Genomic DNA, 72,089 nt, shown 5'->3' with positions numbered 1-72,089 from the left:
ATCCAGAAGGAGTGTTAACTTTTTTCCCACACTTTTTTCTTGATTTGCAACACTTTCTGGCGAATCTAGCAGTTCAATCTAGCTCATAGGGGTTAGCCTTATACGACTTAAACAAACTGATCTTCTTATCTAGTAGTGGTAAATTGCACGATTGCTAGAGGTCGGGCATCAGTTACTGTGGTTGATATAGAGATCTGGTGGCCATCTTTAACAATCGTGATTGTGTTGTTTTATGGGGATTGATATTAGCCCTTGAAGAACTGGTACCCATTTTTAACAATCGTGGTAAATTAAAGCAATTAAGTGCAATGTAGTTAATATCGGATTTCAGTGAATATCGAGAGAGACCAATACACTATATTTCGGTGAATATCGGTAAAATATAGGTTGTCGGTAAAGTATAGGTGAATATAGTGATATCGACATCTCAAATAAACATCGAAATCGATATCTCGGCCATTTTGGCCGTGGACGGTGGTGATGACGATAAAAGTCAATGTAAAATTTTAAACGAGTTGGATTTGCTTTTATGCTTTTTTTTTTGTTTAGGTTTTAGGTTTTAGTATCCCAGAAAAGATCACCAGTAATAATTGTCTTGGAGACTTTTATCAAGAATACAAATAGAAAAACAAAAAGGTCACCTAACCAGTGCCTTGACGTGCAGATAGATACATGAGACCATTTTGTGCATTCTCTAAGAGCAATTGCAGTGGTGCGATTAAGACTAAAGACCAAAAAAAAAGATCAAATTTGAGTTTAGTCCGTGGTGTTACACTAGGATGAAAGAGTAAATTTGATCAGGATCACATATAATGTTCGTCCCCTCACAAGGATCACATATTAATGTCCGTCCCATCACAAGGATCACTTTATACGTTCGCCCCATCACATGATCACTTTTATACGTTCGCCCCATCACAAGATCACTTTATACGTTCGCTCGACTATATTTGATTTTGATCCAGCTTTTACTCGATAGTCTGTCCCGCTGTGTCTCGTGGATGCTCTCAAAGACTAAAACTCTAACCTAGTACCCCATAGACAAATTAAGGATTATAAGAAAGTCTTTTACTGCAATGAAAACTCGTTTTCCTTGTACTGAGATTTCATTTCATACACCAAAACAATTGCTAACGCAACCAATCAATTTGTTTATTAAATCTTAATTGTGTATAATAAGCTAACAAGAGCCTATTATATTGTTAAATTATTACTCACGAGCACCAACCAAGTGAATAAACCAAAAGCTGAGGAGCTGCACAAATCTAAACCAGCAGTTCATTTAATAAGTAAACAGAAAATAGTGAAAATTAGCCCTTAAATTATGATAAGAATTTCATCCCATTGTTGCCTTAAAGGGAGTGGGAATAAAGGTCTTTCACGTGTGACTTGTTTTCTCCATTTATTTTGTGTTGACTAACTGAATCCACTGGACGCGACTCATATGCATGCATGTACATATGGTTTCTAATGGTGATAAAATCAAATTCAGGTAATTCCCCTAATTCTTTGAACGAATCAGACCCTTTCTCTCCTCCAACATACTCTTAAATGCATGGAGTTGTTGTACATTGTTCTAGTAGAACTAAGATTACTAAATGTGGTGTGTTTCACTATCTCGTTACTTCAAATGATATTTCGTTTCTGTATGTGCTAAATCAACACATTGATGAACCTTATTTGCTAACCTATAGTAGCAGTGGATCATGAACATCACGTAACATTTGATACAAGACAAAAGAAAAACATGCCGTACATTAGGCATGTCAGTACGATCATAGGAGACACTGAGTCGTACCTTCTAGTATTAATTAGAAAAACATGCAAGGGAATTTATGTGAGTTTTGACTTCTTAAACATTTGAGTGGAAGATTTGATGTCATTTCAAGTCTTATGGTGTGTTAATTTAGCGGCTAGATTAGCAGTCCACGTCAACGTCAGCTAGGACTATCTTCTAAGTTTTATAGGAGTGCTAATCTAGCAGCTAGATTAGCAGTCCACGTCAGCCCAACGATGAATGGTTCAGCGTTTTAAATCTCAACCGTTAGATTAAAAACTATATCGTCCAACGCTAAACCATTCAGCGAAAAGGTGTTTTTTTTGCACTGAATCATTCAGCGAAACTATCTAGCTGCTAGTTCACATGCTAGCAATTGGTAGGAGAGAGAACTAGTGTTAACTTTTAGGCCACACTTTTTTTTGAGTTGCAACACTTAACTGCTAATCTAGCACCTTCAATCATAAGACTTAGCCTTAATGCATTTCTCATTGGATCGTTTCTGAAAAGTGTGTTTCTTTCTTCTTTTTTTGATTCTCTGTGTGTGTGGGGTGGGGGGGTGGGTGGGGGGGGGGGGATTGGCAGATGAGGTGTGTCCCTATGACACAACCCCCCCCCCCCCCCCCCACCCACCACCACACATACACAAAAAAAAAAAAGGAGTAGAATTCCGTGATAAGGCATATTCCTAAGCACAAGATTAAAAAATCATGTGTGACATACCAGGTGGCATGGCAGATGAGTTGTGATACTATGGGAAAACCACGGAGCGACAGACTTTTTATCGATCGTTATTATGCAGAGCACTGACGATGTTCAGAATATCGCTGGCGTCATAAAATCCATCGCCCGATATAAATAGTATCGCTGACGATATTATGATTATCGATCGGTAGTTATTTTGCAACAACTATTTACCCCTACTGGTTCTTATATGTACGCCCTGTACTTCTTCAAGTTACTCACACCTACTTCTACATATATATTCTTTTACCAATTTCTCTATTTTTATTTTCAATTTTAAATTTCATAATCATCAATGGCGAGATCCGATGAAAAGAGGAATGTTATTATGAATCGGTTTAGATTACAACAAGAAATGCATCAAAGGAGGTTGCAAGAACTTGACTATGAGGAAGCTGAAGATAATAAACTAATTGACACTCTGATGCTCGTACATACGGGCCAAATACCTAGAGTTCCAGAGACACAAGAAGTATTCTCAAGAAGATATACGTATCGAGGGATGGAATTTTACCACCAGAAGCTGATGCACGATTATTTTCTTCTCAATTGTGTGTACTCTGATCAATATTTTCAACGTCTGATTCTGCATGCCTCCCCATCAGGTGAAAAAGATTATTGAAGAGTTTTGTCGGGTAGAACCTCAATTTAATTATCAATTTGATGCACTGAATATTATAGGTCATAGTCCTGAACAAAAAGTTACTTCGGCTTTAAGAATTCTAGGTTATGGCGGACTAGCGGATGCGAACAATGATTACCTTCGTATGGGTAAGACAACTTCATTCACTTACCTTTCATTGTTTTGTGAAGTAATAATTAATCATTTTGGTCCAACATATTTACGAAAAACCAACCAAGGAAGATGTTAGACAAATATTGAGGTAGAATGGGGAAAGGGGATTCTCAAGAATGCTAGGTAGTCTTGATTGTATGCATTGGATATGGCAAGGATGCCCTGTTTATTGGGCCGGTCAATATAATGGTCATTATCCAAAACCAATTGTTATCCTTGAAGATGATTCTTATGATTGTTGGATATGGCACGCTTTTTTTGGTATTCCGGGTTCACAAAATGATATTAATGTTTTGCACAAGTCACCTTTGTTTGAAGATCTGAAGTATGGAATTTGGCCCCAAGTCCATTTCATGATCAACAGCCATCGGTACACTCATGGGTATTATCTTACGGATGGTATCTACCCAAAATGGTCCACCTTGGTTCAATGTTACCGTCATCCCCCTGCAGGTGCATTAGGCCATTCATACCGCATTTTAACGACCGCCAAATGGAAATGAGGAAGGATGTGGAACGCGCTTTTAGAATTTTGAAGAGGAAGTTCGCTATTATTCTTGGGTCATATCATGGGTTTAGTGCTCGTGAAATGCACAAGACTATGCTCTCTTGCATAATTTTGTATAACATGGTAATTCAGGAAACCCGTCGCGATAAGGAGTGGACTAACTATGAAGATGAAGATGTGAGGCCTGAGATTCAACCACAAAGAGGCGTGCCTGCAAGAAATTATGCTCAAATGACTAAGAACCATAATTTGCATGACAGTTTAAGAGAAGATCTGAGAGCGAAACTTTGGGCAGGGTATGGAAGAGCAGGTAGGCGTATGTATTAAGTTATGTATTTTAGTTATGTATTTTGGTTTAATTATTAAGTTATTATGTATTTTAGTTTAATTATTAAGTTGATTAGTTTAAGATAATGAGCGAAACTTGTTTAAGTAGACTTTAACATTTCAAATTAATCTACTTTTCATTTCAAACTAATACTCCCTCCGTCCCACTATTAGATGACCTAGTTCAAGTTTGCACAATTCTTAAGACAATGAATGGAAAGGAGTATTTTTAAGTATTTTTATAATTATACCCTTATGGATAATAAAATGTAAAATTTAGAAATGATTTATCTCTCAAACTATACCATGGATTTTCGTAAACTTTGTATCATTGAAAAGCATTTTAAAACACCTACGTAACGAATATAAACATGGATACCAAATTATACATATTTCTTATACTAACGATAATCACTCTAAATGATAATTTTAGAAAGATCCCCTTGTTTAATGAGATAGGTCAACTAATAGTGGGACAAAATTTTAAACTAAATAGGTCATCTAATAGTGGGACGGAGGGAGTATTAAGTAGAATGCAATAACAACAGATCAAATTAAAATGCAATACTTCAAATTAAAACTTAAATTAATACATCAATTATCTAGAAGTTCTACTACATCGAACTCATCTCATCATCACCAGCAGGTTGGTTGTTATTAAATCTAGCATGTTGTTCAATCTTCGCTTGAATCCTGTCAAATTCGCTTTGTCACGGATGTTTTTGCTGGGGGTTCATAATTGAAGTGTCAGATTGAAGAATGTTATGCTTGTCATAGTCATTCATAAATTTTTCTTGAGAAAAGCGACTTTTCTTACTCTCCTTGTTTCGAATTTTCCTATCAACCGCTCTTTGCTTCTCAACGGTCTTATGATGTACCATAAACTCCGCCATGTGAAATCCATCAGAGCTTCCACCTTCTTGAGATGATTTTCTAGAAAGTCTTGCTCTGTTTCTTCCTAGAAGTTTTTTATTAGCATCATCATTATTGAGAACTAAGTTGACATTTGAGTTTCTTGGGGTATCTGGTGAAGAATTTGATGGACGGGTTAAAAATGGTGAAGAATTTGGTGTTGAGGGATAAGAATTGTATGGTGACCTTTCAAGTACTTGTTGATTACCTGCTAACAATTCTGGATTATGTTTTTTCAACACCTTCAAAATATGATAACAACTTTTGAAAGCGAACTGTTTGCCATGTTTTCGCTGACAATCTGTACGAACCTGTCTTTCAACATCACCATCCGCAAGACCACTCTCCCTACCTCTCTTGGCTTGCATTATCAATCCAACATAATCCAACATGTTACCATGTTGTTGTGCACCACTGATACAATCTTGGGTTAAAAAAAATAATGACGACAAATGAATTCATCTTCCGTGAGGTTGTATTTTGCACCATAGACTTTGGTTTTTTTACCTTTGCCTTGACTTTGAGATTGTGAATCCATATTACAAGAAATTAAGAATTGTAGAGAAGGCGTGATTGTTTTAGATTTGAAGAAAATTGAGAGATTGAGAAATTCTAGAGATATTTAGAAATTCTGGTTTGAAATGAGTTTGAAATTGGGTATTTATAGATGGGTAAATTCGGTCACAAAGAGGGAAGAGGGTTGATCTATAGGAGGGAAGCTGAGAAGTGTGTGAGATCAATTATGATCAAGGATTGTGAATGTGTTGTGGGTTTATGCAAATGATGAATAAGTTCGCTCAATTGAGAGAGTGTTTCTCATACGATGATTCTTGGTTAGATGATGGAATGTTGTCTGTTCAACCACTAGTGGAAAATAGCCGTTTTAAGATAGTTGAATAGTGTCGTTTCAGAGAGTTAAAAGACACTTTCAGAGTGCCGCTGAAAGTGCCATAGATTCAATGTCTTTTTCTGAAATGGCACTTTCAAGGTGCCCCTAAATAACTATGCTTTCAAGATGACGCTAAGCACGACATCTGTATGCCGTCGTAGATTTGATTTGTTTTAATATTAAAAATATATGTCAGATCCGGTTGGCTGAATGCACTCATTCTGACTGGGCTGAGACAATTATGATTCAGATTCAAATTGCAGTAACTGAAACTCAAATTACATTCAAATGAAAATTAATACTAAAATTCAAATGACAATTCAAATTCAAATTCCATATAAAACCAGATTCATCTAATACAAAATGACAACTCTATTACATTGAATTGTACTCATAAATTTAGTCCAAACTCATAAAAAGAAAAAAGGATTCAGCTGCTAATTAACCAGTTCAAGGTTTCTAAAAAACAAGTGATACAAGTCCTAAAAATTTCAACAATTTCAGTCATTATGATCTTGGTACCAGCTTGCTTGAGAACAGAACTGCAGAAGCACAACCCTTTCCAACATTTCCTTATCTAGCAGCAACATCGATCTTACCATCAACCATGACATCAGTGACCCTCATGAGACCATCTGGAAGACAGTGACAACATCCATAAAGGTATCGAACTACATTCAGAATACGAGTAAAATGTTAGACCTTATATGCTAGGTTACATGACTAGTTGAACATAATACATAGAGGTGGTCTAATAGATCTATCATCAAGACAACAACAACAATAACATATCCATAGTGATTTCATTGCTTACATCAACATGGAGACGGACAAATAAACCCTAGGCAGTGAAAAACCATAAGCATGGTGAATATGCAAAGACACATACCCTGAACCCTTACCAGATGTTTTTCAAAGCTTGGATTCACCTGAGAGAACTGTCACATCTATGACAATATCTAAACATTCTCTTAATGTGAAAACTGTTGATAACTGGGAAACACTCCTAGAAGAACAGTTGGATGAACTTTCTGAAGAAGGTGATTCAGATATTGATAAAAAGGTTGATGAGGAAGTCTTAGAGTATGTTAAGGTTTTGAATTCGTTGGAAAAGAAAAATATTACAATTTCTCATGTCACACCTCTTCTGACTCCTCTCTGTCGAAAAACAAGCAGTTGAGAAGATGTTACGCAGGTGTTTATATTTCGAATCGTTCTAACGAATCGATCCTCAAAGATTCTGAGGAAAACCTACGTATGAAGTCACTTGAATGTGATAATCTTTATCAAAAGTACTTTTCGTTGGAAGAGAAACTTGCAGAATATGAAGCAAGGGTTAACTCTCAACAAGTTCGTTTTGATGACAGAGAAAGCGCTTTTCTCGCTCGAGAAAAACGTCTTGAGGCTGATTTAGATGCTGCTCTTGATAAAATCAAAATGTTGGAAGGTGACTTGAAAAAGTTCAATACTAGTTCAAGCAAGTTAACCACTATGCTAGGAGCAAGTAAAAATCATTGTGATGCACTAGGATTGGGCTATAAGGGAATATATGCTCCAAGTATTAGCAAAGAGGTAAAATTTGTCAAGGCTAGTGATTATTCTCAACAAAAGGTTTTCAATGATGGTAAAAGTGAAATACCTTCACCGACAGTTAAGGTTCAAAAGAGAAAAGTATATCAACCTCCAAAGTCATCACATACTGATCGAGGTAAGCACATTCCTTATGTTTGCCACTATTGAGGAAATAAAGGTCACCTGGAAAGGAGATATCGTTTCGGTATAAGGAATGAGAAACTTCATGATGTTCTAGTTTGGGCATCACAAGAAGTTGTGAAACCAAGATCATATGTTAAGACTAATCCCCTTAACGTTACAGGTTGTAACTGTCCAACCTTTAGGCAAAGGAATCAGCGCTATGATAAACCTAGATTTTCCTATAAATGTCATACAAATCCTTTTCACAGTCGTAATGGTTATCAAAAGGATAACTTCGTAAAAACAAAGACAAGATCCGATACTCCCAATTGGAGAAAGACTAACTTGCAAAAGAATAGTCAATCCAATTCTCTTTCGAGAATTCTAGAAGAGAGTAATGAGAAGAAGGTTCCAGTTATTCCTAAACACACTCAGAAGTGGATACCAAAGAAAGTCAATGATGTTTTGAGTGTGAAAAGGAATTATCTCCCTGAAAATTCCATGACTATGGAGAAAGCAATATCCATGATGTTGGAACTTAATAAGTTCTTTGGAAAGATGGATTTGGATATGAAAGGTTCTAAAAGCGATCTCTTTCATGATAATCCAAAAGTTACTTGTGCTGAGCAAGACATTTTTCACCTCAACACAACTTGAGTGCGTTGTAAGTGCATCCTCACCAAGGAATTCCCTGCTATGTATACGGTGAGGGAAGCACGAGAATTGGGCACACAGATTATGATCGGTAAGGCTGTAGAATTCGATTGGATTCTTCTAAAAAGGTATGTATATAAACTTGAGCAGTATTTGTGTTTTTATTTGCTTAGAGTACTTATAATGATTCGTGTACCTTTCTTATAGTTCATTTCTACCTAACTTGATATGTGTTTAAGGTTATTGTATGTTTAGGTTTGAAAATAGTAGTTCGGGATGTTTGGACTTCATGGTACACATGCCATGTATGCATACAATCATTCAAAATCAAAATCCAGGCATTTTAGTACGCATACCCGTTTGCATACTACTCCAGGTCATGAAAATTCGTTTGCAAACCCATATGCATACTTGCCTGTAGACGTCGATATTCGGTAAACTTGTTTTCGCCGTAATTTCTTTGTCCGAACTCGGAATGACCTCATTCCTTTTTAATTTTCTTCCTATTTGAATTCTCTTCAAATTGGAGATGAGAATTATCGAATTTGGATGAGTTCATATTGGTCTTTTCCCCGTCTCTTGGTTTTGAGTGTTTTGCTCCATTTCGTCGCACTTGTTCCACTTCTCTTGGACTTGGGCACTTGGATTATTGGAGTACTACTCTTATAAGATCTTTTGTAGATTTTACAAGAATGTTGTCGGTAAATCACAAAGAAGGAAGTTCAAGAATGGGCATTAGTACGCATTGTTATGGGATTCTTGAATGTTCACAATCATCTTATATAAACTATGATGCATGGTCTTTAATGACTTTGTATGTTCTTTTTTGAAAATATTTTTATACGCGTTTGGTAGCTATTATTGGTGTAAATCCGGACGAAAAAGATTGATTCTACCTTCTAAGGGCAAAGATTATGTTTGCAGTATTAATCTTTATGGTTTCATATATTGCAATTTGTTATGGAATAAGTGTGTTTGCGTCCGTGAACTATGATTGTCCCATACGTGGTCAAAAGTTAAGTCTTTCGTATGTCGGTATGAAAGTATTGATAGAAGATAGAATGAACTTTTGACATTACAAAAGTTAAAGCATTTTATGTCATTATTTTGATGGAAGAAAGGATAAAGCTTTTGTTTACAAGGATTACGTCTATTGCATGTCATTGTGCAAATAGTGATGAAAAATAGAATGAATCATTGTCTATTCCGCAGTATTGGTCAATCTCCGATCCACATTTTTGTGCATATACTGTGTTGCTCCATAAATTTTCTTATGTTTGAGCATGACCAATTGAATTGATCATTCTCTTGTGGTCAGTTTAGTTGTTGCTCCTTAAGTTCTCTTATGAGAGCATGACCGATTGAATTAATCATGGGTTTTCTTGTGGTTAATTTAGTTGTGCATTTCGATTGGATTATTCATGGATTCTCTTGTGGTTAATTCAATTGAATACTTTGGATTCAAATTCATGTTTTCATGTGATTTGGTTATATCCAAAGAAATCCTTCTTTTCTTGTGAAAGTAAGGTCGCCTTTGTTTTTCTTTCGGGAATGACATTTTATGGGGGAGAGTTCTTTTTGAACTTATAATTAATTTCCAAATCTTTGTGGGGAGTGCGATTGTGGAATATTATAGGGGTTATCTTGTATATTTATAAACTCCTTGATGAATGCATTGAGCTTCGGCTTTATGATGACATCTAAATAAGTTGATATGGTATTCTCTTTTGGTCATGAAGTATCTCTATGAAAATTTCATGAGGATCCCACTAGTTTTCATACCTTTGCCTATTTATATTGACAAAAAGGGGGAGAATTAATGTGTAGTGTGATACTACAAATACATATGGTTTACGGATCATTATGTAAGGAGGAGCGGTTTTCATGTTGAGATGAAGTATTGACTAAGGGGGAGTGATACATATCACCATAGTGTTATTTTCAAAGTTGTGATACAATTGAACTTTGATGCTGTGTAATAATACTATGACACCATATAACAATGAGCGAGAGCATTTGTTTTATCATTGTTATCGCTACGGATCTTCAACTAACGATGGTGCTAAACTTACAACCTTTGGAATCATTGGAGTACTTGGAAGTGACGAAGATTTCGAGCCATGTTGAAGATGCCAAGGAGATCAAGCATTTGTATGAGAAGCTATAATTTTTATTTATTTTGTAATCCATATGTATTGATAGTTTTGTCACTAAAATTGACAAAAGGGGAGACTGTTAGAGCACTGCTCGGTCGAACTCGCATGCGTTGCTATCTCAAGCATGTTTGTCAATGTTAGTGATCAAAACTATAAGTCTTGATTTCTAGTCTATTTATAGATGTCTCGGACTAGGACATAGTTTGTGTAGTTGAGCTTAGACTTCACAGTGTTTATCACTTGAAGACGAGAACTACTAAGGAGAGCTTGTGGAACTTCATCGACAAAAGGTATGCGGAGACTTAAACTCATCTATCACTTGAAAAGTATATTTCTACTCTATCTCCTATATTGAGACATAAGTCGTATTACGATATAGTTTTTTAAATACACATTTGAGATTTCGAGCTGAGTATATCTCGCTTACATATTTCTCGAAATATGTGTTGGTAAGTTTTCGCTTGACCAAGTTCATCTTATTTCATAAGAAAATTGCTGAGTAACATCTTACATGGTTTTTGTGATACAATCATTTGGTGTAAGAGACTTGGAATGTTTCGATAATGATTATTTCAATATCTTGAAAATTGCTTTGATGCTAATAGTGTGTGAAAACGGCTATTGTCATTATAGAAGAATGTTTCAAAGATTGAAATAAAGAGCTTAGAATCGTGTAACCTTCTTTGTATATAAGCATAATGTGTGTTCTCACATTTGTGTATAAGTCCAAAACCGGGAACCTAGAGTATGCATACTTGTGTGTATACAAAATGGTTGAAGGAGACTGGATAAGTATGCATACTCGTACACATACTGGCGGAAGTTCACGTCCGTGAATTTATGCTGATGTTTGAATTTCAAAACCAACTCATTCAGTTACCTAAGTACGAGTACCCGTACGCGTACTGGCGGAAAGTTCACGTCTGTGAATTTCCGCTGAGTTTGAAAAACCAAACTCAAAAAACCGGGTACTTAAGTACGCGTACTTAAGTGGTTACTTTATAAAATCGGTAGTGTACATGAACTTAAACATTTATTAATAAGGAATGAAATCTTTGCAAACAGTGGCTATAATGTCCATGTATTGATTTGAGTGAATCAAACCGATTTTGCTTCAATTGTGTTCTTGTATAAATCCATGACAATATAGCAATTGAACAACTCTTTAACTAGTTTCATTTGAGTCATTTGAACTAGTTATGGTTAAGATGAATAAGCTTGATATGAGAGTAATCATATGGCTAACCTCGGTTAACTATTTATGAACCAACATGGTGTACACGTTTGGGTACGGTTACATAAACCTAAATGAGGGTACATTTCATTTGTGTGTAACAAGCTAAGTTCGATCTAACGGTTAAAAGATATTAGCTTGGTTGAATCAGGTTTTTCATCTAACGGTGAATATTGAATGCTTTGTTACCAAGGTAACTTGGATTGCAAACCCTGATTTGAAAACTATATAAAGGAGAACTCTAGCAACTGGGAAACCTAATCCCCACACCTCCTGTGTGTTAATAGTTTCATAACTAGAGTCGATTATCCTTTAACCTTAGGTTTCTTCTCGTGACCCTGTAGGTTAACGACTTGAAGACTTCATTGGGATTGTGAAGCCAGACCCAACTATTCTCTTTATAGTTGCGTGATCTGATCTTGATGCTTCTATCGTGATTGAGTGCAATTGTAAAATTGGCTTGAGACTTATATCTCCGATAGACAAGATAGAAAAGTAGTCACAAACACCTTCGTCTCATCGTTTGTGATTCCACAATAACTTGTTTCGCTAGTCGATTAAGTTTATTGTGAGGTGATTGATAATACTAGGCTGTTCTTCGGGAATATAAGTCTGGTTTATCAATTAGTTCCTGTTCACCTTGATTTATCAAAAGACGGAACAAAAACTCTTTGGTATTTCTGTGGGAGACAGATTTATTCAATCCCGTATACTTTTCTATATGATACAGATTTGTTTATCAAGTCTTCGACTTTGGGTCGTAACAACTCTTAGTTATGGGTGAGATCAGCTATGGGAATCAAGTGTGTAGTATTCTGCTGGGATCAGAGATGTAAGGAGCGCAACTGTACCTTGAATCAGTGTGAGGTTGATTAGGATTCAACTATAGTCCAGTCCGGAGTTAATTGGTAGTAGGCTAGTGTCTGTAGCGGCTTAATACAGTGTGGTGTTCAAAGTGGACTAGGTCCCGGGGTTTTTCTGCATTTGCGGCTTCCTCGTTAACAAAATTCTTGTGTCTGTGTTATTTCTTTTGAACATTATATTTTGTTATATAATTGAAATATCACAGGTTGTGCGTTAAGATCAATCAATTAGAATATCCAACCTTTGGTTGTTGATTTACATTGATTGACACTTGAACATTGGTCTTTGGTACCGTTCAAGTAATTCCTCTTATATTCAATCGGGCTCGCAGATTTCTATTTGCTGATTGCGGATTGAATTAAGAGTTAAAGATATTAAAATCTTTGATATACTTTGTTCTAGATTGAGTCTGACTGTCTAGTTGATTCTCTAGAAAGTGTATTGGAGTAAGTCCTTTCAGATTACCAAACGAATTGTTGGGTGTGGTTGTTAGACCCCCGCATTTTCAAAATCATACCTCACAACAGTATGTCTGACAGTAGATCATCTCCTCGAAGTGAAGCGCCCAACTTGGTATGAAGTATTATTCTTCTCTTTTTCTTTTGTGTACTCAATGGGTGATTGAAAAGAAAATATTTGTTGCAGACAAATCAGGGTGACCGACTTTCCTCTTCTTCTCTGTATAACTTGAAACCCAAGCAGACTGTTAAGGTCCCCGATCATTTCAAAACTGCTCATGCGGATGTTGGGACATCTGTAAGTTTTGGTAGAGATCTTCCTTGAATGAACGTTTATCCAAATCTCTATTGATCTTGAGTGTTTGTTATTGCAGGTTGATATTCACGTTGTTGAAACGGAGAAGAAAATAAATGGAAAGTCTGTAGCTGTAGCTGATGATGACGATCGTGTTGGCGACGATTCAATCAACTATGTAAACACTGATCTTGGAGTTTCAGTTTGTGAGTATTCCACGACCAGCCTCCCATTTGAAATTCCAATGGAAAATTCTTTCCCAAATAATCAGCTTATCAGCGGCTTCATCGTTCCCAAGTGTTATGCATCACTGTACACCAAAATCTGGAGGAAGTATGGGAATATCGCTATCATGGAAGTATGGAGAGGTTTTCTGCCGACTCTCTTGATCGAATTTTAATAGTGGTAAGAAAGGTTGTCGTTCACTCGGATTTTGTTGGAATTGATTCTAGGCTTAAATATAAAAAATACTAAAAATAATAAAATATAGAAAAATATGTCACAGGATGAAGAATTTACTGGGACTCGGGATGTCATTGTTTTTCATGCGGTTCAACTATTAACTCCAGGACAATTAAAGTTCAAAACAAAAGAAATATCAACTCTATTCTTTGCCAAAATAGATTTCGTAAAACATCAATTGTAAATTACAAGCATAGTGTATCTAAAGCACCTAAGACTAAGCATACACTATCTAACAAGATAACAACTGATTAATAGAAATCATAAATCATTTAAAATCAGTGCAAAAAGTAAATAAGGAATTAATTAAATTACCCCAAGGATGAAATACAGCTTCCTCCGTCGTCCCAGTGTTGGGGTCTAGCTCCACATGGTGAAAACACACTCAAAGTTCATTTTTATTGCTCAAATGGTGTTTACAAAGAAGAGAAAAAGAGAAAAACAAATTAAACCGGGAATTTGCAACGCTTATAATCGTTGCAAACTCACTGTTACAAAGAACAACTATAACTGTCGCAGTGTGACAGTCTTATCTCTGAAGCATAAACGACAGTATTTTACGACTGTCTGTGTGAGTCTGTTCTTCGTGTTCTTCACTATATTTCTGCTGTTGTTGCAGATTTCTCTGCAACAATTTTCTCCACTTTGTAGCCTCCCCAATCCCTTGACCTCCTCTCTATGAATACCCAACACCCTATATATACCCAACAGGTGAAGAAAATCCTCCGTAATAACTCACAGTGATCTCCAAATATTCGGAAGTGAAAATAATATTTTCTGGAATATTTTCTTCCCTGAATTAACTCTTCACGCAGCTGAATTGTGTGTACACACTCCAAACACGTTATTACACGCCTCAGATGAAGTAAAATACTCTCAAGCCACACTCTAACCTTCCAAAGATAGTGAAATCTCGAGAATATCTCTCGGAATATATACACGTCCCTATTTGACTTCGAATTCATGTTGCGGCTCAGTTCACTCGATTCTGACGGACTTACCCTTCCTGTTTAGCTGCAACAGGCCCAATCCAACAGACAATAGCTCTTGAATCTTCGTACAAATCCTCCAAATCCAAAACAGGGATAATCGGGTTTTCAAAAGAAAAACACGCCCTGACTTCTTCAATTTAAATCTCCAGCCAATTGTGACCCAAAGCAGCGATCATACCATGCATGTTAAGCTTAAACAGGCCTTCCCATGTAATTTCAGCGATTGAGTCTCCTTGAATCTTCGCCAAAACCGAACCCTAATTTCTGTTGAAGAAGAACTAGATTTCCCGCCAAAACTGGAATTTGAAATGTTGGAGATGACCTCCCCCTAACCAAACCGCGGGTGCGAATAGCAGGTGACCAACTGAGGTGCCCCTTATCCAAAGTGAGGGTGCCTTTAGTAATTTTTCTCCGGTTGTCCGAAAAGCACTTTTCGAGCAACTTTTTCCACATAAGTGTACTTCTCCAAAACACCTAAACAAACATAAAAACACCATTATAAGTACGAAATCGAGTACTACCAATACGGAACATTGAGGACAAATTAGACACATAAATGCGTCTATCAAATACCCCCAAACTTATTATTTGTTTGTCCTTGAGCAAAACTAATAATAAAAAAAATAAAACCAAGTTAATCTCGGGAGGGCTTACCAGAGGTATACCCACAAAACCATGACTTCTAATTGGTCAAAAATATCCAAAGAGCTATGAGGACATACAAATTCTCAACATATCTCCAAGTAACTAGAATGCAAGAGAAATTAAAGGTGTCAGCTCTAAAGTTGACTGAAGAAAAGGGGAGACACATCCGCAACACTGTTAGATAAAGAGATATCTGCTACACATCTAGATAAACATTGTAAGATGCGTCCACTGCTTTACAGCTGGATAATATTAGGAGAGAGATAAAGATGAGAGGGACATCTGCTACACAACTGGACTAATTATGTGTGATGAGTTAAACCAGTGCTAGAAAGATCTTGTGCCATATTGAAAGCGGACTACCAAAGCAAACAAATGTATATTTCTTCGACTCTCTCATAGTGCTCAGTAGAAACAACGTCTTCTTCGGTCTTCAACTGTTGATGATAAACTATCGAACCTCATAGAACCTTGACAATTAACTCTTCTCTTCGATTTCTTGCTTGACTTAAAAATTTCTACTTCCCTATGGTCTTATTGAAAAAAAACAAAAAACTAATTATATAACAAAAAGAACGTAATTATGATTTTCTTTTTTTTTTTTTTTTCCTTTTTCATTTTTTTTTGGTAACAAAAAAATTACAAGACAAAAATTTACATGGCCATGAGAGAAGGACTTAGAACTTGGATCTACGCAACTTGTGATGTCTTGGTATCATGAATTTCAACAACTTAAATCGTTTGCTCTTATAACTTTTTGTAACTAAGTCTTCAACTTTGATTTTTGAATTATTCTCTTCTATTGTTGCTTCTAAACCTTAAACGTCTTCAACTTTCTTCATAGATTTTGATGTCGCCCCGCTTGTTGATGATGATAAGTTTCTACTGAGAGAGAGTTGTAATCCAGTAACTAAGACTACATTGTGAGGTTTCTTTGTTTTTCTGGCATTTCCTTCTGACCTACTTGCCTTTCTATCATGCATGGTTAGGTCCATCACGGTTACCCTCTAAAAGGAACAAGTTCTCTCATGGATTTCAAAGATCTCAATGTCTTTTTCTCTAATGTCTCAGTAGAATGTTATCCCTAGCAATTCCAATTTCTATCTTTTCGGTGAGAAACAGTATGTAAACTTAGCTAACCGGATACTATGTGAAGCTAGAAGTTTCTCCCTTACTGCCAAACTTAAATCTAACATTGTCCTCAATGTTCTAAAGATAAAATTAAAAACATGAACAAGGAGAAACTATTACCACTTAAGGGAAAAGAAATAAGGAAGAATATTACCGTGTCGCATGAAAATAGGTTACCTCCCAAGAAGTGCTAAGTTTATAGTCTTCAGCCAGACATTGGAAGAATTAGTCACCTCGTAAAATCGTATAGCAGTAGCCGAAATAATTGTGGGTCATCTGGATCAAAAAGTGTTACCCACAAGAAAAGGAAACTGCAACAGACCAAGAAGATACCGAACATACCCTTGCTTAAGACAACTACATCTAGTTGTGGTTCAGGTTCAGGCTCTATAAAAGGGTCTAAATAAAAGATTTTCATCGGTTGGATTTCCTCAAAGCTAAGATCCGGTTCAGGTATTAGAGTCTGTAAAAACTCAACTAAGAACTTAGAATCACATAACAACAACCTGAATAATTGGGGATCCTCTAAGTTAATTAGATTTGACTCACAAAGTTGACCATAATAATGATCATTCTTAAGAAAATGTGTCGACCCTAATATCCTAAAGTAATTAGGTTTAGTCTCAAAACTTAATAACCAACACATCTGAAAATGATATGTTCCCACAATTGGTTGAAAAGTTTTTGGTGGGAAAACAAAGTCAATCTTGGTATCATATCCTGGGTTAACCACATCAACCAGAGGATGGGTTTCTAACAACTGAGCTTCTCTATGGGCATCATTAGGTTCGGTAAAATGTGTATGAAGATAATCTTGTAAGATGGTTGAGGCACAATTGTCAAGTCCTACACGAGGGAACTTTCTAATAGTTAAAGCATACGGAGAATGATAATTACTCCCAAACTTAAAGTTTTCTGTGTCTCTAAAAATCCTAGTCACAACTTCCCTAATTTCTAGGTCATCAGATTCCTGAAAATGGTCAATTGATTCTTCTAAGTCTGGCTCATCCTCACTCATCTCTACGAGTTTATGGTCTTCTAAGATTAGTGTTTCTAAATCGCTAGACTCTAAAACATTATTCTCAGGGTAAACTCTTTCCTCCAAACCATCATCACAATCATATAAAGGATTACCAGCGAAAGTTTCTAGTAAAGGCTCATTAACTAAGGTGTTAATCATAGTTACTTCCTCCGATTCACTGATAGGCACATCAAATAATGGATTATCCAACATACTGCAGGCTAAAGGATCATGAACTACATCGTCTAAAACGGTGGTATCTCTAGTCAAATCCTCATCCTTTTGAATAGGTGAATAATTTTTAAAATTATTTGTATTTGTATTAGAAACAACACTATCATTATAAATCTCAATCGGAGTAACAAATTCCTGATCACTATGCCTACATATTTCATGTTCTTCATCAATATTGTACTCATCATAATCATCTTTATAATAACATGAAAAAGATCGAACCTCATCAAAACAAGTAGTGTTACCAATTCTAACCCCGTCATCTTGATTATGTGAATAAAAACTATCCTTATTTTCAACGGTGGTATTGGGAACACTATACTGGAAATTAAGACTATCCTGAGCAAGTTTTTCCACAATCCTATTTGTACTCTCAATAAATTGCTTGAGGGACTCTTCTAGAGAGATCTTAGTTAACCGCTCTACGAACTCTTCTCGGAGAAGAATATTATAAGTCTCTTTCATAAATAACTTCCGTGTTGACTCATTGAAACTCTTGAGAGACTCTTCTAGAGAAATAGAAGGATTGTTTTGCTCGTATGACCTGTGGGTATGTGCATAGTAATTGGGCTCACAATGGTATGGACCATAACCTTCAAAAGTCTCTCGTTCCCAATCACTATTCACACTATGGTCATAAAAAGGATAATGTCCAAGATGCTCAGTCGGATACTCATTGTATTGGCTATTATAATACCAGTTCAACATCCTAACTGCAAGGGAATCCTAAACAAACACAAAGAAGGCTTACTCAACCACAACAAGCCTATTTTATCTAGCAAACAAAAAGCATGATGGCTCCACTTAGATTTTTTCTATACCAGCTTCTAATCCTTCGAAAGGGAATTCGTTACAATTTAAACAAACCCCTCTGGAATCAATCCGAGTCAAAGTAAGTTGAATAGAGGCGAGGGAAGCTCGGTGGAGCTTTGATACCCAAGGCCTCACCGGTATTACAAGGCGGCGCAGTCACGCATTCAACTCACAGAAACCATCATGAACTTCGAAGTATGCTTAAAAGAGTAACCAGTATTTTTCGAATGATTTTCCTATTAAGCTCGTTACCCTATCGGTTTCGTTCTAGTCAGTATTTTAAGCTTAGGTTCGCGTAGGTTACGTGTTCCTAAGGCGGGCAAGAAGGAAACGGTGATGAAATCCGAGTCCTTATCTTGATTTGTCCAGGCCTTGCCCTTTACTAGAAATCATCCAGTAAACCCGCTGACAAGGGATTCGCGGGTGTTTAGAATTCTTACCTCCCGTTCCAGACGGGGGATGAACCGTTGAAGTCGACTCGGGCCACTACTCCTATGTCATGTACGAACCCGAGGGGCCGAGGCGATATCGTAATCGCCGTCCTTCTCTGCACACAGTTTATATTTAAAACTACTCTTCCATAGGGTTTCAAAAAAAATAAAGTCCCAAAGTTCAATGTCCGAAAGAAAAGAAAAAATAAATGTCCAAAAATAAAATATTACAAAAAAAAAACTTAATTACAGTTTCTAAAAAAATAAAATAAAATAATATACAAAATCTTATTCTTCGCTTCTTTTGGATTCCTCTTTTCTTTCCTTCTTTGGCTCCGCTTTTGTTTTCAGCACTTTCTCCCTTTTTCTTTAGCTCAGCTCCAAATCTGAAAACAAATAAGAAATACCAAAAGGCGTAAAGAAGAACAAAAATAATAAAAATAAAAATAAAACCTAAAAACAAATCCGCGTCGGCGGCGCCAAAAATTGATCGAATTTTAATAGTGGTAAGAAAGGTTGTCGTTCACTCGGATTTTGTTGGAATTGATTCTAGGCTTAAATATAAAAAATACTAAAAATAATAAAATATATACAAAATATGTCACAGGATGAAGAATTTACTGGGAATCGGGATATCACGGTTTTTCATGCGGTTCAACTATTAACTCCGGACAATTAAAGCTCAAAACAAAAGAAATCAACTCTATTCTTTGCCAAAAAAGATTTCGTAAAACATCAATTGTAAATTACAAGCATAGTGTATCTAAAACACCTAAGACTAAGCATACACTATCTAACAAGATAACAACTGATTAATAGAAATCATAAATCATTTAAAATCAGTGCAAAAAGTAAATAAGGAATTAATTAAATTACCCCAAGGATGAAATACAGCTTCCTCCGTCGTCCCAGTGTTGGGGTCTAGCTCCACATGGTGAAAACACACTCAAAGTTCATTTTTATTGCTCAAATGGTGTTTACAAAGAAGAGAAAAAGAGAAAAACAAATTAAACCGGGATAACGCTTATAATCGTTGTAAACTCACTGTTACAAAGAACAACTATAACTGTCGCAGTGTGACAGTCTTATCTCTGAAGCATAAACGACAGTATTTTACGACTGTCTCTGTGAGTCTGTTCTTCGTGTTCTTCACTATATTTCTGCTGCTGTTGCAGATTTCTCTGCAGCAATTTTCTCCACTCTGTAGCCTCCCCAATCCCTCGACCTCCTCTCTATGAATACCCAGCACCCTATATATACCCAACAGGTGAAGAAAATCCTCCGTAATAACTCACAGTGATCTCCAAATATTCGGAAGTGAAAATAATATTTTCTGGAATATTTTCTTCCCTGAATTAACTCTTCACGCAGCTGAATTGTGTGTACACACTCCAAACACGTTATTACACGCCTCAGATGAAGTAAAATACTCTCAAGCCACACTCTAACCTTCCAAAGATAGTGAAATCTCGAGAATATCTCTCGGAATATATACACGTCCCTATTTGACTTCAAATTCATGTTGCGGCTCAGTTCACTCGATTCTGATGGACTTACCTTTCCTGTTTAGCTGCAACAGGCCCAATCCAACAGACAGTAGCTCTTGAATCTTCGTACAAATCCTCCAAATCCAAAACAGGGATAATCGGGTTTTCAAAAGAAAAACACGCCCTGACTTCTTCAATTTAAATCTCCAGCCAATTGTGACTCAAAGCAGCGATCATACCATGCCTGTTAAGCTTAAATAGGCCTTCCCATGTAATTTCAGCGATTGAGTCTCCTTGAATCTTCGCCAAAACCGAACCCTAATTTCTGTTGAAGAAGAACCAGATTTCCCGCCAAAACTGGAATTTGAAATGTTGGAGATGACCCCCCCCCCCCTAACCAAACCGCGGGTGCGAATAGCAGGTGACCAACTGAGGTGCCCCTTATCCAAAGTGAGTGTGCCTTTAGTATTTTTTTCTCCGGTTGTCCGAAAAGCACTTTTCGAGCAACTTTTTCCACATAAGTGTACTTCTCCAAAACACCTAAACAAACATAAAAACACCATAATAAGTACGAAATGGAGTACTAACAATACGAAACATTGAGGACAAATTAGACACATAAATGCGTCTATCAACCACGGTTGATGGATTATTGCCTATCATCGATAAGATGAACAAGAAGAACTTGCGTGATGTTAAGAACAGAGAGCTTCATAGACGGAATGACATGATCTCGAATTGTGAGCTTCTGAAACTCAATGTGAGCTGGCTTTGTCGTCGTCTTGAAATTATCAAGATTGATAGGGTCGCCATTGTCGCCAATATGATCTCTTCTTCAACTGCAATCATGGCTTGAGAGAGAGCATTAGCTCTAGATTCAATAAAGGTCGACAAGGAGATTGAGGATCTGAGGGTGAGAATCGAAAACTTTCAGTCGAAGTTGAAAATGAGAATTAGATGTTATTAGATGGTGTGCTCTAGATGAGCGTTTATGATTGTTGTTTCGAGTGGGCTTAAGATTTTTCTTTAGTAAGGTATAATAATTGATCATGAAGGAATTTTGTTCAATTGATGAAATGTTTAATGAACAAATGAAAATTTTGTACGCTCTTTGGAGGAACATAAATTACATTTTTGAAATATGCTTGGATGATGAAAAAGTAATTGTTTTCTGTTGATCAGGCGTAATATGCTTTGAACCATTTACCGTTAATTATATTTCCTTTCAATCCTCCATTAGCGGCTAAGATCTTGTAATATCCACTGGATACTGCCTTGATGACTACATACGGCGCTTCCCATTTGGGAGAGAACTTGGGAGCATACATGTCTTGTTGAACGTGTTTTGCTGTTTTTAATACCAAATCTCCTACTTGGAATGTTCGAGGTCTTACCATTTTGTTGTAGGCTCTGGAGATCCTCTGTTTGTAAGCTTCCACATATTTTTCTACCTTGTCCCTCCTTGACTCGAGCATATCCAATTCAGCAATTCTTGAATTAGACACTTCAGCTTCATCCCATTGCAATCCACTGGTTGTTGCAATCCTTGCAGAATGAATTTTGATCTCTGCTGGGAGTATAACATTGACTCCATACAGAGGGAGTATGGTGAAGCTCCGATCGAGCTTCTTGGTGCGGTTCGATAGGCCCATAAAGCCATAGGAAATTGTTCATGCCATGTTAGAGGATTATCATGAACTGTTCGATTGAGAATCCATATCAAAGTTTTATTGGTACTCTCCGCTTGTCCGTTTCCTTGGGGATAGTACGGTATCGAGAAAATCTGTTTGATACCATATTCTTCAAGCAACTCTCTCACATGTTTGTTAGCAAAAGGAGTTCCGTTATCTGTGATGAGATGTTTCGGAGCACCAAATCTGCATATGATGTATTCTTGATGAAGGCTGCAATAGTGACTCCAGTAGTGCTTCGAAGGGGAATAACTTCAACCCATTTGGTGAAATACTCAGTCGATGTGATGATATATTCGTGTTGTTTCGAAGATGCTTGATTGATTTTTCCAATGATGTTAAGTCCCCAGCTGTAGAAAGGCCATGTACTGCTCACAGAATGTAATGGGAGACAAGGAGTGTGAATGAGGTTACCATGGACTTGGCATTGATGACATTTCTGAACATAGGCTGCTACATCGTCTTCCATGGTCGGCCAATAATATTTCTCATGGATTTGGAGAAATAATTTCCTTTTTCCCTGGTGTTCTCCTTCGTGCATTTCTCTCAAAATTGTTGGGATTTCATGCTCGGCCAAGCATCTCAGTAGGTTCCCACCAAATCTTTTGCGATACAAAATCCCTACCAGATAGACAAACTGCTTAGTCCTCTGGGTGAGTTTGATTACTTCTTTCTTCTCTGATGGTAAATCATTGTCACGCAGGTACTTGATGTAATGTTATCTCCAGTCCCCAGTATGATGGACCGTTAGAGCTTCCAGATGATGAGGCGGTGTTTGGCAATTGGGACAAGACCCTTGCAACATTATCGACTGAGCTTCCATGGAGGTCTAACAGTACCCGATCCTTTGGAGCCTCTTGTAAAGTCTAATCACCAACGTTTGTCCGTATATTTCCTCGTGTATGCTTTTGATGCTCGCTTGCTTCTTCATCTCCGAGACACCGTGACAAAGATCCATCAGTATTACGATAATATAATGCTCCATGTAGCAGAAAAAAGTTCTTCAATTCCTTGAGGCTAATTTTCCCTTCTGTAAGAGAACTGCTCAATTCATACATGATAGGTTCTCTTCAGTCGCTCGTTTGGCATCTTCAACTTGAGTGAGCCAGGTTGATGGCACAGAACGCCTTTGTACAGTGATGGACTTCTCTGACCCTTCAAATTGCAGTTTGGATGCAAGAGTTGCTAAACAGTCAACATATGGCTGTTGTTGGTACGACCCGTATGGACGATCGTTGCGTCAGAGAAATGAGCTAATAGACGTTGTGCTTCGGCTCTGAATGGAGCAAGTGTTACTTCTTTGAGAGAGTATACACTATTCATCTGATTGACTAACAACTTTGAGTCTCCTCTTATTTCCAGGTGCATCTTTCCTGCTTGCTTGGCCAAGGATAATCTCAGCAAGAAGGCTTCATATTCTGGTGAATTGTTAGTGCAGTGGAAATCTAACTTGAATGAATGAGAAAAGACTTCACCGGAAGGGGATACTAGCACGACGCCCGTTCCACCAGTATCATTGCTAGGAGTGTCTGATCCATCAAATTATAACAACCACGTTTCCTCTTTAATGACTAAGATTTCTGGAAATTTTCCCGGCACATCTTCGTGTAGTAACGTGATATCTTCCCCTGAAACGGCAGCGAGTAAGTCTGCAACTGCTTGTACCTTAATTGCTTTGGGTGAGACGCACACTATATCAAACTCTAACATCTTTAGTAACCATTTTGCAGGTCTTCCTATCAAAGCTGGTTTTGACAGTAAGAATTTCACAGGATCAGCTTTAGCAACAAATACGACTGTGTTTGACAACAAATAATGTATGAATTTTTGAATCACATGAACCAATGCTAAGCATGCTCATTCGACTTTAGGGTACCGGATTTCAGCATCTCTTATTGTACGGCTATAGTAATAGATCAGACGCTCGACACCTTCTTCGTCTTCTTGAGCGAGAAGAGCACCAATAACAACATCACTAGAGTCCGTATAGAGTATCAATGGCCATCCTTGCACCGGGGATTTCATGACAGTGGGTGATAATAATATCTGCTGGATCTTTTGAAATGCATCTTGTTGGATAGTCTTCCATGCAAAATTTGCTCCCTTCTTTAGTAGAGGAGTGAATGAAGCGATAAGTTGTGCTAATAGCTTTGGTCTTGTCTGGGTCGACTTTGATTCCTTCTACTGTGACCTGGAACCCTAGAAACTTCCCATAAGAAACGCCAAATGCACACATTTTATGGGATTCATCTTCAACTTGTATTCTCTGCATCTTTCGAAGACTTGTCTCAAAACATCTAGATGGGATGATCGAGTTTTTGATTTGACTATCACATCATCAACATAGTCTTCTAGTTGTTTATGCATCATATCGTGAAAGATAGAGGTCATTGCTCGTTGATAGGTTGCACCTGCATTCTTCAATCCAAAAGGCATCACAATGTAATGAAAGTTCCCGATGGGAGTTCGGAAAACAGTCTTATTGGCGTCATGCTCATACATCTTGATCTGGTTGTAACCGCTGTAACCATCCATAAATGAGAACATCCATGGATACTGGTTGCATCAACGAGCATGTCGATATTGGGCAAAGGAAAGTCGTCCTTTGGGCAACATTTGTTCAAGTTCCTGAAATCTACACAATATCGTATCTAACCATTTTTCTTCTTGACCGGTACAACGTTTGCTAGCCAGGTCGGATGTTGAATGGGTTTGATGAATCCTGCTGCTAGTAACTTCTGAACTTCAACTTTAATTTGTTCCTCAACTTCATGTCTGAATTGCCTGGGCGGTTGCTTGACAGGCTTGGAGCCATGAGTTATGTGCAATTGATGTGTGACCAACTTGTCGTCAAGACCGAGCATTTCCTCGTACGTCCAAGCAAAAATATCTTGATACTCCTTCAACAGGATTATTAATCTTGTTCGTTCTCCCGGTAACAGTGCATAACTGATCAAGATTGGTCTTGGATTTTCCTCTGTTCCGATGTTGATTGTCTCAAGGTCATTAATAGTGGAATTTGTGTCATCCTGTAACCATCGTGGGGCATCTTGAATTTCTTCATCAGACGATTGCTTGCTCTGACATAATTCTTCAGGGCGGGGAGATTTTTCATCGACCTCCCCTGTTAATTGCTAATATTTGCGTCGGAGATAAGTGACTCTTCCTTCCGCATCATAGCTGGTTATAAAGTTGGATTTCTTACGAGTTTTAGTTTGATCCTGGTGACGCTTGAGTGGTGTGGCAGATAGCTTGATCGGTTTAGCACCCGAAGATGATGGCTGGTCAGCAGCTTTCTCAATAGACTTCAAACCTGGGAGTGGAATACTGTAGATATTGCTTGGAGGTTCGGGGATGCTTTTTGGTGGTTCTAGGAACTCAACATCATAAATCGTAGCATAATGAGAAGCTGAGGCTGCAATGCAGACGATCTTGTTGTTGAGCAAAGCCTTCATACATTGATGGTATGCCGAAGGAACAACCTTGTTATCATGAAGCCACGGTCGCCCGAGTATCATGTGATAATCAGGATCTTTCTTAATCACGTGAAATTTGACCATTGACTGAATAGGTCCTACTTTCAGATCCACATAGGCGTATCCGTATGTGCGGCTCTGGCTTCCTTCAAAAACCGTCATTAATATGGGATGATGAACGATTTTGCTTCGTGGAACTTTGGCTGCCTTGAGAGTCTTCATAGTGATGAGATTTGTAGAAGCACCTGTATCAATAAGAGTTCTCTTGAATTCAGAATCTTTGATAAAAGCAGTTACGTACAGGGCCCGGTTATGTCCTTCTTATTCCATTCGGTCTTCATCAGTGAAGGTGATGTTATTGATCGAATGTTCAGATGCTATGGACACTTCCTCAACTACTAGAGATGATGGAACTATTCGCACATCAGATGATATTTGGTTGAGTGCAGCAAACATGTTCGTACGTTGATCTCTGGAGAAGTACAGGAGTTCACATTGATTCCTGATCCACCGACTTTTCATAAGTAGTGAAACTGTTGGCTTGGGGATGATCATCAGTTGAGGGGTTAGCCATTAGTGTCGGAATTTCTTGAGCAGAGGCGCAGCTCAAATCTGATGTCAACCTGACGAGGAAATTAAGTATGTTGTTTATCATTTCTTTCATCAGGTCCATGTTCCTTGTGTGGATCTCCTGTACCCGTGCCAACTCGATCAAGGTCAGGATTTCTCCATCGACCGTGCCATCAGATAGAGTGTTGGAAGGAGGAACATTACTATTCGAAATATTATGACTGGAATTTGGAGTAGTTGAGTTACACATAAGACCAACCATCTTTGTGAAAATTTGAGATTGCAAACGAGAGATTAATCTCCACTGTGGTCGCCAATCTGTTGATGGGGAAAAACGATTTGCTGAGTTTGTAAGGAATGAAGAGACGACCATGCGAACGGAGGATCCTCAACCGAGCAAACTGCCTAACCTCAAACAGATGCACTGCACGTGAGTGCTTTGAGTTCGAGAGATCAATCTGTAGAACTCCGGCCTAAACCAAGAAATGGTCGTTCTAGAGTCAATTTGACCATAAAGAGGGAATATGATTGATCTGTGGGGGGGAATCTGAGAAGTGTGTGAGATCAATGATGATCAAGGATTGTGAATGTGTTGTGGGTTTATGCAATGATGAATAAGTTCGCCCAACTGAGAGAGTGTTGCTCACATGATGATTTTTGGTTAGACGATGGAATGTTGTTTGTTCAACCCCTTCTCAATCGTGGATTCAGAAACTTATTTATATTGCTAGAATGTAGACACATTGATCTCCAGTAAGTGTGACGGTTGCTCGAGTGAAAGAGTGGGAAAGTGTGAAATCGTGGTTAAACCAGTTCCAGGTCGTGCGGAGACTTGGTTGATTGTCCACCCACTACTTTGCTAACTCCCTCAACTGCATGCACGACTTACTCACATTTCTCATCGTGGATGAACACACGTGTCGTAGGCCGCCAGACCAAAACCCTAATTAATATCCCCCATGTGACGTGATTGATGTCTCACGAACGTGGAGTCTGCAAGGCAGACATGTATTTTATTAGTCAGTCGTTGACTTGATTAGACAATGAGTCTAAGTATTGTTCAGTCAAGCATGATTGTCAAATGCTCTATGATTCATGGATCGAACATGTCTGCTGGGACGTATAGTTCTCGAATAAATTATGTTGATAATTGAATCAACATAATGAATATTGCTCGTATGATGAATTGTTGAATATTGATAGTTGAATCAATATTCGAGCATCTGATCAAATATTGCTCATTTGATGAATTACTGAATATTGATAGTTGAATCAATATTCGATCATCTGAGCAAATATTGTTCATTCTATGAATTACTGAATATTGATAGTTGAATCAATATTCGAGCATCTGAGCAAATATTTCTCATTCGATGAATTACTGAATATTGATAGTTGAATCAATATTCGATCATCTGAGCAAATATTGCTCATTTGAATTATTGGTAGCGTGGCCAAATAAAATATTAATTAAAATATTGGTTGCGGGACCGAATATTATATAATTAATCCAGATGTTGATTGCTGGATCAACATAAAATTATTTGTGTTTGAACTTACTCAGAATTATGATTTGCAGAGCATTCGTTCCAAACCCTAATTTTTTGATCAATTGCTGATCAATTGATGATTTACTGAAAATAAGTCACTGAGTGAAGGAGGGACCGGCTACATGGGATGATGGACGACCATGTAGCACCCAGGTGCTCGAGTGAGCATGCGCCAAAGTCTTTTGTTGACCAGTTGGTGAAACGATGATCAATTGTTGGTTTAATCATTTATTAAAATAATGATCGTCTGAGCGTTAGGTAATGAAACCTAGTTATAGAGAGATGACGGACCGACCAAGGGGTCATGTGACCGGCCCTTGGTGTTCGTGGGACCAGGTGATGGTCGATTGAGCAAATCCTAAGTTGGTTGGAGAGAGTTTGGACCCAATATGAACTGTTGAGAGATAATTATGTCAAAATTGTGAAAGAGTGTGAGACCGGCTCCTTACAAGCCTAAGGTCCGACCTTGGTCGTTCAAGGTGGCATGCCCGTGTCACCATACTGACCGTGTCTCAGTCCTGATAGTTTTGGTATTTTCTGGTGCGCATTTGAGCAATATTTTGGATTTTCAGAAGAGTTTGATCTTGACCGAAACTCTCGATTTTGCTCGAATGAGCAAGTAGAACTTTGCTCATGCGACCAATATTTTGAGAATATTAAAATAATAATATTTTAATTTTTGACGTGGGAAGCCTAGTTGGTCATGTGACCATTTGACCTTTTCATGGTTTGAGCAATATTTGAGAAAATATTGAAAAACTAGGGTTTTCGCTCAAACGATGGAGTTTCATGAGATGAAGGAAATAATAATATGAGAAAATAAGGGATTGCAAGGTGTGGGACCGGACACATCTAGGGCATGGTCGGCCGGCTAGGTGGCCAGGTCCCTGACACCTTTCCCTATTGTTTTTACTATTTTGTCATCGTTTAATGGAAAGTATGGAGAAACTAAGAGTTTTGCTCAAACGAGGGACTTTGCTCAAATGAAGGAGTCTTCATGAGAAGAGGAAAAAATAAAAAAATAAAATAAAATAATTTAAAGAGGTGGGGGACCGTCCACGGCGGCATGACCGATCGTCCGGTGGGTACGGTCCCCTTAGGCGCATCTTTATTATTTTATTGATATTATTTTCCTCCCATTTTGCACAAGTTTCCTCGTTTGTCCATATTTTCGAATGCTCGATCGTGCATCCGGGTGCTCGTTTGTGCATTATTTGTTAAGTACACTCGCATTATTTTCTCAGGGCTTACATCGGTGATGGCCCAGATGCCCGATTGTTGAATATTTATTACTAATCCATGAAATTCAACTGAGAATCAGTCATCAAACAAAGCAATAAAATTAATTGAGTATCTATTACTAATCCATAGAATTCAGCTGAGAATTCAGGGAACAGAGTAATGAGATAAAATGGTTATCTATTACTGATCCATGGAATCCAGTTGAGGATCAACCATGGAATGAAGTAATGAGATAGAATAGAGTATTTTCTAAGAATTCAGTTGATGAATGCCACACTAGAATTAATCTATTTGCAGAATCGAGATATGAGATAATTGAAGCATCATATTCGTTCTGAGGGGTGTATAGTCAGGGAACAACGAGCAGCGTGACGTCCTGAAGGCGTTAAGCTCTCTAACAAACATTATGTCTAGGAGCCGCCCAATCATTAAGAGATTCTATACACGGTTTCTCTACGTAGTCAGGGAACAACGAGCAGCGTGACGTCCTGAAGGCGTTAGGCTCTATACTAGCATGCAATATGTCTAGGAGCCGCCCACTCATTTTGATTCTATGTACATGTGATGATGAAATATGTGAAGCATCGAACGCTCAGCTGAGAAGCCTTTCGAGAAACATATTCATCATAGATGTGAGAGGAATGTTCGCTCAGTCATAGATCATGAAATGGTTCATGGATCATAAAATATGAATCGTCACATACATTCTTGAAGTTGGGTCAGAAACATGCACTATCATGATTTTACGATTTTGTCCTTTGTCGAAAATCCACCATCAACAATAGGGAATTGAAAATGGTCTTTTGCAACTCTTAATGTGGTCAGATTCTATGGATGTTATCAAAGTATTCAATTAAGGATCTTTGTCTTGGTTTGTACTGGCCAGATAGAATTACATTCAGAGTTCATATCTTGCCATTTAAGTATGTTGTTAGAGAAATCTATTTTTCTGTTATGGCAGTTTAAAAAATAAAACAATGAACTGAAAAAGCTTAATCAACATCGATCCAAAAAATAAACAATTTAAACAATAAAAACTGTTATACGCCTGATTTACTTGTGACTTAAAATAACAAACATGAAAATCTTGATTTTATTTCCCAATATGCTCCCGTTTGAAATATACAAGATGAAATTACCCCCTTTTTTTAAACTTTTTAAAAGTACCCTCATAGTTAAGTATTACATCCAAGTTAGCCAACATTAGTTTACTTTTCTAAATTTTACCTATTTACCCTCTAATTGTTGCCATGTTTACCTTCTTCGTCATTTTTCAGGTTCGTCAGGTTCGGTTGAGGATCATTTCACCGTTTTCAGGTTCGTTACATCATTACTCAACAAGGGTTAATCATTTCCATGTATTTTCAACTTTCTATAACACTTTTCAGGTTCATCGAGCCTGGTTCAGGATCGTTACACCACATCCAGGTTCGTCGAGTCCGGTTAAGGATCGTTACATCGCTTTCAGGATCGTCAGATGTTGTTAAGGGGTAAGTAAGACTTTTACTAGATAATATAACTGCCACCTGATACTTAACTGGATGGAAACCGTTAATTGAAAAAAAACGATCAAAAAAAAATTACTTTTGACAAGTTTTCAAAAATGGGGTACCTTCATCTACTATATTTCAAAATAAGGATACTTTATTAAAATCTCCAAACAAAAACAATTATAAGGGCCACATATTATATCTTTAACCGGGCCACTTTATCATTTTTAGGACCGGGCCTATACATTTTCGTAGGTTCCCCCTACGATGTCTGATGTCCGAGTTCTGGTGGTAGCCAAACTTGTGCTTCATTATGAATAAAATTTGGCTGACTTGATAGTACGTTGGTGAGGAGGCATGACTTTGATCTGTAGGTCCACCCAAAGAGTGGGCCGAAATCATTATTTACTTTTCCCAAATGATAAAAGTATTAAATGCCTTCAAAATAAATAAATAAATTGTTCAGTTTTTTAGAACAAGAAAGAGCAAAAATTAGAATGTCTCTTTCAATCCTCACCCTCAATTCTTAATATTTCTTTTAAAGGTTTGTTGTTAGTCCTTGGAGAGACAAATTATGTCTCTATAAATAATTTAAAAAATGTACTATTGCAATTCAAGTTCTTTTTCTTTTTATTTAGAGAACCAGATAATGTTAGGCAAAAAAATTAAATTAAGTTTTGTACATACATGCATATATATATATATATGAACATTTTTGCTTCCCAATTTCATTTCATTTTAATTTTTAAGTGAAAATACAAACAAAATTTAAGGCTTCATGGAGACGTTGGCTGGAGGTGGGTAGGTCGGTCTGCGCCTAGATTTTGTATGGCGTCACGTGGCGATACATCTTTGTTTCATGCAACACACCACTCGTTCATTTCCTTCAGTAAATGTAAAGATGAAAGAGAATATTGAAACCGCCAGCGGAGTAAGCAAGAAAAAAGCTTTAACCAAGAGCTCCCAAGTGAGGACAAAAGAGCAAAATAACTGAAAAGACATTTTTACCCATATTAATATTATCCATAGTGAATTTGTTTTATTTGTATTTATAATTTTTTTATTTGTGGGAATATAATTAATTATGTTAAATCACATTAAATTTACTAGATTTTCTAAATAAATATGTCAGAGAGAGTGATCTTGGAATAAATTTAATAATTTTTGATTGAGAGATGAGTATTAATAAATTCTGTAAATAATGGCGTTCCCGTGGTTATTACAGTCTAGAGATTTGAATGTCATAATGGTATATTGCTGAAACATCAGTTTTAGTGGTTTCGATACAATCGACTGTATTTTCTTGTCAGAAATATCATAAAATATGAAAATCAAATCTTGCAAAATTTGCAGATTAGTAATTTGTTGCCGCGTTGTTATGGGTATGTTTTTGTCAGGTAAGTCAAATATAAAATACTTAGATATTTATTTTATATGATTTTACATCCTAAACCAATCTATCTATTTCATCTATTTGTAAACGAAAATTTTATCAATACAACTTAGGTTGTCATTCTAATTTGAGTATTTTTTAACATACTAATTGAAATATGAAGGATGATATATAATAAAAACAAACAAATAGAACTATAATAATTATATTTGGAACTCAATAGAAACCAGTATTTTCTGTTGTGTTATCTTATCTCTTTAAAAGGTGGTCACAGTCATTTTTCAGAGTTTAAGCTTCATTCGAATACAAATAATTACATAATTAAAAGTGAATTATATATTGACTCAATTATTAGCAGTTTCATAATACTTTCAGTTATGCAGATTTTATAATTAATTCCGCATCAAAATTTTCCAAACGTAATTAAAAATAATCCCTTCCTACGAGTTTATCCTTATCACTAATCTTGATATATAAAAATTATTTTCCATTGCGTCCAATTTTATTTTCATATAAAAAACTTAAGATTTTCATCTCTTGGTTGTTGGCCGATTTTTTTTTTTCCTTTTTTTTGTTGGCCTAAGCCAAACAGACTAACTACTAACTCTCACCAATCTACGGTGAGCTCTTCCAGTACAACCCTCATACAGCAACTTGGAAACTTTCCTTGGCGGTTGCAACATCCATACACCTTCCATTTCCTTCGTAGCACTCGTCTTTGCCAGATAATCAGCCATAGAATTCGCTTCTCTATATCTATGCTTGAACACAATATCTTCAAAGTTATCTTTCATAGTACGAATATCTTCGCTCCTCTATATCTCAGCTTGACTTTTTTTTCTTAAAAGAGGTATGTAAAGAAAAAAAAAATGAGAGTAATTCAAGTCATAATTAAGTTCATGTCTAGTTTAGGAAATTCAGATTTTTATTTTCAAACTTAATATAATTATTAAAAAACTAAATTCTAAATATAATCATTAAAAAATTAAATTTAGGATATTTATTATTATAAATTGTGAGAGATAAATTGAAGAAGGAAAAGAAAAACAGATTTTTTGGTAGTATACTTGAGGCGTAGAGTATTTAGTACCAACTTTTATCTCAATACACAAACACACTTCTCTCTCTCCCTCCATCTCTTGTCTCTACTCTACTACTAGTACTACTCACTCCTCTCTACTCTTTTTTTCTCTCAATTATTTTTTCTTGCTCAAATCAATATCTCCTCACCCCCTACAAGCAAAAAGAAAAATAAGAAAACCATTCTGGTTTTTCATACTGAAGCTTAACAACACTGAGCGTAATCATTCTAACAGACTTTTTCATACTGACATTAAAATGTTCACTCCAACTTCTCTTCTGAATCATGAATCTTCATCTGATAAACCCATGATTCAATCTTTAGTTTTTTGGTAGGTCGGTCGGTTGGTTGGTTTTTACAGGAATGGATTTTGGGGTTGTGGGTTTTGATGGAATGATGGGTAGTTCTGAAATAAATGGGTTTCCTTCTCTGGGTTCATCAGATGCTGATCAAACTAGACAGAAAGGATATGGATCTGGTTTTAATAAGCAAGAAAGATCTGGGTCAGCTGAAGATAATTGGAGAAGCTTGAAAATGTCAAGAGCTGATGATTTCTGTAATACTGGTTCAAAGACAATGCTGTTTCAACAGAGGAATAATAGTTCATCACTAAGATCTAATTCATTATTCTCTGATAATGGTCAGGCACAAACACAGATGTTGAGCTTTGCTTCTCCTAAATCTGATCCCTTTTTACTTAATAATAATAATGATGGTGGTTTAATGGAGAGAAGTTTGCAAAACTCAACATTGCCTTACTCTTATCATCACACTTCATCTACTATCCCTAGAACTACAGGTATTAACTGCAGTAAGATAGTACTCTATTACTTTTTTCATTAAAGAGATTTCAAGATAATTGAAGAAGTAATGGGTTTCTTCTGATCATCTTTTATGTTTTAACAGAGTCTTTCTTATCTTATACTACTATTGTTTCTTGGAACTGTTTGAAGTGTGACAGGTCTTATCAAGAACACCAACTAAAATTAAAAAAACAAAAAAAAACAATCTTGGTTTTGAGTCTTGTCAAAGAAAAGTTTCTTCTTTTTTGTTTTTGTTTTGGGGAGATGGGATTTTGCAATGAACAGTGGTAAAATGAACTTCAGAACCCAATTCATTTGATTGGTTTAACATCTCTTTTTTTTTTTTTCTTTCTGTTTGTTTGTTTTATTGTTTTCTTCTTCTGTGAAAGGCAAAGCTTTCATGATTTTTGTAGCTTCCTTAAATGTTGCAGACAAAGGTTATAGCTTTTGCTTCATTTGCCAGATACATTCCTTTGTTATTTTCTTGAAATCTCAGCTTTCTTTTTTTTCTGTGGATTTCAGGGAGCTTCAGTTCAGGCATGCATGGAGTTTTAGCTGGAGTTAGGGGACCATTTACTCCAAATCAGTGGATGGAGTTAGAACATCAAGCTCTGATCTATAAGTACATTAATGCAAATGTACCAATACCTTCTAATCTCCTCATTCCTATTAGAAAAGCACAAAATCTAACTGGCTTTCCTGGTTTTGGTGGATCTATAAGACCTAATACTCGTAAGTTTTTTCACATTTATGATGAAAAGGAAAACATTTTTTTGCCTTCTAAGATCTAGATACTCATCTTTCTTATTTCATCTTCAGAAATGTTTGTAATTTTATGAGAAATGAAATAATGCATGTAGCTGAAACTTTGCTTTATACAGTATCCACTGTAATTTCATGGTTTGCAACTGTTAAAAAAGTAATTTCTGTTTTAGTAAAAAGTTTATCCAACTCTAATTTCTTTTTGATGTGCAGAACCTTGTTTCTTTTTCATTAATTTAATTTAAATTTTATTTTTTCCTGTTCTGAAACTTTTATCTTCTTTTCTTTCTTTTAGTGGGATGGGGGTCTTTCCATATGGGTTTCTCTAGCAACACAGATCCTGAACCAGGAAGATGTCGTCGAACCGATGGGAAGAAATGGCGGTGCTCAAGGGACGCTGTTGCCGATCAGAAATACTGCGAGCGGCACATGAACAGAGGCCGCCATCGTTCAAGAAAGCCTGTGGAAGGCCAGATTACTGGCCAAGCCGGCTCGGGGCCCGCTACCGCGAAGGCGATACAGATGGGTTCCTCATCAGCATCGGTTGTCGCCAATAGTGTTGCTTCCAACGGCGTTAGCATAGCACAGTACCCGATCAAAAATTTGCAAGCAAGTGCTCTTGATGCTTCTGTAAACACCCAAATCAATAGGTAAATGTGGTTTTACCTCTTGACATGTTTTCTGTTCACTTCCATCCCATCTTGAATTCTATTACATTAACCTTATGTTTAAAATTGGGCTTAATTTCCTTTTTAGATAGAGTAGACCCACTTTATTTCTTTTTCACTTTGGTGAACGTGACTACTCTTTACATCAAGATTCCCCCTTTTGAGAACATTGAATTGTTTGTTAGATTGTCATTGTTCCCTATTTGTTTCTTTCTCCAATTGTGTAGGATTGATGTAGAGAACCTACTTGGCTAGAGAATATTTTCAAGTTATGGATATAAAGTAGTGACCTACATTAGTTAAACCATCAATCTTACAGCTTCCACGGAACTAGCTTAGAGCATGACCAATGCGGCTGGATAAAAAGTCTAATTTAGCATATTTATACCCTGCAATAGAAACAGGTGTAGTCAATTATGCCAAATATGGTTGGGAGCATTTTAAGGATGCTCCAATAAGAAAAATATTTTTCAATTCAACCCTGCCTGACTATAATGAATTTCATTACCAGTGTGGATTTCCCCAGAAGCCATAGCTGAAGCCAATTTATAGCTTGGCTTTTTTAGACATCCACAATGGTTTGCATAATAAAAACTTTTGTTTCCCTTGAATTCTGCACAAAGCAAAGTAGCACAAATCCGTTGGAGGAAAGTGCAATGCATTTCATCATCTAATGGCCTAATGTATTCCTGATTAACACGGGCAATGTTGTGTGATAAACACTATGGTAACAGGGTTTGCTGCCTATATCATTTTTTTTCTGCTCCTTCCTCTGTCAGTTTTTTAATTTTGTATGGTCTCTTGCAGGAACTTTCTGAACAAAGATATGGGCAGTCGAATGCAAGAGTCACAGGGCCTCTCTATGTTATCACCCACCATGAACATGAGATCCAAAGACTCCTTATTCTCCATCACCAAACAACACAACCCATTCGAGGAATCTTCTCGATCTGAATTTGGCTTTGTTCCTACAGATTCCCTGCTGAATCCTTCGGAGAGAAGCTCCTACTTCGGTTCTTCTGCTGACCTTAATGACCCAGAAACCCAAGACCAGCATCCCCTTCGTCATTTCATGGATGATTGGCCCAAAAATCGGTCAGATCGATCAGCCATGTCCTGGCCTGAAATGGAAGAAATCCAATCAGATCGAACCCAACTCTCAATTTCAATCCCTGTACCTTCTTCAGACTTCTCATCAGCCTCATCTTCACCTACCCATGACAAACTTGCTCTTTCTCCTCTGCGTTTGTCACGTGAGTTTGATCCTACTCAGATGGGATTAGGAGTAGGTACCATCATAAATGAACCAACTCACAGGCAGGCAAGCTGGATACCAATCTCTTGGGAAAATTCCATGGGAGGGCCACTTGGAGAAGTACTAAACAACACAAATAGCAATGCAGGAGATAGTAAAAACACGTCAGGCTTGAATCTAATGACTGTAGGTTGGGATTCCAGCCCTAGGATGGGATCATCTCCAACTGGTGTTCTCCAGAAAACTACATTTGGATCACTATCTAACAGTAGCACAGCAAGTAGTCCAAGAGCTGACACTAACAAGACCCATGACAGAAATAGCTTGTGTGATGATCTCCTTGGTTCGGCGTTTGTAAATTCATCGTCCATCCCTTCCATGTAAGTAAAGTGCGTGAGGAGAAGATAAAGAAACTTCAAGGATGAACCTAGTTGAGGTAATTAGTTGAAAAAACTGAGTTTGATTTTTAGCTTATTAATTTCTGTCTTTTTACTTTCTTTCATCTCATCTGTTGTTGTTGTTGGTTATGGTCCTTGCCAAGCCCGGTTTGTCAAGCCTGATTTTGTAGGACTTGGCATCTGTCATTTGGCACTTAATTAGGGCTATGCAAAAACTATCTCTGTTTCTAGGAAATCAACTTTGTTTTTTCCTTTACTTTTCATGTTTATTTTGTCTTCCATCTTAATGTAACTCAGTAATATCAGTGAATGTTATAGTTTAGAAAATCTTTTTCCATTCAGCAGAGAAAATATAGTTCATCATTTTAACATTAGAACACATAAAGATAGATAAAAAATATAGAGATCCCTAAATAAAACCATCTAATCTTAAACCTTGAAACTAAACCCCCAATTATGAGTAAAATTAAGAATGATTTTTTTAGGGACCATGGTTTTTTTGGGGACCATAGTCTTATTATGCCACCTTCCCTATAGTTATAAGGGGTGTCCTAAAACATTGAAATGACTAACCTACCTTTAACCTAATTTAATTTAAAATCAACACAATAACCACCTCTCTCTCTATATATATATAACCACCACCTCCCACCACCACCACCGATTACCACCACCACCACCCACCACCGCCGATTACCACCACCACCAACAACCACCGATTACCACCACCGCACACCATCGCCGATTATCACCACCACCACCTCCAATTATCACCACCAAAAACCACCGATTACCACCACCACCTCCGATTACCACCACCACTATATATATAGCTTAATTTAAAACATTAACAAAGATATTCTCACGAACCCATTACTTGTCATTCGTTTTTGGTTGAATAAATGAGAACTAATCATCAAAATGAGTTGAAAATGGAAGTTGCAGAGAGGTTTAATGGAGTTTTTTTCAGTAAAAAGTTCGGTTATCACAAATTATTTTTTTCTTAACCGAATTCAAAGTTCGGTTGATTCGCAAAAAAAATACTTTTAACCGAACTCCTTGTATTAGAACAATACAAATCCATAAGATCGGTTTGTTCGCAAAATTATTAAGTTTTCTTTGTAACCGAACTCTACCTATAAGCCAAGTTCTGTTGATTCGTAAAATTATTAAGTTTTCTTTGTAACCGAACTCTACCTATAAGCCCAGTTCTGTTGATTCGCAAAATATGTTGAAGTTTGCGAACCGACCGAACTTCTAACACTAGGTTACTTTTAACCTGAAGTTCGGTTAGGAACTTGGTAGCGTTGAAGTTTGCGAACTAACTGAACACACAAGATGTACTCAAATAAATTGTCAAGTTCAAAGTTCGGTTACCTACCATTTTATCCTAGGTAACCGAACATTGCACTGTACGACCAAAACTTCCATTAACGAGCGAGTTCGGTAACTTGCGTGTTTGGAAAACGTAACCGAACTACACTTTCAGGTGTGTTCGGTTACATGTTCTTGACATATGGTAACCGAACTACACTTTCAGATGTGTTTGGTTACATGTTGTTGACATATGGTTAACCGAACTGGCCCAAATTTACATAAAAAATTTCATTTTTTTGAATGTTTGGAGCAATTCAACCAACATTATCTAAGTTTGAAGCCTACCTGGGTACCCAAATACCCTTCCTCCGGTTGTGGTTGGTAAAATCCATCGTTTTTCATGTTTTCCTTCTTCATCTTCTCTAACTTTACTCTCTCAATAATCCTACTTCTTTAAAAAAAAAACATCTGATTTTTTAATCTCACTAATTATCTTTAACTTAATCATCTCACTAATCATTACACTAACTATTATTAACACTAACTAATCATCACCCAAAATTATTCAGGAGAGTAATTTAGGTATTAATATAAATATCTATATAAGGGATGATCTAGATTTACTTCTAATGTCTTTACCCAAAATAAAATCATGGTCCCAAAAAAAATCATGGTCCCAAAAAAAATTTAAAGCTGACCACAATCGACAATAAGGATTTGTTTAGAGAAATATCCAAGCGCACTTCCAACTTTCTCAATAGCTTTAAGAACATTCATACCTTGAACAACTTGTCCAAAAACAACATGTTTCCCATCTAAAAAGAAATGCCTGCCGAAAGGGTTATACGGAGAAGGACGACTTTCGAAAGAGATCATAAACTGAGATTCATTAGTATCAGGACCAAGGTTAGCCATGGATAAAATTCCAGGCCCAGTAAGCTTCTTCACGAAGTTCTCATCAGGAAACTTAGCACCATAGATTGATTCACCACCAGAACCATTCCCAGCAGTGAAATCACCTCCTTGACAGATGAATCCAGGCATCACTCTGTGAATAATAGACCCCTTGTAGTGTAATGGCTTTCCACACCGACCAACTCCTTTCTCTCCGGTACAAAGTGCTCTGAAGTTCTCAGCAGTACGAGGTACACAATCGGCAAACAGTTCCATCACGATACGGCCGGCAGGTTTCCCACCGATGGTCATGTCAAAGAAAACTACTGGGTTTGCCATTGGTTTTTTTCGTCTTTGAAGACTATTGGTTTTGCCATTGATTTCTCTTCCTTCGTCAGTATTGGGTTTGCCATTGGTTTTTCTTCGTCGTCTTCGACAACTATTGAGTTTGGCATTGGTTTCTCTTCGTCTTCAACAACTATTCGGTTTGCCATTGGTTTTTCTTCGTCTTCGACAACTATTGGGTTTGCCATCGAGTTTCCTAACTTTTTCACTCTTGGTTTTGCCATTGATTTTTTCTTCGTTTCTGTTAAAAGTTCCTCCGTTCGTCTTGCTATTTATTCCTTTCTTATTAGGGGTCTTATTCCTTTCTTATTAGGGCTCTTATTAGGGTCGTCGGAGTTTCTTTGCACGACATCAGTCTAGGCGCTGCCTGGTATTCGCATTGATCCCCGTAGTTGCTCTGTACAGTTTGATCTGTTTTTTGGTTATTTACTGACCAGAAGCGCATCTTAGTTTCAGCGGTCAGGTCTCACCAGTGGTACTCAGATGAGAGAATATTTTGGTTCGAATACGTACAGAGAGGATTAGAACGTAGTATATATTCAACAACGAAAACAGAGAAACTCTTTGGAACAAATATTGGCGAAATCGCAATTCTCATTAATCTCACAAGACACGGTTTCTTTTATATACTACTAGTAAAGCCAGTTTGAATTGGATTCTTTTAACAACACCAAATTTGATAATAATGAAAAAAAAATCCTTAAAATAAAAATTTAATATCCTTGTTTGTACTCATTACGTAGATAATTTAAAGAGCTTTCCAAATATATTAATTTTGCAAAAATCCGATGTGTATTTTTAAAGATATCTAGGTTTTAATTTTTTTGATCTATTTTTAAAACAATGACATTCCTGTAAATATACAAATATTAACTAAAAGCTTAATTAATAGGGATATTATTGTCATGTGAAAAAGCTTCACCAAAAAGGAAGGCTTCACCAAAAATACCTCTTTTCTTTATATTAGTAAGATAATTCACATTTACAATAAATTAAGAATCTCAAGAAGAACAGAGTTTAGCTTTTGGTTTATGCATCATCATTCTTCTTAAATCTTAAGGTTCGTGATGATGCTTTGGAAACCAAATAGCCAACACCCCAAATTCGAACATCAACTGCCCAAGTTCCTGCATCATCACTATCATATTTCTCTGAACGATATCCATCATCAGAATCACTTCCAACCACCACCACCACAACAAGAGCCATCAGATTCATTCTCCTCCTCCTTCTCTATCTTCTCTTAATTTTCAACAAGAACAATGATTTCATTAACTTGGATTGATATAGAAAACATGTACCAATGACAACTTAAATGTGAAGTTGTCCTTGTGTTCCGTGAGTGGATCTGTTATCGTTGTTTGTTGAAACTTGAAACTAGGATTTCATGTATGTAAGTTTTGTTGGCTAACACCATGTTTGTTGCATCTGACTCGTAATTTGGATATGAATCAATCCCTGACTCGTCACGAGTCAGGTGTCAGACCGTTTGTTTTCAATTTTGAGTCAGATCTAACTCGATCTCTGATTCAGACCTAACCTCTGACTCGGACCCGTTTGAGTCAGGTAACAAAATACTCCTGACTCATGGAATCAAACCACTGACTCACATTTTTTTGAGTCAGTTGAGTCAGATCTAACTCAAAACAAACATATCGAGTCAGATCTGACTCAAGTCAAATGATTTCGGTAAACGAACAAGGTGTAACTCTAAAACTTTGTCATGCACTTGCTCTAATAGCCGATGTACTCGAGAGTGCTGAAAGCAGTCGTGTCTTACTGCCACCCAAAAGAAATTGCATTAAGGTTATTTAAATCATCATGTATAGTTTTTCATAGCTCTTGTATCCTATGTAATTCAGTTTTCTTTCTAGTTTGGAGTTTAAATGTTTTAATTTTATGATTTTTTTAATTAGAAAACAGAGAGAGTGTGCAACAAGAGCAACTAACTCTAAGGTACAAAAAGGTGTTCAGATAGGCTAAGTCTAGCACCATTCTGAACATCCACAGTCGAATGAGAGTCATAACTAGGAGTCTGAGCAGTCGAAACATGAACTGGTACTGGAGAGTATCAAAAAACTATTTTCCAATTTAAGTTATGTCATAAGTTTGACTGAATGTAAATTTTTGCTAATCTAATCGCCGAGAGGTTCTAATGAGGAGTTACTTTAATGAAGTTGCTTAGGACAAAATTAATAGCTTCAAAATTGCCTCCATGAGTCTGGTTGAATCCTACTTGAAATCTTTCTTGAACTTCCATCTGGTAACCTTTCTTAATGGCCTGTAAAGTTTCATCATGTTCTGCTGCAAATTCCATGTTGGATTTTTGCATATCTTTGCCTCATTCCAATGCTAGATAAGCTCCTCTGTCTGTCTTTGTTGCTCTGTTGAGTCTTTGTAGTTCCTTGCTCCCATACATTGGACTGAAAAGGACACAACAATTAAAACAAAGTTAGTATAAGGAGGTAAATCACCATTAGCATTGTTAGTATTCACTTCCAATATACTAATGTTAATAGTGATTCCAAATTTTCCTTACGGTGGTTTATAAGCCTAGCATTTCTTGCAAGGTGTTCATTGTTAGTATCCTGATAGAATATGTTGTTTAGAATGTGCCCTGGATTATGTATCACTCTGTTAAAAGAGCAAATATGCTGGGTAATTTTCAAGGCAGTACTATCAGTAGATGGGGTAATATTCCTGAAAATATGTTGGCTTTCCAGATGAACCATCAAATAGTAGCAAAGACTGCATTCCAGCTGGTAGTAGAGTTGTGAGTAGTGAGCCGGCTATTAATCCAATCATGAAAGGAAAAAAAGTTACTAAAGACTTGATGAGAATTCCCAAACAATTTCCCCCAGACATCATAAGCAGCAGGGCAGCAGAGGAGGATATGAGTAATATTTTCCTTAGCACTTTTGCAAATATTGCAGATTGGATCAATATATGTCAGATTACTGGCATTCTTAGCATTAGTTAGAAGAATGCCATGAGCACATTTCCATACGAATAACTGGTATCAAGTTTCCAGATTTTATCCCATGGAGAAGTAAGAACATCATTAGCATACTTATCAGCTATCTGTTTATCATATAAAAACTTCACAAAGAAAAACCCTTTGTTAGAAAGTCTCCAGATAATTTTGTCTTCAGAATTAATGTTGTGTTGAGTAAGTTGAATGGACTGTTGAACATCCTGGGTGATCCATAAAGCTAAAATGTCACCATTGGTGTTGAGAATTTGACTGACAATGTTGAGGTTAGAAGGGAAATTGGGTGGTCTTGGAAGGATGTCAGTTTCACCATCATACCATCTGTCCTCCCAGATGTGAATTAGATTACCATTTCCAATCTTCCAAATGTATTACTTTTGGACATTAGTAATGCCTTCAAGAATACCTTTCCATATCCAAGAATCAGAAGGTTTAGGTTTGGTATCCATCCTTATGACTTCATGATTTGGGAAATGAGCAGCCTTCATAGAGCAACACCATAAAGAGTGAGGTTCAGTGATTAGTCTCCAGGCTATTTTTGCGATCATGGCATTATTGAAATATTCCATATTCTTGAAACCCAAGCTTCCAAGTTCTTTTGGTTTGTTAACAGCATCCCAAGCCATGTAGTAAAGGCCTTTAGGTTTATCTTGATCCTTATTCCAAAAAAAGTCTCTCTGAATAGCATTAATCTCCTTGCAGGTGACCTTTGGAAGCTTGAAGCAGTTCATTTGGTAGATACTTGAAGTAGAGGTAACAGACTGAATCAGAGTAACTTTACCAGCTGTTGATAGAGTAGCTTTTCATCCAGCTAGCCTGAATTTTAATTTGTCTATGCAGGGTTTGAAGGCTTGCATTTTTCTTTTGTTGGTGAAGAAAAAGGAACACCAGATATTTATCCTTGATATCAATCTTCTGAACTTTCATGAGTTGGCTTATGCTATCAGCAACGTCAGGAGCAGTGTTTTTACTGAAAAAGATGCCAGACTTAGTAAAGTTTATCATTTGCCCTAAAGATTGACTAAAGTCCTGAAAAACCTTGATAAGATTTATGCATTCCTCCATATTAGCTTTACAGAAGATCATATAGTCATCAACAAAGATAAGGTGACTGATAGCAGAAGCATCGACACTTAATTTGACACCATGAATCATGTTTTGAGCTTCAACATGTATAAGATATCTGGAAAGAGCCTACATGCAGAAAAGGAATAGGTAAGGGGAGAAAGGATCACCCTGTCCGAGTCCTCTAGTGGTCTTGAAGAATTTACCAGCAGAACCATTCACAAGAACATCAAGATTAGTAGTAGAGATACATTGCATAATCAGGTTACACCACTGGGTACTGAAACCCATTTGGGCCATAATTTTCATAAGGAATTCCCAGCTGACTCTGTCAAAATCCTTTGCCATGTTAATTTTGATACACATAATGCCTTTAGCTCATTTTTTTCCCATGTATGGTATTCATATGATGGATGAGCTCATGAGCAATGGCAATGTTATCAGAAATTTGTCTGCCATGAATGAAGGCAGATTGAAAGAGGGAGATGAGTTTAGGTAAGAGAGGTTTAAGTCTTTGTGTGAGAAGTTTGGATATAATTTTGTAGGTAGTATTGCATAAAGAGATATAATTTTGTAGGTAGTTTGGATATAAGTTTGGATATAAGTTTGGATATAATTTTGTAATTGTTGGAAAAATCCCGAATAGTAATGTTAAAGCTAGTTTTCCAAGCTAGAACCAGACCACCAGCAGTGTTAGCTTTTCCTGTTGGTTCTACAAACCAAAAGTTAGTGACTCATATATTGGTAAGGGTAGTCTTCATATTTTTAGACTGTTGTTTTGTCTCAGATAAGAAGAAAATGTCATGATTATGCTTATTTAGCATGTTATTCAGGTGTCTACTAGTATTGTGTTTCCCTAGACCTTGACAGTTCCATGTCATGATATTAAAGAATTGCAAGAAATAAGAAACTCTAGGATAAACAAAAAGGAGGATAACGTAGCTTATAATGTAGTTTATGCAAATATTGAAATTTATGCAGGTGTATAGATGAATTATGTTCATAGTATGCCAGAGGTTCATATCCTTATATAAAAGAGTAATAAAAAGGGCAGTAAGCATAGTTAAGGAGTTTAAAGAAGAAACTAGAGTAATAGCATGTAACTCAATAATATGAAAAGGATGGACTCCCACAAGTTTACTACTAGTCAAGTTTGTCAGATGCTCATTTCCTTGTTCTGGTCTTGAATACTGCTCTTCTTGGATGGAGGTAATTGGTCCCAGGTATTCAGGTTATGATCTGTGGAGCTTGACAACATTTGGTTTTTCCTCTTTATATCTATAGGTTGGGGATAACTCTATATAGAAGCAAATTTAAGTTTGGACTCCTTCTTCCTCCTTTCCCATAGCAATTTCTTCTGAAAATTGAAATCTTCATTAATCTGCTCTTGGATATCAGTTAAGGAAGGAATAGAAGTATAGGGGTTGGGTATGTTGAGAGTGTTCTTAGGAAAAATATTGTCAGGGTTGATGGTACTCTCATTCCTTTGGTTTGCAGGTAGAGTTTGCATCCTAGAAGATACTTTGATGTTGGTACCCTTTTTCTTTTGGTTTTTATCTTCAGCTTTCTCTAGGATCTTTCTGTGCTTTTTTTGACAAGTAAGAGCTTCAGGATTATGAGATGGGATCCTCTCAGTAATGGGGTCTTGGAGTCCTTCTTTGAAGATGAGGAAATCTTCAGGGCCATCAAGTTCTTCAGAGCTGTTTTTGATGACAATTTTCCTTTGTGCTAGTCCCATCTTAGTAGCAAATTCTTCAGCAACATCTTTGTCTGAGTATGATCTTTTCTTGATTATAGGTATTGGGGTTTTGGGTGGGTATTAAAATTGTTGGTGTTGAAGGAGTTAGCTTTGTTGCTAATATGTGGAGAAGTTTCCTCTTTTTCCTCACAGAGAGGACCAGGATGATCAAGGATTCTGCATACTATGCAGAAAGCAATGCCATACAATACATAAGCAAACTCCAACTAATGTGAGATAGTTGGTGTCTCATAAGCATCTATACCAAATTTTAAGGCTCTGGTAATGTTAATGGTTAAGAGTACCTCAAGATTCTTCTCATCTTTGTCTATACCATAGGCTCTTTTTGCATCTTGGTATATACTAGAAGGTTTGAGAATGTTTCTGATATTAGGTATGATGTGTCTAGGTACCCTTTTCACTAATACTCAAATCTTGATAGAATAAAAGTTGGCTTCATCAATAAAATCAGGTCCTGGAGGAGGAACTTCAGTTAAAAAAATAAGTTTGTTGAAGATACCTCTACTCCCTCCTTGTCTGAGAACTTTATAGTCTTCAATACTACCAAGTCTGATGGAATAATAGTTTCTTATCTTCTTCCAAAGAGCCACCTCTGCATCCCTTCTAAGTTTCCAGGTGGAGTTGATGAATCAAGAGATGGTTCTGGTTTCATGAGAGATTCTGCTGCAAAGTCTTCCAATGAAGACCCATTTCCAGATTTCTTGCTTTTTTGGTAAAATATTTTCAGAGTTTATGAAGAGTTTTGGAAATAAATCTTCAGAGATATTTAGAGTAGAATTCATCTGCTCAACTAGGTTATCAACAGATTCATTTGGTTTAGAACTAGATGAGGAGGCTATGAGAATTTTTGTTGAGAGGTATAGGGTATGGGTGATGGAAGTGGTAGGGATGATGAGGGAAATGGTATTTAGAGTGAGGAAACGACCAACTTTATTTTGAATTTTGTACTTGAGCACCTTGGTCTGTTGATGGTACTATGTATATTGTTATAGAGATGAGTGTGACTATGTTCGATACGCCAAAAACAATCGGAATAATAAGACAAGTGTTAGAGCATTGCTCGATCGAACTCGCATGTGTTACTATCTCAAGCATGTTTGTCAATGTTAGTGATCAAAATTATAAGTCTTGATTTCTAGTCTAATATAGCTAAGTCTCGGACTAGGATCAAAAGTGTAGTTGAGCTCAAGGACTTCATGGCGATTCATCATACAAGAAGAAGAACTACTCAAGGAACCGGTGGAGCTTTTCGACAAAAAGGTATGTGAAGACTTGAACTTATATATCACTCAAAAGTCTATCTATTTTATCTCCTACTTCTTGAGACAAAAAGTCGTATGATATATATAGACTTTGATTATACACAGTTGATATTTCGAGACGAGTATACCTCGCCTATTTATATCTCGAAATATGTGTTGGTAAGCTTTTCACTTCGACCAAGTTTATCTTTACCTAGTGACGAAAGTCATGATATGTTTCAATCACTTTGAAAATTGCTTTGACGAAGAATGTTTCAATGATTGGAATGAGAGTTTAGATTACATAACCAATGGTGGACATAAGCATTGTTGTGGAAACACATTTATGTATAAGTCATATTCCTTGAACCAAAGTTTGCGAACTTTGTTGATCAAGAGAACCGGAAGAATGTCGTGAGCCAAGTCCGCGAACTGCCGAAGTTCTCAAACCCGAGAATTTCTGTTGGAGTTGACAAACTAGTGCGTGAAGCTAAGTCCGCGAACCCAGTCCGCGAACCGGCGAAGTTCTCATCCCGAGAATTTCTGCTGGAGTTTGTAAACTCTGCCCGGTAACTTAAGTCCGCGAACTAAGTCTGCGAACTTAAGAAGGTTATATATCTGAAGATGATTTCTGAACTCAAACTTAAAAATACTAAGGAATGCAGTTTGCAAACCGTGGCTATAAAAGTTCATGAACCTATTCGATTGAATCAAATCATCTTTGTTTCAATTGTGTCTTGTGTAGTTACATAAGAATTCGTTACAATTGAACAACTCTCTAACTAGTTCATTTGAGTCATGTGAACTAGTTATGGTGAAAAAGAACATGGTTGATATGAAATGCTCATATGGCTAACCTTTTGGTTAACTATTATTGAACCAACAAGTGCATACGTTTGGGTATGGTTAACAAACCTAGAAGCGTGCATTTCAATTGTGTGTAACAAGCTAAGTTTTCGATCTAACGGTTGATAAATATAGCTTGAACCTAAATCAGGCTTTCATCGAACGATGGATATTGATTGCTTTGTTACCAAGGTAACTTAATGGCAAACCCTGATTTGAAAGACTATATAAGGGGACATCTAGCATCAATGCAAAACTAATCCCCACACCTTACGTGTGATATTAGTTTGCTTGCTAGAGTCGTTTCTCCTTTAACCTTTGGTTTTCTTCTTCTAAAAACAGGTTAACGACTTAAAGACTTCATTGGCATTGTGAAGCCAGACCGATACTACTTTATCGTAGTTGTGTGATCTGATCTTGCATCTTCTATCATACGAGTACAATAATATTGATTGGCTTGAGATTGATATCTCTGATAGGCAAGATATCAAAAGTAATCGCAAACATCTTCGTCTCATTGTTTGTGATTCCGCAACATCTTGTTTCGCTACCATACGATTAAGATTGTTGTGAGGTGATTGATAACTCTAGGTTGTTCTTCGGGAATATAAGACCGGATTATTAATTGGTTCCTGTTCACCTTGATTACTATCAAAATACGGAACAAAACCTTTTAGGGTTTATCTGTGGGAGATAGATTAATCCTTCGATAGACTTGTCCGTGTGAGACAAATTTGTTTGTCATCAAGTATTCGACTTTGGGTCGTAGTAACTCTTAGTTGTGGGTGAGATCATCTAAGGGAATCAAGTGCGCAGTATCCTGCTGGGATCAGAGGCGTAGGGAGTACAACTGTACGTTGGATCAGTGGGAGACTGATTGGGGTTCAACTACAGTCCAGTCCGAAGTTAGCTTGGAGTAGGCTAGTGTTTGTAGCGTCTTAATGCAGTGTGTGTTCAATCTGGACTAGGTCCCGGGGTTTTTCTGCATTTGCGGTTTCCTCGTTAACAAAATTTCTGGTGACTGTGTTATTTCAGTTTCCACATTATATTGTTTTATCTTTATAATTGAAATAATACAGGTTGTGTGTTAGATCATCAATTAGAGTAATCCAACCTTTGGTTGTTGATTTTCATTGATTGATTCTCGGATATTGGTCTTTAGTACCATCCGAGTTATTCCTTATATTTGATTAGGACTCGCTGATTTCTATTAGCTTGAGTAAATCAAAACAATAGAGATATATTAACTCCTTGAGATACTTTTACCTAGATTGAGTCTGACTGTCTAGTTGATTCTCTATAAAGTATTTTAGAGTTAGTCCATACAAATTGCTAAGCGAAATATTGGGTGGTGTTGTTAGACCCCCGCTTTTTCAACAAGTTCCATGTGGCTTCTGAGAGATTCCAGAGCAAGTGTGGATGATGAGTTCTTGATGTGTTTGTGATGGTTGACTACTAACAAGACATGTGAGAGAGACATGTCTATGCACCAAATCACAAAAGAAAATAACATGTTCATAATATTTTGTTTGGGAGGCCCGTGATGCATATTTAAGGTTATATGCTTGATTTGTTTTATTGGTCTTAGTGTGTCAGACCAATATATGAGAGTATACTCAGCTTGATCGCTGGTATAGTTTGATTGAGTGTCACTAGCAAGTTTTGTCACTGTCCAATAGAGAAGCATGTGTAGACTACATATATGAGTTAACAGAATGTAAGCTGATAGAATAGATAGATAAGCAGTACATACCTTAGCCTTGAGTTGTGAAAATGACATATCAATTATGTTGTATTGAACCCAAAGGAGAGTATAATATATCAGATATAAAGTGAGGCATGGTTTTGACGGCCCATTAATGGATCCTTGGGCATGAAGCTTGTTGGGCTTGGAACTAAGGGTGAATTGCCAATTTTTGATATAATTTCGAGAAACTTATGGGTCTTCGTGGTCGGAGTATCCAATTGAGAATGTGGTTTCATGTATCATAGGTATGCCAAGTGTTGCAATCCATTCGGAGCATCTTTTCAGAATCACGTAATAAGCATAATTATGTTCAGTGCATCCTAGAGGCGTGACCAAGGGATGCACCATCTGACTGAAGTGCCTAATAGAGCAGTGAGAGAAGGTGGGGGGTAATAACTCTCGTTGTAAGTATAGTTGGACTTTTACTCTTCCTTGAGATATAAAAATCCTTTTGAAGAGAAAACTCTTCATTTATCATTGTTTTCCATCTCCGAGAAGAACCAAAATACCAAATTGAGTATTGAGATCTTTAATCCAGACAACATGCCTCGTGTGTATTATAGTGAAGGTGGGTTTGTTGAGGAGACCCCAGAAATCTTGGAGGAGCATACTCTGAATTGCCCATCTCTAGCTTTCCATATGGTATTGATTTTCCTAATGGACGAGAAGCCATTAACTACACTCGAAACTTCAACTGGCACTGGGAGAATCTTCGATATAATCGCAGGGTGAAGATTGGACAAATGTATGATCGGATCCCTCAAGGAAGTGGAGCAGTTATAGTGTCTCCAAGAGATAGCATGCCGACTTTGAATCAGGTAAATTTTGTTTTGATAATCATCCATTTTAAGTTTGTAGATAACATGGTTCAATAGATTTGGTAAAACTAATATGTGATGTTCCATGTCCATGAAAATGGAGGATTTGCATGTCGAAGAATGTTTCAAAATAATGTTTATGAGGAGGGCAGTGGTAATGGTGGTAGTGCTCCTCATCAAGGTCATGAAAATAGAAGATTTGTGTGACGCCTCGGATAATTTTTCACTTCCGATCGGTCGTGGAGTTCGGTCAATCGGAAAATCCCAAATTCTCTGAGCTGTCATTTGGGATACACAGGTTGTAAACTGTTTGTAAAAAAGAGTAAAGTTACGGTTTAACAAAAAGTACATGAAAGTTTTATTCACATTACCAAAACAGTTATCGAAAAAGTGTGGAATACAAAATATCTACATAAAATCATTTAAACATGAGACACACTTATTAATTAGAATACTCTTTTTAAAAACAACAAATTCAATAAGAAATGATAGTATCAGTTTTCACAAACTAAAAAAATAGGAAATACAATATCCTTTTTCATAAGCCAACCCAGATACATATGAATATATATGAACACAAAGTGATGTACTCACTTTGACCCCAAAGCTCAATGCACCAAGCTTAAGCAAGCTTACTACCTCAAGCCGACCTCAAACTCTATGGAAAACAAAACAAAACAAAAGGGTGAGCCACAGCCCAGTAAAGAGATAACGATACGATAACATGAGTACAAAGAATGCACAAATATAGATAACGATAATATCTCGAATCGATTTAAGCATAAATAATGCGTTAATTTATTGAGCACATCCAAAACCGAAGTATCGAAGGCCTTACAAATCCAATACACAATCGAAATCATCTAAAACCAGTGAGTTCGCAATAATCTACTGTGAGGGTACGAATAACCATCTATCGAGGTTTATCAGAAAACTACCCTATCATCCCGGACGAGCTTCCGCAGGTCACCATTAATATGGATTGCCCCTTATGGGCCCGACAAACTCAGCAGTAGGGTTCGTAACCAAGAGGATGCTCAACGCAGTTCATAAATAGTTCACAAACATCGTTAAATACGAGTATCGAACAAACCATCAACAAATATTGATTCATAAACCATGAAATCAACTTACCTTAGCTTTTCCGCATAAATCAAGATCATAAATACTAGTAAGTATTAAATCATAATGCTCAGAAAAATTCAGAATCGACAAATTCATCAAATCAATCAATTTGTGCGATAACATCCATTTTAAACCAAATTCGTTTTAAACCATTTAAACTCATAAATTTTCATGGGCTTTGATGCAAGTCAAACTCAGTCAATCTTATCATTTTAGAAAATATAAAAGGCTTGTATTCATGTAATACCAACAAAAGAATACATTCAATAGCTCAAAGAACTAAAGACGTAAGTATAAAACAACAATACAAGTTTTCAGAGATTTCGGATTACAGAGCCAGTTTTCAAAGAATTGTGTAGACTTCTTTAGACAACAAAAATGAGTGTTTCTTGGCTAATTTTGAAGAATATAACATAATCCTTCATATAAAAATGATACGAAAATTTAGTAAGAGATTTAACTTTGCCAAAATAGTTCAACAAAACTGGACAGAATTCACGTTCTACAGAAATTGCAGGTTCGGAAATCCATATTCAAAAATTCGTGGAAAATTCATTAGAAAACTAAATTCAGTGAATCTGGTACCGTTGAAAGCTAAGAAACCCCACTTTGATATAAAATTGATAATCAAAAGTAATGAGGAACATGGCTGTGTTTAAAAACCTCAATAAAACAGGACAGTAGCACCAAGTTCAAAAGTTTTCAGTTTGGATAGATTGTCTTCAATAATTTGTGCATGACTGATGCGTGTCTTAAGTGCAATCAGATTAATAATCTTATTTCCACACAATTAACTGGTAATATAATGGAAGTAAGGATCGTTCCCACGAAGAGCAGTGAGTTTTAATTGTCTAAGTGTCACAAGGGGGGGGGGGGGGGGGGGGGGGGGGGGGGTTGTTTTAGATTGTGAACAAAATAAATAGTCAAAGCAAATAAAGTTGTATTGTAATCAATAGAGAGAGATATGATCGAGGAATCCTTCTTCGTATATAAACCGTCAATGAGTTATTATAATTTCCCACTCTTTGTTAATCATAGATTATCACCAACCGTAGAATAACAGCTAGATCAGTGCTATCCCTAAATCCCTTATATCACTGGATACGGAAGTTCTCGCCTACCATATCCAATTGAATGCTTCATCTTTTGTGAATTGATAGGTTGATCCTACTAGTTAGACTCTTAGATCAAGGTCCACTTTTTAGTGTTGTTATACACACAATCGCTCCACAGAATCCCTCTGCAAGGTTTTGTGTTCTCTACTTGTGTACAAGTTATTCGACGATTACTTATCTCCTAATAATACTAGCAATATATTGAATCAACAAATCAATTTAGTTGGCCACCTAAACAATCTATCAATCAATCATAAATATTCAAATAGTATTAACAAACGATAATCAATTGAAGAACTTCAAAGTAGATTAATATAATAACTCAAATCTTGTTTACAACTTAGAATTCATCCTCAATCAATAGGTGTTTAGCTACTCATGGATGTAGAAACATCCATGATATACATATGAGAAAAGTAAGAGATAACGTTACGATTGATAATCGCTCCGTGTGGTGTTTCTTCTCTCCAAACCCTAACAATTTCGTGACCTAATGATATGATTGATTTCACATAACTTAATACCTTTTTATAGGTTTTACATTGCTTGGCGTTCACGTATTGGGTTCGGTTCAAGAACCCACCCAAAATAACGAATTAACGTTCCCAAACGTGCCCTTAGGCCTTCCAAGGAGTAATACACGTTTCCCCTTTGCTAAGTGCGCGAACCTAGTCCGCAAACTTCAAAATCCAGCAGAAATTTTCGGAAATAAGTCTGCGAACCCCGTCCAAACCCAGTTCGCGGACTGCACTATCTTCGGTTTCAATAAAACTGTTTTGGCCACAACTTCTTCATCCGAACTCGGAATGACCTCATTATTTTTTATCTTTAAATTCTCAATGGGATGAGAAATCCTTAATTTGAATGAGTTAAGATCGGTCTTTGGCCTTCTCTTGATTATTGTGTTTTGCTCCTTTTCGTTGCTTTTCTTCCACTTCTCTTGGACTTGGCACTTGGATACTTGGAATACTTCTCTTCTATCTTTTCAGCACTTTATACTCCTTTTGGATGATTCACCTAATAGAGGCAAACAAGAGAAAACAAGAGTAATAATACGAAAATATGCAAGAATAATAGCTAAAACAAGTATGGAATGGACACTAAAATCATATGAATTATGCACTTATCAAATTCCCCCACACTTAGCTTTTGCTAGTCCTCGAGCAAACTAAATAAAACTAATCCTAAATACAACAACTCCATGTCGTGAGGATACGGTACTCTTAGCATGAATAACAGGCCTTTAAACCCCTAGGTGTCCCTAGTGGACGAGTTATAGTCTCGTGAGGGCTTACAAGAGGTATACCCACAAAACCTACTCCAATTTCTCGCCTTGGAAGAACCACTAAGGATAGACACAAAGAAAAAGCCAAATAATTAGCTTGCATATGTTCTTTAGCTACAAACATCCCACATACATTCCAATCATCACACATAAGCAATTACTTGCGTGTGACATTCAACCTGATTGCAAAACTCTACTAAGATAGTCATCGTACTTGTTGCAACGTTTTCACAACACTCGCATACTGAAATCACATGGATGATAAGAGAATGGAAATAGAAAAGTGAAGTGTGCAAATGTTGACTTAAGTGAAAGATGTTACCCACAATACTTGTATGAATGTCGTCAAAGGATATATATTTATAGCGCACTAGTTGAGAGAAGCACCCATTTAACTCGACCTCATGATTAGATATTCTAAGCGCATGTTCCTTTTCAGCAAGTATGTGATAGTTGCCTTGGATCCTGCACTCCACGCTTGCTTAGGCGACGGAGACAGGGACAACGTTTCACACATACGCTATCCAAGTGTCAAGAACCTCATCAATAGTCTTTTGACTTGCTATATAATGATGATATGGTTTTTGTTTTCATCGACTATGATTATCCGCGATTCCGGACCTATCATTTATTAGTGTCGATAAATGAAGAGGAGCCTTATATTTTTTTTTTCTTTTTTTTTTTTTTTCGGCTCACTCTTTACTCTTTAAGAGTGTAAGACAATTGTCTTATGGGACTTTTATATACTCAACCAATGATTACCTTGCTACAACATCCACGGAGTATCAGGATCCCACCAAATCACTTTAGAGAAACATAAACTGCAAAAATAAAAAGAAAGTGATTCAGTAATGATTAATTGCGGATGAATCTTTCAAAATACCATAGCTTAGTTTCGCATTCAATTATGAACGTATATATATTAAGGATTGAAATAAATGGAACTTAATCTATAGCCGTAAGAACTGTTTCAACCTAAAAGGTTTAGAGTGTCATCCTAAATAGCTCATAATTAACTCCAAAAGATGAAGTCTCAAGAATGCAAGAAATCAAAGAGTATTATTTTATTTTTACATGCAAAAAATGCTAACTCCCCCCACACTTAAACTCAACATTGTCCTCAATGTTCAAAACCGAAAATTCTGATTTCTGACATAACAGCCCTGAAAAACTCAAAACTGTACAAATGGGTAGGGAACTAGGAAAAACATCCTAAACGAAAGTTGTTCGCCTACGTCTTTTCTATAACGTGTCAAAAGGTCACAGTGTTTTAATAAACTTTCTGACTTTTATGGCCTCCAGACTGACTGACATGCAATCTAAAAAAGTTCTGGAAAAATACCGAAACTCAAATGTCCAGGCCAATCGGTCCAACTTAACAGACTCCGAATTCATATTTTCTTTTTTTAAAAGAAAGGAGAGTCTGTCCTCTTTAAAAGTTTGGGTCAACCACTCAAATCGGACTTCGTATGAAGTCTCGAGAGCTATTTTCGTGACAACTGCGCAGTCAGAATTTTCTGACGAGAATTCGTCAAAACTTTCATTATAGATATAGGACTTGTAAAATATAAGATGAGAATGCAAGATATAATATGAAAAACTAAGAAAATTAAAAACAAAAGGGATAGAGATACAAAACCGATGGGTTGCCTCCCATTTAGCGCTTAGTTTAATGTCCTCATCCCGACTTGGTCATTCTTTTAATTACTCCTCCAGAGGGAGATAATCATGAAATTGTTGCACATCCATATCCATATAAGCAATGCTTTCATAATATGGCTTCAATCTATGGCCGTTCACCTTTAAATTTGTTCCATCTCTAAGACTAGAAATTTCAACTGTGCCATGAGAATAAACATTAGTAACAACATATGGTCCAATCCACCTGGACCTTAGCTTACCAGGAAATAGTTTAAGACGAGAATAAAATAAAAGGACTTTTTGCCCCACACAAAATTCTTTCGAGAAATCATCTTGTCATGGAAAAGTTTCGTCTTTTCTTTGTAAATACGAGAACTCTCGTAAGCATCATTACGTATCTCCTCTAGCTCATTAGTTGTAACTTCCTTTTTCCCCGCATTGTCATAATCCATGTTGCACATCTTTATCGCCCAATATGCCTTATGTTCAAGTTCAACCGGAAGATGACAAGCTTTTCCATAAACCAACCGATATGGAGACATACCAATCGGTGTTTTGTACGCCGTTCTATATGCCCATAATGCATCATTAAGCCTATAACTCCAATCTTTCCGTGTAGTGTTTACGGTTTTCTCAAGAATGGATTTAATCTCACGGTTTGAGATTTCGGCTTGCCCACTAGTTGTGGGTGGTATGGCGTACCAACCTTGTGTTATGTTGTACTTCTTGAGTAGAGCATGGAAGGATTTCTGAAAATGCGAACCTCCGTCACTGATAACCACTCTTGGTGTACCATGTCTAGAGAAAATATATTCCTTCACAAACTCACAAACAACTTGAGAATCATTAGTAGGGGTGGCTTTAGCTTCCACCCATTTCGAAACATAATCCACAGCAAGAAGTATATAAATTTTCCATTAGAATTGACAAAAGGACCCATAAAATCAATTCCCCACACATCAAATACTTCAACAGCAAGAATTGGTGTGAGTGGCATTTGATTTCGAGCACCTAGATTGCCCGTTCTTTGACATCTATCACAAGATTTGCAAAAATATATGCATCCTCAAATAGGTAGGCCAATAAAATCCACTTTCAAGTACTTTGAAAGCGGTACGTTTAGAACCAAAGTGACCACCACATGCATAAGTATGACAAAAAGTAAGAATAGATTGAAATTCAGAATTAGGTACGCACCTGCGGATGATTTGATCAGAACCGTATTTCCACAAGTAGGGCTCATCCCACACATACTGCTTGGCTATTTTCTTAAGCTTAAGCTTTTGAAAATTAGACATTGTACTAGGTACTTGTCTTGTAACCAAGTAGTTCACTATATCCGCGTACCAAGGTGTTGAATCTTCAATTGAGAAAAGTTGTTCGTCTGGAAAACGATCTTGTAAAGGAAGTTCTTCTTCGGAAACAACAAGTCTGCTAAGGTGATCAGCAACAGTATTTTCAACACCTCTTTTATCCTTGATTTCATAATCAAATTCTTGCAACAGTAGTATCCACCGTATAAGTCTTGGCTTAGCTTCTTTCTTCTTTAGTAGGTACCTAAGTGCTGCATGATCAGAATATACAACCACTTTTGAACCCACCAAATAGGATCTAAATTTTTCTAGTGCAAACACTATAGCCAAAAATTCTTTCTCGGTGGTAGAATAGTTGATTTGTGCATCGTTTAGGGTCCTAGATGCATAATAAATCACATGAGACAGCTTGTCTACTCTTTGACCCAAAACGGCTCCAACTGCATAGTCACTTGCATCACACATTAATTCAAATGGTAAACTCCAATCTGGTGACTTGATAATTGGTGCAGTTGTCAACAATTCTTTCAATTTATCAAAGGCATCCTTGCACTCCTTGTTGAAGTCAAAAATAACCTTTTTTGCAATAATCTGCACATCGCATTGAGATTTTGGAGAAATCCTTGATAAACCGCCTGTAAAAACCTGCATGACCAAGAAAAGAACGAATTTCCCTCACCGAAGTGGGATATTGTAAGTTTCTTATTAAGTCTATCTTTGCTTTGTCAACTTCAAGCCCTCGAGAGGACACAATGTGACCGAGCACTATGCCATGGTTTACCATAAAGTGACATTTCTCCCAATTAAGAACAAGATTAGTGTTATGCATCTTTTAAGCACAAGTTCAAGATTTTGTAAACAAAAATCAAATGAATCACCATAAACACTAAAATCATCCATAAATACCTCAATATGCGCTCCACATAGTCAGAAAATATACTAACCATACACCTCTGAAAAGTTGCAGGTGCATTGCAAAGACCAAACGACATTCGTCTATAGGCAAACGTACCAAAAGGACAAGTAAAAGTAGTCTTCTCCTGATCTCCGCGCAATAACAATCTGATTGTAGCCCGAATAACCGTCTAAAAAGCAATAATGTGAGTGTCCGCTAACCTCTCTAACATCTGATCAATGAAAGGAGGAAAGTGATCCTTTCGGGTTGTATTAAGCTTTTGTAGTCTATGCATACTCTCCATCCTGTTTGAACTCTTGTAGGAACAAGTTCATCATCTTGATTTCTAACAACAGTGACACCTGATTTCTTAGGCACCACTTGAACCGGGCTAACCCATTTGCTGTCAGAAATTGGGTAAATCACCCCCACACTTAGTAATTTGAGGATCTCTTTCTTCACGACCTCCATCATTGGGGGATTAAGCCTACGTTGAGCATCACGTACTGGCTTAAAATCATCTTCCATTAGGATTCTATGCATGCACATGGATGGACTAATGCCTTTAATATCAGCAATTGTCCAACCAATAGCCGTTTTGTGCTCTTTCAGAATCCTAAGGAGGCGTTCTTCTTGTATTGGTGTGAGGTTCTTTGCAATAATCACTGGAAGTTCTTCTTTATCACCCCAAGGATGCGTAATTTAGGTGGTCTGGAAGCGTCTTCAATTCAAGTTTCGGTGCCTGCACAATAGAAGGTAAAGGAACCTCATTAGTTATGGGTAACGAAATATAAGAAATATTACCCGTTTTTGCTTTTGGTAGTGCTGTTAAGGCACCACACATCTCCACTAGATATTTGGATATCTCAGTGTCCATGTTCGGTTGTCCATGAACGTCCAAATCAATTTATTCGTATCACAATCCAAGTTCATCTCGCATTCAATTCAAACATTTGTTGCGCTAACGAACCAATAACATCAATGGAAAAAGCTAAGTGAACATCACTAGGGTAGCACATGGTTTCAAAGATATTGAACCGTATGATCTCCTTATCAAATTCCATAGTGAGTGCACCACTATCAACATCAATCTTCGTCTTTGCAGTTTTCATAAACGGTCTCCCAAGAAGTAACGAAGTAGATGAACAATTATCTCCATTGTGCATATCCACAATGTAGAAATCAACCGGAAAGATTAACTGATTCACTTGAACTAACACGTCCTCCACGACTCCCTTAGGATATATATTGGACTTGTTAGCTAATTGAATATTGATCTTTGCCTCTTTTAAAGGTCCGAGATTCAAAGAATCATAAACATCGGCTAACATAACACTTATGGATGCTCCCAAATCAAGCAAAGCACGCTCAAATCGTCTCTTACCAATGGTAACGGGAACCGTAAAACCACCAGGATCTTCAAACTTTGTAGGCATCTTCTTAAGTAACATAGTTGTAGCACTTTCGCCCACTTGAGTGATCTCATTAACAATCAACCTATCCTTCCTTGTACAAAAATCCTTCAAAACCTTGGCATACCTAGGTACGGTTTTGATGGCCTCAATAAATGGAATGTTGATGTGTATCTTGCTGAAAATATCCATGATCTCCTTGTCTTGAGCTTCTTTCTTGGATTTGGCAAAACGACTAGGGAAAGGAGGTGGTATGGTAAAATTGGGAACCGTGTCCTTAGGTTGGCCGTCTGAGGTTGGATTTTCCATTGGGACGGTTTCCTCCTCTACATTCTTTTCAATGTCGTTACTAACCTCTTTTTGTTGATGTGGCTCTTCAGTTTGTCTCCCACTTCTTAGAGTTACTGCATTAACGTGCTCTCTTGGGTTCAAAAAAGGTTGTGATGGAAACTTTGTTGAATCTTGCGCTTTCATTTGATTCATATCTGTCGCCATTTTCCCCATTTGATTTTGCAAATCTCTAATAGCGTTATCAGTTTTCAACTGATTTTGATCGACTTTCTGTATGAACTGATCAGTATTCTGCTGACTTTTTTGGAACAAAGAGGTAATACCTTGCATCATAGCACTCAATTTATCATCAATAGAGGAATCCCGCTCTTTATGTTGTTGCGGTTGCTGTAAATGTTGTTGAAAACCACCTTGTCTTGCATATGGGTTAGGGGCTGCAGCTTGTTTGTTAGCGTAACTAAAATTAGGATGATCTTTCCAACCAGGATTATAAGTATTTGAGTATGGATCATACCTTGGCCTTTGATTGGGAAATATAGCATTTACCTCAGTATTATCTTCATATGTGGGAATAACTGCAGAAGCTATCCGTTGAATTTCCCTTTCCATGATCCCCATCCTTTTCTCAAGGTATGATGATGAATCACTAACTTCATGCACTCGCCTAACTATTGGTTCATCTCTTGTGTAGAATTGTTGCGAGTTTGTTTCCATACTTTCAATCAACTCGGTAGCTTGAGCCACCGTCTTGTTCACTAGTGCACCACCACCCGCGGCGTCAAGAAGAGATCTATCACTTGGTTGAAGACCTTCGTAGAAGTATTGGAGTATCATAACATCACCGAATTGATGGTGTGGACAGCTTGCCACCAATCTCTTGTATTGGTCCCAACATTCATACAATGACTCTCCCACATTTTGCTTTATCCCACAAATTTCCTTGCGAAGTTGAGTAGCCTTTGATGCGGAAAAATATCTCTCGAGGAAAAGTTTCTTCAACCCATTCCATGTTGTGACACTTCCGGAAGGCAAATAATATAGCCATTCCTTAGCATTGTCTGCCAAAGAGAATGGAAAAGCTTTCAACATTGCTCCATTCTCATTAGTCTCCGGTGGAAGCATGGCCATGACTATGGTATAAAGTCCATAAGATGTTTGTTTGGATCCTCATTCACATGCCATGAAACTTTGGTAACTCTCTAATCAACCCGACTTGATCTCGAAGGTTGAGTTAGTTTGGATACACCATTGTTGCGTGTCGAGCTTATGAGAAGCTAGGTCCTTGAGTGTACGATCACCCATTGCTTCTTCGTCTATGTCCGAATCTGCGAACTCACTTGATAAAGAAGAAGGAAGCGTAGTATTAACCGCTCGAATGAAGTCTTTTAGTTGAGTGCCGGATCAAAGACGTATTGGACTCGGTCTGCCCTCTTTAAGCATTCACCAAAGATATAGTACCTGAAACAAAAATCTAGAAAACAAAAATTAAAAACTAAAAATAAATAACAAAATAAAAATAAATAACAACTAAAGCTAACGACTGCTCCCCGGCAGCGGCGCCAAAATTTGATGCGTGTCGTAAGTGCAATCAAATTAATAATCTTATTTCCACACAATTAACTGGTAATATAATGGAAGTAAGGATCGTTCCCACAAAGAGCAGTGAGTTTTAGTTGTCGAAGTATCGCAAGGGGGGGGGGGGTTGTTTTAGATTGTGAACAAAATAAATAATCAAAACAAATAAAATTGTATTGTAATCAATAGAGAGAGATATGATCGAGGAATCCTTCTTCGTATATAAACCGTCAATGAGTTATTATAATTTCCTACTCGTCGTTAATCATGGATTATCACCAACCGTAGAATAACAAATTAGATCAGTGCTATCCCCTAAGAGCAACTGCAGTGGCGCGATCAAAACCAAAGATCAAAGATCAAAAAAAAGATTAAATTTTGGGTTTAGTCCGTGTTGTCACGTAATTGTCCCGATTAAAATTTGGTCGCGCGTAATTTAAATCTCCGCCCCAAAAAAATTTCATCGGGCGTATCTCAAATGTCCGCCCAATCAATCACCAGGCGTACTTTAAATTTACGCCTGTCAACAGGCGTACTTTAAGTTTACGCCTCATTTTTTTTTTTTTTTTAATTTGAATTTTCATCGGGCGTAATTTAAATCTCCGCCCGTTAACGCGCGTACTTTAAATTTACGCCCAGCAACAAGCGTACTTTAAATTTACGCCCGACTATATTAGGATTTGGTATTTGGTCGCGACCAAATATGGTCTGGAATTTGATCTTTGGCTGGGATTTGATCTTTACTCCGTCCCACTGCGTCACGATCTCATCCCAAATTTTTGGTTATACTCGCCCACTGTGGATGCTCTAAATCCCTTATATCACTGGATACGGAAGTTCTGGCCTACCAGATTCTATTCAACGAACCACCAAGTAGTAGATCACTCAAGGTGTAATCCAATCGAATGCTTTATCTTTTGTGAATTTATAGGTTGATCCTACTAGTTAGACTCTTAGTTCAAGGTCCACTTTTTAGTGTTGTTCATACACACAATCGCTCCACAGAATCCCTCTCCAAGGTTTTGTGTTCTCTACTTGCATACAAGTTATTCGACGATTACTTATCTCCTAACTCAATACTAGCAATAGATTGAATCAACAAATCAATTTAGTTGGCCACCTAAACAATCTACCAATCAATCATAAATATTCAAATAGTATAAACAAACGATAATCATATGAAGAACTTCAAAGTCGATTAATATAATAACTCAAATCTTGTTTACAACTTAGAATTCATCCTCAATCAATAGGTGTTTAGCTACTCATGGATGCAGAAACAACCATGATATACATATGAGAAAAGTAAGAGATAACGTTACGATTGATAATCGCTCTGTGTGATGTTTCTTCCCTCCAAACCCTAACAATTTCGTGATCTAATGATATGATATGATTTCACATAACCTAATACCTTTTTATAGGTTTTACATTGCTTGGCGTTCACGTATTGGGTTCGGTTCAAGAACCCGACCCAAAATAACGAATTAACGCTCCCAAACGTGCCCTTAGGCCTTCCAAGGAGTAAATACACGTTTCCCCCTTGCTAAGTGCGCGAACCTAATCCGAAAACTTCAAAATGCAGCAGAAATTTTCGGAAATAAGTCTGCGAACCCCGTTCGCGAACCCAGTTCGCGGACTGCACTATCTTCGGTTTTCAATAAAACTGTTTTGGCCACAACTTCTTAATCCGAACTCGGAATGACCTCATTATTTTTGCATTCTTTTTATCTTTCAATTATATTAAAGATGGTGATGAGAAATCCTTAATTTGAATGAGTTAATATCGGTCTTTGGCCCTTCTCTTGATTATGTGTGTTTTGCTTCTTTTCGTTGCTTTTCTTCCACTTCTCTTGGACTTTGGCACTTGGATACTTGGAATACTTCTCTTCCTATCTATTTTCAGAACTTTATAGCTCCTTTTTGGATGATTCACCTAATAGAGGCAAACAAGAGAAAACAAGAGTAATAATACGAAAATATGCAAGAATAATAGCTAAAACAAGTATGGAATGGACACTAAAATCATATGAGTTATGCACTTATCAAGGACTCATTACACAATGAAAAATGGGTGATTCTTATCTCATTTTAAATAAGAAAGGATAAGCTATCATATAAAAAATATGAACAAAAAAAATAAATTCAGGAACAAGGTTAAATTTCTCTGAAAATGTCAGACATAAAAACTGTTAACAGAAACCTACAGTTTTGGTAGTTCACAATCAAAAATTCACCCAGACTTCATTATTTATCGGAATCCATTGATTCTTTTCTAGTTTTAAAAAAGAGAAGGCCCTCTTTTAACAAAAAATATAACTAAAAATAAGAGTCAATCAAACTGGTTGATAATTTATCCCAAAAACAGGACATAAAACTGTTTCAGAAATCCCTGAATTGCTTTTAAATTGAGTTTCAAGAGAAATTAGAGATCAATTGAAACAAAATGAGAGTACGCATGACTAATTTTTAGAAGTAATATAGTTTAAATATCAAATTCTAAGAAAACCTAAACTTTTCATGAACCCTAAAATCAGACTCAAGAAGAACAAGTATGAATTTGTTGAAAATAGTACAAATTCAACACATAATGTATCATACGAGCATGAACAACCTTGAATTTCATTAAATATGAAACCATATAATTAAAATCACGAGTATCAATTCAAAACAGTTTCAAAGAAGAGTTTTTCCCCAACCTTTTGTGTAATTGAATCTCCCAAAGCTATCCAAATCCAAATCAAACCACCAAAGATGTAGTATAAACTTCAAAGTCAAGTTTTGTTATAAAATTTCCTTTCTCTTATGTAAGAAGAAAGAGGATTTAGAACTAAAAGGAAAGAGATGGATTTGTATTGAAATTCATGAGAAATATTTATCAAAGAAAGTATTATGCCTAAAATGCCCTTCTTTTCTCTTAAAATCGACACACAACCAATACAGGTGCCGTTTTGCGGCAATTCGAGTATAAACAACTCTATTAGCGTTCGTACACGCTACGGGCAGGATCACACAAAGAGAAATATAGTTTCTCAGGAAAAAAACAACTAGGTTTCACGCTCCACATTGCGCTAATCCTAGTCTTCCAATCCAAATGGATTGGGTTCGCACCCTAATATTTTATGAAAAAGAACGAGGGTTTTACATTATTACCCACTTAAAAACAATTTCGTCCCGAAATTCAAAACAACGAAAGAGACTCACGAATGTTACCTCCTAGTAACTCCAGAAAATTCTCGCGGATCTCGGATTCTAGCTTCCAAGTTGTCTCTTCGAAGTTGTGATGTTGCCAAATTACTTCCACAAATTTTATCGTCTTTTATCTTCTAGAATCTCAATTCTCTTATTGAGACACTTCTTCTTCTTAGCTGAAGCAAAAAGCGCTGAACTTGCACTAATCGGAATCAACAAAACAAACTTTAAAAAAAGGTTAACCTTGTTAGTAACTGCTCATTACTAACAACCCAATCATATACATATCAAGGTATCTGGTTGTTTTTTCTAAAATTTCAGAAAATTAGGAGATTATTTACACTTTTCAAAAACCTGTAATGAAATCAAATGTTTCAATACCAAAATTTCCAAATAAAACAGAGTAAAATCGCGGAAAATTATTATGCAGAACGAAGAAAGAAGAAGAAAGAAACGAAAACAAAAACAATGGAAATTGAAACGTATGCTCTGATACCCATTGTACCGTCCGGAAAAATTTTCGCTTCTTCTGATCTGCCGTGGAGTTCGGGTTAATCAGCAAGACCCAAATTCTCTGAGCTGTCTTTGGGATTGCAGGGTTTGAAGGCTTGCATTTTTCTTTTGTTGGTGAAGAAAAAGGAACACCAGATATTTATCCTTGATATCAATCTTCTGAACTTTCATGAGTTGGCTTATGCTATCAGCAACGTCAGCAGAGGTGTTTTTACTGAAAAAGATGCCAGACTTAGTAAAGTTTATCATTTGCCCTAAAGATTGACTAAAGTCCTGAAAAACCTTGATAAGATTTATGCATTCCTCCATATTAGCTTTACAGAAGATCATATAGTCATCAACAAAGATAAGGTGACTGATAGCAGAAGCATCGACACTTAATTTGACACCATGAATCATGTTTTGAGCTTCAACATGTATAAGATATCTGGAAAGAGCCTACATGCAGAAAAGGAATAGGTAAGGGGAGAAAGGATCACCCTGTCCGAGTCCTCTAGTGGTCTTGAAGAATTTACCAGCAGAACCATTCACAAGAACATCAAGATTAGTAGTAGAGATACATTGCATAATCAGGTTACACCACTGGGTACTGAAACCCATTTGGGCCATAATTTTCATAAGGAATTCCCAGCTGACTCTGTCAAAATCCTTTGCCATGTTAATTTTGATACACATAATGCCTTTAGCTCATTTTTTTCCCATGTATGGTATTCATATGATGGATGAGCTCATGAGCAATGGCAATGTTATCAGAAATTTGTCTGCCATGAATGAAGGCAGATTGAAAGAGGGAGATGAGTTTAGGTAAGAGAGGTTTAGTCTTTGTGTGAGAAGTTTGGATAAATTTTGTAGGTAGTATTGCATAAAAGATATAATTTTGTAGGTAGTTTGGATATAATTTGGATATAAGTTTGGATATAATTTTGTAATTGTTGGAAAAATCCCGAATAGTAATGTTAAAGCTAGTTTTCCAAGCTAGAACCAGACCACCAGCAGTGTTAGCTTTCCTGTTGGTTCTACAAACCAAAAGTTAGTGACTCATATATTGGTAAGGGTAGTCTTCTTTATTTTTAGACTGTTGTTTTGTCCTCAATAAGAAGAAATGTCATGATTATGCTTATTTAGCATGTTATTCAGGTGTCTACTAGTATTGTGTTTCCCTAGACCTTGACAGTTCCATGTCATGATATTAAAGAATTGCAAGAAATAAGAAACTCTAGGATAAACAAAAAGGAGGATAAAGCTTATAATGTAGTTTATGCAAATATTGAAATTTATGCAGGTGTATAGATGAATTATGTTCATAGTATGCCAGAGGTTCATATCCTTATATAAAAGAGTAATAAAAAGGGCAGTATAGTTAAGTTTAAAGAAGAACTAGAGTAATAGCATGTAACTCAATAATATGAAAAGGATGGACTCCCACAAGTTTACTAGTCAAGTTTGTCAGATGCCATTTCCTTGTTCTGGTCGAATACTGCTCTTCTTGGATGGAGGTAATTGGTCCCAGGTATTCAGGTTATGATCTGTGGAGCTTGACAACATTTGGTTTTTCCTCTTTATATCTATAGGTTGGGGATAACTCTATATGAAGCAAATTTAAGTTTGGACTCCTTCTTCCTCCTTTCCCATAGCAATTTCTTCTGAAAATTGAAATCTTCATTAATCTGCTCTTGGATATCAGTTAAGGAAGGAATAGAAGTATAGGGGTTGGGTATGTTGAGAGTGTTCTTAGGAAAAATATTGTCAGGGTTGATGGTACTCTCATTCCTTTGGTTTGCAGGTAGAGTTTGCATCCTAGAAGATACTTTGATGTTGGTACCCTTTTTCTTTTGGTTTTTATCTTCAGCTTTCTCTAGGATCTTTCTGTGCTTTTTTTGACAAGTAAGAGCTTCAGGATTATGAGATGGGATCCTCTCAGTAATGGGGTCTTGGAGTCCTTCTTTGAAGATGAGGAAATCTTCAGGGCCATCAAGTTCTTCAGAGCTGTTTTGATGACAATTTTCCTTTGTGCTAGTCCCATCTTAGTAGCAAATTCTTCAGCAACATCTTTGTCTGAGTATGATCTTTTCTTGATTATAGGTATTGGGGTTTTGGGTGGGTATTAAAATTGTTGGTGTTGAAGGAGTTAGCTTTGTTGCTAATATGTGGAGAAGTTTCCTCTTTTTCCTCACAGAGAGGACCAGGATGATCAAGGATTCTGCATACTATGCAGAAAGCAATGCCATACAATACATAAGCAAACTCCAACTAATGTGAGATAGTTGGTGTCTCATAAGCATCTATACCAAATTTTAAGGCTCTGGTAATGTTAATGGTTAAGAGTACCTCAAGATTCTTCTCATCTTTGTCTATACCATAGGCTCTTTTTGCATCTTGGTATATACTAGAAGGTTTGAGAATGTTTCTGATATTAGGTATGATGTGTCTAGGTACCCTTTTCACTAATACTCAAATCTTGATAGAATAAAGTTGGCTTCATCAATAAAATCAGGTCCTGGAGGAGGAACTTCAGTTAAAAAAATAAGTTTGTTGAAGATACCTCTACTCCCTCCTTGTCTGAGAACTTTATAGTCTTCAATACTACCAAGTCTGGGAATAATAGTTTCTTATCTTCTTCCAAAGAGCCACCTCTGCATCCCTTCTAAGTTTCCAGGTGGAGTTGATGAATCAAGAGATGGTTCTGGTTTCATGAGAGATTCTGCTGCAAAGTCTTCCAATGAAGACCCATTTCCAGATTTCTTGCTTTTTTGGTAAAATATTTTCAGAGTTTATGAAGAGTTTTGGAAATAAATCTTCAGAGATATTTAGAGTAGAATTCATCTGCTCAACTAGGTTATCAACAGATTCATTTGGTTTAGAACTAGATGAGGAGGCTATGAGAATTTTTGTTGAGAGGTATAGGGTATGGGTGATGGAAGTGGTAGGGATGATGAGGGAAATGGTATTTAGAGTGAGGAAACGACCAACTTTATTTTGAATTTTGTACTTGAGCACCTTGGTCTGTTGATGGTACTATGTATATTGTTATAGAGATGAGTGTGACTATGTTCGATACGCCAAAAACAATCGGAATAATAAGACAAGTGTTAGAGCATTGCTCGATCGAACTCGCATGTGTTACTATCTCAAGCATGTTTGTCAATGTTAGTGATCAAAATTATAAGTCTTGATTTCTAGTCTAATATAGCTAAGTCTCGGACTAGGATCAAAAGTGTAGTTGAGCTCAAGGACTTCATGGCGATTCATCATACAAGAAGAAGAACTACTCAAGGAACCGGTGGAGCTTTTCGACAAAAAGGTATGTGAAGACTTGAACTTATATATCACTCAAAAGTCTATCTATTTTATCTCCTACTTCTTGAGACAAAAAGTCGTATGATATATATAGACTTTGATTATACACAGTTGATATTTCGAGACGAGTATACCTCGCCTATTTATATCTCGAAATATGTGTTGGTAAGCTTTTCACTTCGACCAAGTTTATCTTTACCTAGTGACGAAAGTCATGATATGTTTCAATCACTTTGAAAATTGCTTTGACGAAGAATGTTTCAATGATTGGAATGAGAGTTTAGATTACATAACCAATGGTGGACATAAGCATTGTTGTGGAAACACATTTATGTATAAGTCATATTCCTTGAACCAAAGTTTGCGAACTTTGTTGATCAAGAGAACCGGAAGAATGTCGTGAGCCAAGTCCGCGAACTGCCGAAGTTCTCAAACCCGAGAATTTCTGTTGGAGTTGACAAACTAGTGCGTGAAGCTAAGTCCGCGAACCCAGTCCGCGAACCGGCGAAGTTCTCATCCCGAGAATTTCTGCTGGAGTTTGTAAACTCTGCCCGGTAACTTAAGTCCGCGAACTAAGTCTGCGAACTTAAGAAGGTTATATATCTGAAGATGATTTCTGAACTCAAACTTAAAAATACTAAGGAATGCAGTTTGCAAACCGTGGCTATAAAAGTTCATGAACCTATTCGATTGAATCAAATCATCTTTGTTTCAATTGTGTCTTGTGTAGTTACATAAGAATTCGTTACAATTGAACAACTCTCTAACTAGTTCATTTGAGTCATGTGAACTAGTTATGGTGAAAAAGAACATGGTTGATATGAAATGCTCATATGGCTAACCTTTTGGTTAACTATTATTGAACCAACAAGTGCATACGTTTGGGTATGGTTAACAAACCTAGAAGCGTGCATTTCAATTGTGTGTAACAAGCTAAGTTTTCGATCTAACGGTTGATAAATATAGCTTGAACCTAAATCAGGCTTTCATCGAACGATGGATATTGATTGCTTTGTTACCAAGGTAACTTAATGGCAAACCCTGATTTGAAAGACTATATAAGGGGACATCTAGCATCAATGCAAAACTAATCCCCACCTTACGTGTGATATTAGTTTGCTTGCTAGAGTCGTTTCTCCTTTAACCTTTGGTTTTCTTCTTCTAAAAACAGGTTAACGACTTAAAGACTTCATTGGCATTGTGAAGCCAGACCGATACTACTTTATCGTAGTTGTGTGATCTGATCTTGCATCTTCTATCATACGAGTACAATAATATTGATTGGCTTGAGATTGATATCTCTGATAGGCAAGATATCAAAAGTAATCGCAAACATCTTCGTCTCATTGTTTGTGATTCCGCAACATCTTGTTTCGCTACCATACGATTAAGATTGTTGTGAGGTGATTGATAACTCTAGGTTGTTCTTCGGGAATATAAGACCGGATTATTAATTGGTTCCTGTTCACCTTGATTACTATCAAATACGGAACAAAACCTTTTAGGGTTTATCTGTGGGAGATAGATTAATCCTTCGATAGACTTGTCCGTGTGAGACAAATTTGTTTGTCATCAAGTATTCGACTTTGGGTCGTAGTAACTCTTAGTTGTGGGTGAGATCATCTAAGGGAATCAAGTGCGCAGTATCCTGCTGGGATCAGAGGCGTAGGGAGTACAACTGTACGTTGGATCAGTGGGAGACTGATTGGGGTTCAACTACAGTCCAGTCCGAAGTTAGCTTGGAGTAGGCTAGTGTTTGTAGCGTCTTAATGCAGTGTGTGTTCAATCTGGACTAGGTCCCGGGGTTTTTCTGCATTTGCGGTTTCCTCGTTAACAAAATTTCTGGTGACTGTGTTATTTCAGTTTCCACATTATATTGTTTTATCTTTATAATTGAAATAATACAGGTTGTGTGTTAGATCATCAATTAGAGTAATCCAACCTTTGGTTGTTGATTTTCATTGATTGATTCTCGGATATTGGTCTTTAGTACCATCCGAGTTATTCCTTATATTTGATTAGGACTCGCTGATTTCTATTAGCTTGAGTAAATCAAAACAATAGAGATATATTAACTCCTTGAGATACTTTTACCTAGATTGAGTCTGACTGTCTAGTTGATTCTCTATAAAGTATTTTAGAGTTAGTCCATACAAATTGCTAAGCGAAATATTGGGTGGTGTTGTTAGACCCCCGCTTTTTCAACAAGTTCCATGTGGCTTCTGAGAGATTCCAGAGCAAGTGTGGATGATGAGTTCTTGATGTGTTTGTGATGGTTGACTACTAACAAGACATGTGAGAGAGACATGTCTATGCACCAAATCACAAAAGAAAATAACATGTTCATAATATTTTGTTTGGGAGGCCCGTGATGCATATTTAAGGTTATATGCTTGATTTGTTTTATTGGTCTTAGTGTGTCAGACCAATATATGAGAGTATACTCAGCTTGATCGCTGGTATAGTTTGATTGAGTGTCACTAGCAAGTTTTGTCACTGTCCAATAGAGAAGCATGTGTAGACTACATATATGAGTTAACAGAATGTAAGCTGATAGAATAGATAGATAAGCAGTACATACCTTAGCCTTGAGTTGTGAAAATGACATATCAATTATGTTGTATTGAACCCAAAGGAGAGTATAATATCAGATATAAAGTGAGGCATGGTTTTGACGGCCCATTAATGGATCCTTGGGCATGAAGCTTGTTGGGCTTGGAACTAAGGGTGAATTGCCAATTTTTGATATAATTTCGAGAAACTTATGGGTCTTCGTGGTCGGAGTATCCAATTGAGAATGTGGTTTCATGTATCATAGGTATGCCAAGTGTTGCAATCCATTCGGAGCATCTTTTCAGAATCACGTAATAAGCATAATTATGTTCAGTGCATCCTAGAGGCGTGACCAAGGGATGCACCATCTGACTGAAGTGCCTAATAGAGCAGTGAGAGAAGGTGGGGGGTAATAACTCTCGTTGTAAGTATAGTTGGACTTTTACTCTTCCTTGAGATATAAAAATCCTTTTGAAGAGAAAACTCTTCATTTATCATTGTTTTCCATCTCCGAGAAGAACCAAAATACCAAATTGAGTATTGAGATCTTTAATCCAGACAACATGCCTCGTGTGTATTATAGTGAAGGTGGGTTTGTTGAGGAGACCCCAGAAATCTTGGAGGAGCATACTCTGAATTGCCCATCTCTAGCTTTCCATATGGTATTGATTTTCCTAATGGACGAGAAGCCATTAACTACACTCGAAACTTCAACTGGCACTGGGAGAATCTTCGATATAATCGCAGGGTGAAGATTGGACAAATGTATGATCGGATCCCTCAAGGAAGTGGAGCAGTTATAGTGTCTCCAAGAGATAGCATGCCGACTTTGAATCAGGTAAATTTTGTTTTGATAATCATCCATTTTAAGTTTGTAGATAACATGGTTCAATAGATTTGGTAAAACTAATATGTGATGTTCCATGTCCATGAAAATGGAGGAGGATTTGCATGTCGAAGAATGTTTCAAAATAATGTTTATGAGGAGGGCAGTGGTAATGGTGGTAGTGCTCCTCATCAAGGTCATGAAAATAGAAGATTTGTGTGACGCCTCGGATAATTTTTCACTTCCGATCGGTCGTGGAGTTCGGTCAATCGGAAAATCCCAAATTCTCTGAGCTGTCATTTGGGATACACAGGTTGTAAACTGTTTGTAAAAAGAGTAAAGTTACGGTTTAACAAAAAGTACATGAAAGTTTTATTCACATTACCAAAACAGTTATCGAAAAATGTGGAATACAAAATATCTACATAAAATCATTTAAACATGAGACACACTTATTAATTAGAATACTCTTTTTAAAAACAACAAATTCAATAAGAAATGATAGTATCAGTTTTCACAAACTAAAAAAATAGGAAATACAATATCCTTTTTCATAAGCCAACCCAGATACATATGAATATATATGAACACAAAGTGATGTACTCACTTTGACCCCAAAGCTCAATGCACCAAGCTTAAGCAAGCTTACTACCTCAAGCCGACCTCAAACTCTATGGAAAAAAAAACAAAACAAAAGGGTGAGCCACAGCCCAGTAAAGAGATAACGATACGATAACATGAGTACAAAGAATGCACAAATATAGATAACGATAATATCTCGAATCGATTTAAGCATAAATAATGCGTTAATTTATTGAGCACATCCAAAACCGAAGTATCGAAGGCCTTACAAATCCAATACACAATCGAAATCATCTAAAACCAGTGAGTTCGCAATAATCTACTGTGAGGGTACGAATAACCATCTATCGAGGTTTATCAGAAAACTACCCTATCATCCCGGACGAGCTTCCGCAGGTCACCATTAATATGGATTGCCCCTTATGGGCCCGACAAACTCAGCAGTAGGGTTCGTAACCAAGAGGATGCTCAACGCAGTTCATAAATAGTTCACAAACATCGTTAAATACGAGTATCGAACAAACCATCAACAAATATTGATTCATA

The 72,089-nt window shown here is 36.9% G+C and overlaps 2 protein-coding genes across 2 annotated transcripts; one reads left to right on the top strand and one right to left on the bottom strand.

Annotated features, from left to right (window-relative positions):
* The first annotated feature begins 33,069 nt into the window (after positions 1 to 33,069).
* On the top strand, positions 33,070 to 37,160 carry LOC113356715 (growth-regulating factor 1-like). The gene is made up of 4 exons (XM_026599926.1): positions 33,070 to 33,817; positions 34,344 to 34,553; positions 34,879 to 35,233; positions 36,059 to 37,160. The coding sequence occupies exons 1-4, from the start codon at positions 33,382 to 33,384 to the stop codon at positions 36,888 to 36,890; spliced, it is 1,833 nt and encodes a 610-aa protein (XP_026455711.1). The 5' UTR covers positions 33,070 to 33,381; the 3' UTR covers positions 36,891 to 37,160.
* Positions 37,161 to 38,908: 1,748 nt separating this feature from the next.
* Positions 38,909 to 39,454, bottom strand: LOC113361428 (peptidyl-prolyl cis-trans isomerase-like). Its single transcript, XM_026604679.1, has one exon. The coding sequence runs from the start codon at positions 39,452 to 39,454 to the stop codon at positions 38,909 to 38,911; it is 546 nt and encodes a 181-aa protein (XP_026460464.1).
* Positions 39,455 to 72,089: the final 32,635 nt, after the last annotated feature.

This window comes from Papaver somniferum, chromosome 3 (genome assembly GCF_003573695.1).
Source record: "Papaver somniferum cultivar HN1 chromosome 3, ASM357369v1, whole genome shotgun sequence".
Classification (NCBI taxonomy): Eukaryota; Viridiplantae; Streptophyta; class Magnoliopsida; order Ranunculales; family Papaveraceae; genus Papaver; species Papaver somniferum.
This window is presented reverse-complemented; position numbering and strand designations above follow the sequence as displayed.

What these genes read in the sequence shown, in the direction of transcription:
- LOC113356715 (XM_026599926.1), top strand. Translation starts at nt 33,382, where the DNA reads ATGGATTTTGGGGTTGTGGGTTTTGATGGAATGATGGGTAGTTCTGAA. An exon ending in TACTATCCCTAGAACTACAG is followed by an intron (nt 33,818 to 34,343) that starts GTATTAACTGCA and finishes TGTGGATTTCAG; the next exon opens with GGAGCTTCAGTTCAGGCATG. An exon ending in GTAAACACCCAAATCAATAG is followed by an intron (nt 35,234 to 36,058) that starts GTAAATGTGGTT and finishes GGTCTCTTGCAG; the next exon opens with GAACTTTCTGAACAAAGATA.
- LOC113361428 (XM_026604679.1), bottom strand. Translation starts at nt 39,454, where the DNA reads ATGGCAAACCCAGTAGTTTTCTTTGACATGACCATCGGTGGGAAACCT.